Raw genomic sequence first — 72,089 nt, 5'->3', positions numbered from 1 at the left:
TTTTATGATCTAGCCTTGCTTCAGCCAAGCCTGATTCCTTGAATGAGTAGGGGCAGAATGACTCTTCTGCAGTCCCCGGTTGCTTGTTGAGCTTGCTCAGTAGAGGTCGATGAGCTGCCCTTTCAGAGATTTGGAAGGATGAGAAAGAAGCATAAAGGTGAAAAGCAATGGTGGTGGGGGATATATTGTGTTAGGAACAGGCTGCCTACATGATCGAGAATGTGAACAGATGTCTCCACATTTGTATGAGATCTGGAGGCAAAGGAGTAAGTCTGGTCATTTATCCCTCTTTAATCCCCTGCAAGGAACCTGTTTCTACTAAACACAAACAACAATTCAGTTTTGGTTCGTTTATTTGTTTTGTTTGGTATTGGTCTACCGTCTTTCCTGTTGCACTGTACCCAAAACAAGAGAAATCCACAGTGCATATGAGTTCTTCTCACTTTGGAAGCCCCTCATTGGCAAGCCACATCTGGATTCTGCAGAAGCCGCAAAGGAGGAGAAAGAATCATGACCAAAGCCGCCTTCTATTTACGGCCGCAGGGAGAAGTAATTACACTTAATGGAAACTGCAGCTTCTAAATAGAGGCACCAAGAGATTCCACTTGCACACAGTCAGAAGTCAGGCTGCACAGAGAGGGTTCAATTAATTCCTGGCATAATGTCATTGACATCTCTGGGCTTACCCCAGGGAAGCTTTTGGACTGCCTGCATTCTGATCATAATGAAGTGGAAGAGACAAGCGCTTGTATTCTGTGGCAGACAAAATGAAAATTGGGCCAAAATGTTGCTGAACCGCCCAATGATGGAGCTGTAAAAGTTAGGCTTCTTGTCGATAGATTCATCAGGGTGGAGAAATGAGAGACCGATTCACATAGCTACATTTCCTGACTAAACTTAATCAGGATAGAGAGAGAGAGAAAGCTACTGTCAAATAAATTAAATCTTCTCACTTCCCAATGAATACAGGAGACATTTTCCATATTCTACAATTAGAGCAGCGGTTCTCAACCTGTGGGTCGCGACCCCGTTGGGGGTCGAATGACGATTTGCTAGGGGTCGCCTAAGACCATCGGAAATATGGGAAATATACTTGCGAGTCGAAGAATCGCGCTCCAATGGTTGACTCCACAAGCAATCACTCCCAATTGCTAGCCTAATCTGGCTTCAGGCGCGATAAACTTAATAGGGGAGGAGTCTCCGCTTTAATGCCTCCGTCCTGAAGGCAATCGCAAGCAGTTCAGATCGCTAGCCAATACGGCTTCAGGTGCGATAAATTCAAAAAAACAGTTTGCCGCTTTTTTTCCCCTTCTGTGGCTGCTGAGATCGCTGCCTAAAAAAAAATAATTTTACAGTTGGGGTCGCCACATCGTGGGGAATTGTATTAAAGGGGTCGCAGCACTATAAAGGTTGAGAACCACTGAATTAGAGTATGTTCCTCCAGGAAATTCAACCAACTATTTCATTGCAACTCTTGTAGCAGATGTGGTAATTCTGACCAAACCAAACTGAAGGCACAATCGTATATGTCTGGATGCCAGAACCCATTTTGAAGGAGGGAAAGGCTCTCAGCTTTCTACAAGTGATCACAGGTAGTCCTCAACTTATGACCATTCATTCAGCAACCATCCAGAGTTAATCTTAGAGTATTTCTGTACTTACCATTTTTAGGGTTCTAGTGTACATTGTACCTATATCTGTAAGATAAACACCATATAACTATGGTAAATATATAAATAAATAAAATAAATTTTACTTTTGTTTCTGATTTTCCAGATCCAATTTAGATCTGTTCCTAACCAGCTACGTTCCTTTGATTTTTGTCCCTGGTGTTGCAACTTACCTCAGGTTTTTTGTCATACTCTGTGGAGCTGGGCCCTGATTACGGTTTTTTTTTTTCAACTCATAATTTGGCAGCGGTTTTTTTTAAATCTATAGCATAGGGCTTCTACATGTGGTGGGCCTACATTTCTGAGGCTGCCATTGCATCTTGCCTCCCTGGCTTTATTTTTTATTTTATTTTATTTTATTTATTTTGTCACAATATTATATATAAACACATATAATGAAAGAAAACAATAGGACAGGAATGGTAGGCACTTTTGTGCACTTATGCACGCCCCTTAGCTTTAATTAATTTAATTGATTAATTAATAAATTTAATTAATTTAATTAATTTAATTTAATTTAATTAATTTAATTTAATTGGCTTTAATCCAATCCCATGACAAAGTTTGGTGAATATCAGCACCTGTTTAAAATGTGTGAATCAATTCCAGGATCCCAGAAGGGATATTGTATAAAATATTCAGAATGAGAGTTGAACTGTTATTTCTCCCGAGTTAGACAACTAAATCTTGCCGCCGAAAATGTTTGCAGTATGAAGCATTTATATACCTGCACACATACACTCAGCAAGAGCGAGAGAGATACTGTATATATGTATACACACACACATATATATAGTGTCAGAATGTCAAGATCAAATACAACTATTTTCCTGGACCTGTGTTTCCTATGTATCTACATTGACTTTAATGAAATCTACTTCTGAGTTCACTTTTTCTTTGCTGCTTTTTAAGCTTTTCTCTTCCTATCTCATTACCATATATTTTCACAACTGCCGTAATTAGGTCTAATTACACAATTAGTGGAACCCATGCATGATCATGTCACCAGAATGTGTAATGATGTGCAATTACATAATTACCACACATAATGGCATTAGGGTGCAGAGCTCTGAAATACTATAGCGGAACATTTTACGGGTTCAAAGACAGAGTATTATTTTTCTTCTCCAGAATAAAATAAATCAGATGGCCGTGTCAACAAACTTTAATAAAAATATGAAAGGCCAATGCACAGAAGCAGGAACTGGTTTTTAGTGCCTAATTAATTCTAGCAACTACACAAAATTAGTGCTTTGGTGGAATAAAATGAATAATGACCATTTGTTCCTTATTTGTTGTGTGCTCTGTATTTGTCTTACTTCAAATTTACATTTAGTGATGCACACAGTGAAGGACCCTACTATGCAAAGTGCAATGTTCATTATGTGTTTGTTTCAATTATCTCCATCTCTCTCCTGATAAGTGCATTCATTGCTATTACCACTTATGGATGAAATATGGCGGTGTCTGCATGGCAGACAATTAATGCCTATTGTTTTTATTATAATTTATCATGCCAACTATGAAATTAGAGATCCAAATCTGGAAAGAACCAGAGTGGGGAGTGTGATCTTGCCCCCTGCATCAAAACTGACAGGCTCTCATAAAATTAAAGGGGGGCAAGGGGCAGAAAATGAGAACAAGCAAAGGAGGCCCCTCCCCATTTCCTAGAATGACTAAATAGGTGGTCCACAATTACAGAATGAAGGAACCAGCTTTGATGGGTTGCCTTCCAAAAACTGGCATTTATTTAGAACAATTTTTTTTAACTTGATTACCTCCAGGGAGGAAAACAGGAAGCTGATGCTGTGTTAGCCTATTAACCCAACATTGTCACCAGAATTTCAGTAAAGGACTAAGAAGGCCTATTCCCAAATGTGGTGGACAGTACTACATCCTCTCTCTATATATTTTTTCTTTCGTCTGATCAAGTCCACTTGGATAAGCCCAATGATATCCCACTTGCGTTGGGAGCTTGTCCACTTTTAACTAAAATTCTTGAATACAGAGTTCATTCATCCATCCATCCATCCATCACATGTACTTGGTCTTCCATTTCATAGAATATTTGGAAATCTTACAGAATTTGTGGCTTTCTTTATCTTGTCGATGATAATATCTATTGCCTCCAGTCAATAGGTTGACTGGTCAGGAATGATGGGGCCTGGAGCCCAATGGGAACTGTTAGATGTTACGATCCCAATGATGCATGCCAGCGACATTAGTAACGGAATTGGTCCTGCTTTCCCATATTATTTTTAAAACAAATTAAGAGTACAACTATTGCTTTTGATATCTCAGCATCTGTATTCAAACATTGTCATGTGATTTATAGGTATATATTATATGAGGAAGAGGTTCTTGTGTTTTAGAAACAATTGTTCTTTGAATACTAATAATTATCATGCTATTTCATATTCACAGATTAGAAGAATATTGGAAAAACTATCATATGAACTATAACTACTTTTCAGGGTTGAGATTAAATTTCAAAGGAAATCAAAGTTACTCAAACGCACCTAATGAAAAATGCTTCATTTGCCTCCCAACTTGCTTAAATGCAGGCACATTCAGAGAAAATACTTAGCTGTTTGCAGTAACTTCAAAGAAGGCCTTTTAAAAATCTGAGTAGCAAACATGGAGAGTAGCCATGTCTAATAATTTGGGAGATTTTCAGTATAATCTTAGCTCATCCTGACATGCTAATCTTTCAAGGGGGATTGGGAGGTGGACTGCCACTTATGGCAGCATTTGTTATGAATTGAGCGTGAACTTTACAAATGATGCTTGCCTGAAAAATTTATTGGCAAATATAATTATGAGCTCGTGTGATACAGTCACATAAATCACAAGCCTCCAAACCCAGGGCTCTAATCTTTTTTTTTTTTTTTAAAGTTGTGGATCTTCACTGTGCCCTTCTCATAAAAATGTATATTTCGTCTCAGATTATGTTTGCGGGATTTTAAAGTATATATGCATAGAGAAGTGTGGATGTGGGTGTGGTATGCTAGTATAGCACTACATACACGCATTTTTTTCAAGTGTTTTATATCAAAGAATCTCCAAGAAGCTCGAGTATTAGAATATTAGTGACTTAAAAGAAAGCCTAGAACAGTGTTGGTGAACCTTTTCGATACTGATGCCAAAATGGGAGCGTGCACCGGGGGGGGGGAGCCAGAAACCAGAAGAGCAGCTCCCCAGTGCACACACGTGGAAGCGCTGGAAACCAGGAGAGCAGTTCTTCTGGGGTCCTGCGCCCACATGTGCGCTGGCCAGTTGGTCTTTGTGTGTGCGGGAGCACTGGAAACCAGAAGAGCAGCTCCCTGGCACACATGCGTGCGCCGAGAAGCTGAGCTTCTGGTTTACCACATGTGCATGCACACCTGGTCTTCCACTTTCTGGCATGCATGTGCATGCTAAAGACCAGCTGCCTTACAATCGGACAATCTAGCCTCTGCTATATCTATTTTAACTTGCAATTGCTCTGTAGGTCTTTTTTTTTTTTTGGGTAGTATTGCATTTGAATTAGACACATTGAGGACAATGAAACCATTTCCACAGACTTGGGGTCTGAAAATTTCATCCATCATCTCCTTCAGAGGTGGGTGTCACATAATATAACGACCAGTTCGCCCAGAACTGAAAATGTGAGTGCATGCACGGCATGCTCGTGGCATCAAAAACATGGCGATTATATAGGACAGGATAGCGCCAGGGCAGGTGGGCAGCCTCAGCCATTGGTCAGAACTGCCAGTTCACCTGAACCAGTCCAAACCAGCAGTAGCCCATCTCTGATCTCCTTGTACCCCTCTGCTCTCTTAAAGCCATTCTGAGGGTCTGCTGTAGCTGTTAGTGCAGCATGGATTTCTTTTAACATTTCAGAGAAAACTAAATTAGAGGGCGGTTTTCCTTTAAAATGTAAAGCATTCTTCCAAATGAACTTGACTCCTGGGGATTTCAGGATATATTGTTTGTTTTGCAGCTGTATAGAACCGGTTTGCTATTACTCGTTTCTTGTATTGCTTTTGTTCTTATTGTTTCTAATTTCCCAGTCTGACATGCAATTCTGGAATTTGTTTAGGCATCTCCAAATGCAGATAGGTTGCAATTAATGTGAGTTCAGATAATGTAATATTCAATTTACCGCAAACTGTAACGGAAAGCAGATTGTGTTTGATGCAGCCAAAACTTCTGTTGTCGCGAGGCTACGATATACACAGCTATGGTTGGGGTTTTAGATGCTGTTGATCTTCATGTGTGCAAAATGAAAAGGAGGAAAAGTCTGTCAAAAGAAAAACAGTACAAGTTCAAACAAGGAAGAAGCTTCCAAGTTCTGATACTCTCCTACAGTCATATGACCACATTTTGGATGCTTGACAGCAGCCTGTGGTCATATGATTGCCATTTATGACATTTTTGATGAAAACCAATGTTTACTTCCAGTTTTCAGCAAAAAACACTCCATAGCAAACCATAGGTTTGCTTAATGGCTACAGCATTTTCTTAATAATCTAGATTCACTCAACAATTGATTTACTTAAAGACCACCACAAAAAAGGGTCATAAAATCAGGTTGATTATGTGGATGGTTTGCTTTACAACTGTCATAACTTACAGTCATAATGGGAAGCTTCCATTACAGTCCTAAATTATTCCAGTTCTGCAATCAAAACCTGTTTGTACAATATAATACATTATTTCTCACCTGGTGCCTCAATGGATGGAGAGTTGCCACAAACTGCTTTTTGAACAGGTTTATCATTTGGATGCAAAAGTTCATCCTATCCCATTTGGCTATGGGGAGAATTATTTATTTCCAGTGCAAAAAAATTATTTTACAAATTTTAAATATTTTATAATTTTTATAAGTAGTTATACAGGTATTCCTCGTTTAGCGGCTGCCTCATTTATCAACCATCCGCTATTATGCAGTAATGAAAAAGAAACTTTGCAGCCAATCTGCCCACTTATCATCTTCACTGGTATGTAAAGCAAAGAAAGTCTGATGCAAGATCATCAGCACAGTTGCAGGTTCCCTTAGCAAGCACTTTGCTTAATGAATGAGCTGCTGGTCCCATTTGTAGTCATTAAACAAGAACTTCTTGTATCATTTTAGAGACAGGCAGACAGATGAACAGACAGAGATGATAGATAGATGAGAGATGAGAGATAGACAGATAGACAGACAGATAGATGTAGATGTAGACCTAGACGTAGACGTTTTATTTTTTTGCCAAGTACTAACGCCAGTAAATTCATTTACTTTATTCATGGGAGGAAAATAAAACTCAATTTAATATTTTATTGGGGGAGGGGTCTATAGGATTGCAAAATTTGACATCCTCTGAAGTAATGTACTGAGGTGTCTAAGTTATTTTTACAAGTCTATCGTTTCTATGCTGGTGACTCAAAGTTCATGTTGAATTCAGCCAACCCACATCCCACCCCTCCTTATAAATAGAATTCAATGTGGGCATTACAAAATACTTTATGAGGCACCTGGATAATGTAATCACCTGTAAGTCGCAATTGCCAGAGCAGCACCTCGGTAGCATATTAATTAATATTAATTACGTTTTTTGGTTCCTTGTCATCAATAAAAGTGGCATTTAGTCAGACTGGCTCCCTTCTGTGAATGGCGGCTGGCATTCTAAAGCCATTAAATGGCTGTCTGTTTCATGTTTTTATAGAAAGCTGGAGACCTGAACAATCAAGATTATAATGTTATGCTTCTGTTTGTTTTACCACTAAGGTGATAATATGATTAACACTGTAAATGTCAATTTACTCCTCTAATATATTACACCTATTGCCTACAAGCCAGTTCATCACAGAGATGCTTAATTTTAATAGTCTGTATTTTTAGTCTTCAGGAAAAAAAACCCCATTAAACAACTATTCCTAGAAATAGCTGAGGAAACATTAAGAAACAAGGCCATTACACGTACTTCACCATCAATTTCATGGGCAAGGAGAGGATTATAGGAAAGTGTCTTATGTCCAAGCACTATGGAAATTTCTATTTCTATTTCTCTTCAGAGGCCCATTATTCTGTACCAAGCTTGTATAATGAAGGGCTTCCTCAAACTAAGTCAGGGGTGGGCTTCAAAAATTTTAGCAAGGGGTGCTCTGCCCGGTTGCTGGATGGGCGTGATGATGGTGAACGTGGCCTACTCAGCCTCCTGCAGAACAGGAGGGGGGGTTTGCCCTCCCCGGGCTCCAGAGGCTTTCCTCGATCCTCCAGGAAGGTGAAAACAGCCTCCCCAGGCTCCAGAGGCCCTCTGAAGGCCCGTTTCTGGCCTTCCTGAACTTCCAGTAGGCCCATTTTTCACCCTCCCTGAGCCTTCGCATGCACCCTGCACTTACCTGCATCCAAAACGGGCCGCGTGGGGACTCCTGGGAGGGATGGGGTGGGATGGGCAGAGCCAGCCAGGAGTGGGATTTGGGGATTCTCTGAACTGCACAGAATCTTAGCTAGAGGTTCTCCTGAACCCCTACAAACCCCCAGCTGCCAACCCCTGAACTAAGTCACTCAACCATTCATGGAAGTCATTCAAAGGCTCAAAATTCTGCCCCTGCTGACTGTTGAAGGGTTTAGATTTAGGACAAAAGGAAGAGTTAATTCCTTGAAGGCCATCAAATCTAGTTATTGGGCCATTCAGGATTTGCTGCAAGTCCTCCATTTACACAGCTGAGCGGCAAAGGAAAGAGGGCATGGCTGCATATACAATAACTATACTGAGAGCCAGTTTTAGTCCAGTGCTTAAAGTACCAGGCTAGAAGCCACTAGATTTGAGTTCTAGTCCTACCTTAGCCAGGAAAGCCAGCTGTGTGACATTGGGCTGGTCATGCTCTCTCTCTCTCTTTCAGTCCAACCCACTTCAAAGGCTTGTTGTTTTAGAGAAAACAGGAGAAGGCAGGAGTATTAGCAGGGGTGGGTTCTACTTACCTTTACTACTGGTTTGCAATGGGATCGCGCATGCGCAGATCACCCATGACAACATCTGGGTCGGTGGGTGGAACCTCCTGCTGATTTTACTACCAGTTCTATAGACTGGGGCAACCCACCACTGAGTATTAGACACGTTCACTGCCTTGAGTTATTTATAAAAATAATAAAGGTGGGATATTAATAAATATAAAAGTGAGCATTGTTAGAATACACTCCTCTCCCATGGGGATAATTATTAATTTTTTGTTTCAAATTAATAATACTGTAGGTTGAAGTCATTTCATCAGAGGCAAACAGGAAATAGTTAAAATTCTCTTCCCCCTGCAAGCTTCTTAACTGATGGCTGGAGATAGATGAGCTGCCTGGCTTCCTTTCATGCTGCTAGTTGATTGGTAGAAGAAGATACTATAAATCACATACAGTGACACGGTAGGCCAAATGAACCCTACAAACAATAAGTTGCCTACCTCTGAACTAAAACGAGGAGCCCAGGGTTGTTTCTAGGAGAATTAACATAATATTGGCCAGAGAATGTATCTACTGCACAGACAATCTCTGTCATCAATACAATTGAACGTGTCCAGAAATATTTTACAAGAAGAGTTCTCCATTCCTCTGTAAACAGCAAAATACCTTATCCCACTAGACTTGAAATCCTAGGCTTAGAAAACTTGAACTCCGTCGCCTTCGACAAGACCTAAGTTTAACTCATAGAATCATCTATTGTAATGTCCTTCCTGTTAAAGACTACTTCAGCTTTAATTGCAATAATACAAGAGCAACCAATAGATTTAAACTTAATGTCAACTGCTTTAATCTAGATTGCAGAAAATATGACTTCTGTAACAGAATCATCAGTGTTTGGAATACTTTACCTGACTCTGTGGTCTCTTCCCATAATCCTAAAAACTTTATCCTAAAACTTTCTACTATTGACCTCACCCCATTCCTAAGAGGACCATAAGGGGCGTGCATAAGCGCACAAACGTGCCTACCGTTCCTGTCCTATTGTTTTTCTTTTCTCCTTCCTATATATATATATGCTTATACCTCCTAATATTTACTCATATATATGTTTATATACTATATAACCTTTCTGTATGATACTTACATATATTGTTGTGACAAAATAAAATAAATAAAAATAAATAAACAATGTACAAAATGCAGTCAAAATTGTTGGCCTTTCCAAGGCTTTTTGGTGATACTGCACATTGCCTCAGAAATATACAGCCTTTGAGATATATTTCTTTTCCAAGGTCAACAGTGGATAGCAATAGAAGATCATACAATCCATTGAAACCAATAGTAGAGAATATTAGCAGCTTCAGGGTGAACCATGGGGTCCTTGGTGCTCTCTGAACTTTGTTGTTTTCTTGCAGTTGCTTCATCACCCATCTAGGTATGATGATGTTACCTAGTTGGATAATGAAACAAGCAAACAACAAAGCTCAGAGTATGTGCTGTACATTGGCCAGTAAATATCCATAATTCATTTTACAAGGGCACTTTGCAAGCACATTTATCATGTGGGGAATGTGCTCCAAGCATTAGCCATTACACTTGCATTATTCATAACATACACATTCACACCTACCCACCCACCCACATCATATAACACACTTAAAGGATTGTACAATTTAATATCAAATTACATTTAGAATTACTGGTGATTAAAGGAGGATAAGGAACAAGCATCTTGAGTTGGAAGATGCTTTGGAAATCTTGAAAGAGGAGCAGAAAATCATAAAAGGAATTTTATCCTTGAGATTGATTCCAAAACATCTTTATGCTCAGGGTAATATTGTGGAAAATCCCTCTCCAATGGGAGTGATACAGGCAGCCCTTACATTTAGCATGCTCACATTGACCAGGTTCTACTTTGGTTCTAGGCCATAAAATACCCAGGCTGACATAGACCTGGCCAGTTGTAATAATTTCCCTCAAAAGTAGAATGAAATAAAAAGCTCACATTCAATGTTGCTAAGGCAAGATTGTTTTACTTCTCTTACTCATGTAAGGTGCAGCGGTCCACAGATCTGCATGTGGAATCCAGTTGGTAAAACTCTCGCGCCAAAAGTTTTCTCTTCCATTAAAGATTCTCAACTCTGGAATGAAAAGAGAGACATAGCAACAGTGAATGATTCACTACCCTCCCTTATCCGTGTAAAGTAAAACCTCCATTTGTCTTACTGCGAAAGTCAACAGCCACTGAAGCAACCTAGACTCTGTATTTATCAACATTTGGCATGGTTTGTTTTTAGTGCTGCTGGCATGCTATGGAGAGAAGCCGGCTGGATTGTTTTCACTTTAGGAATATAACAAACTTTTGCCAGCAAAGGAATCTTACAGAGCCGTGATAGGGAACCAATGGCACACATGCCAGAAGTGGCACGCAGAGCCCTTTCTGCTGGCATGCGCGCTGTCACCCCAGGTCGGATTTCCGTGGCGTTCCTTTCGTGAGATTCTATTTCCCTGCAAACAACAAAACAGAAGCTCACAAAAGAAAAAGATCCTGCTGAGCTGCCAGCATTGGGATGCCCCACCTCCCGCAGGCCAGTTGGTCTTCGGGTCTCTGCTGTGCATGCGTGCATGTCCGTGCATGCATGTCTGTGCATGTCCACACATCTGTCCACATCCATGCCTGTCCACGCATCCACATACATCCACACGTTTGTGCATGCATGCGCAACATGTGCATGCATAGTTTGGGCACTCGGTGTCTAAAAGGTTCACCCTCACTGTTATAAAATGATCTCAATTCTGTGGGGTTTTTTTAAGTTTTTTGAATGTTAAAGAAATGACTAGTATATACTAAGTATGTAAAAGTAACAATCTGAGGCTGCATTTTATTATTTATATTCTACTGCATTGAAAACAAGGTTGGAAGTTAATGCTTTTTTCCTTTTTTTCACTTACTGCCCATCTCTTTCCCTTTCCCTTTGTATTTTATATTATGATGATTTCAATAATAATTATATTTTTAAAAAAGAGAGTTGGCTTATCACTGAGAAAGGAGAAACAGCAAAAGTCATATTTGGCCTTTATGAAAGCAAAGAGCTCTCATAAAGAGCTAAATGACACATTACACAAGAGAACAGAAGTTTTATTTTTTCTCCTAAAGGGTGTTGTAAGGGGACAGGCTACATAGCTAGTGATAACTGAATTTCCCTGTCCAAACCATTTTTCCCTATTTAAATCATATATATTCCAAAATATGTTTTTACCCTAATAGGAAAAATATATTCCCTGCTATAGCGTACTATCAAGAGCAACATGGATCTGAAAAGTAAGTGAAAGACGTAAGTCTCTGCTCTCACATGCTGATACGTCTACCACTCCTATACCTTAGAGTTGCTTTGAAACAAACATCTGCATTCTGAAGGAACCGGTCACAAGCTTCGAATTTAACATGTGATTTGAGACTATGTGCCACAAATCTTTAAAGAATTTAGCCAGGAGCTCATGCTGGAGGATTACTGTCACAAAAAATAACTAGTTGTTCTGAAAGCCCACAGCACCCAACATAGCAGATGTCTGCTGGTGACAATGCTTGATACCTAATATGTTCCTTGGGCGATATGAAGTTAGACTGTGACAAAATACTATAGCTCAGAAGAACAATCGTCTACCAATCGATTTGAAAGCCATGCCTGGAATGAACTCTTAAATATTTTTGGGATGCTCCTTTATATGAAACAAGTGGCTTCTTATTTAAAGAAAATACTAGATAGATGATGTTTAAGAGCTTATTAGGGGGGGAAAAAATCAGACAATTTTGGCAACAGTGACATGATTAAGTTACTTATTTTATTATTTATTTATTTATCAAATTCATAGGTTGCCCTGTTTAAAATGATTCAGGGCAATACGATTAAAAAATGCCAGCCAGCACATACTGGATCCTGTCTGCGGTTCTGACAAATACACCTGATGCATCTTTTCATTTGCATGAGTTCCTCAGTCTTTGATTTTTAACACTGAAATAGTATTTTAAAACAGATAATCCTGTGACTATTTGGGAAAAGAATAATCTCCTCTTGAGAGACTTCTCTAATTGCTGAAATCATTTTGTCTTTTCACAACGTTACGTAGCTCTTTTGATTAAAGATTATTCAGACTGATGTTGAAGGTTGTATTCAGTGAAGTTTCAGCTGCAGCTTTGAATTTGTTCCACTTTTTTTTTTAATTTGTAGCCTTACAAAATTGTTATTTGAGGACAATTGTCAAAAATTTTTACTTGCCTCGTGCCACAAGCAATGTAGACGGGCATCCAAAAACTTGTGGCACCCAAAAGATAGATGACAACAAATGATATTAAATCAACAATGGAGGAGTTTCTTATCCTTAAAAGATGTGTTGATTTTTGATCTGCCGGTTCATCGTCCCATTCTGCCCTTGGCAATGGGTTAAACATCAGTCCTTGCCTTTCTTAGAATTAGATTGTTAGGTTCAACTGCAAAATTAGATTGTTAGGTTCAACTTTCTACAAAAGTCTCACATGAAGCAGATCAAAGACCAAACCACGAGTATAAAAAGAATAATTTCAACTTCCTACTAGCAAAGAGAAAAGTAGACTGAATTTTGTGGCTGTTGATTTCACAAGTCATTAAACATTTCAGCAAATAAAAAGAGAGTGTTTCCTGCCTGTTTTTGAAATGTAATGTCACAGGGTAACATTGTAATGTTCTCTATGAGTGGCCATTAGATTGAGCATTACATGAGGGGGTAGTACGTAATTGCTCCTGTGGTGTCATCCTCAAATAGCAGATGCAGCTAGTTGTAGCTGCAGGGGTAAAAAAACCACAAGTACTTTCTTTGATTGTGGTCAAAGGTCTTATCTGTGAACAGATTACTCATTTCTTTTCTTTTCTTCTCCAAGAGTGAACTACAGTGAATCAGCTCTGAAAAAGATAAGCTACGTTTTCATTTTTAAAAAGCCAGGTGAATGTTTACTCCTAATGCAAATAATACCTCTTTCTTCAAAACTTCACAGCATTTTGCACCAATATGCATAGTGTGGTTTCTGGCTGCTTCTGGAATCACATTATCCTGTTTATAATTTGTTGACAAGAATCAGGAAGGGGCATGGTAAAAGAAAGAAGCCGACAGGGATTTTTATGGCATCAGTCATAGATGAATTACAATTACAAAAAAAGATATTAAGACGTCTAGAAAAAGTTCAGAGAAGAGCAACTAAGACGATTAAAGGCCTAGAGACTAAAGCATATGAAAAATGGTTGGAGGCAGTGGTGGGATTCAGCCAATTCAGGCAAACCGGTGGCTGAATGCTGGCTGGCCCCACTCCTTCCTGTCCCTCCCCTTCCAGGAGTCCTCATGCGTCCCATTTTGGCTCCCAAGTAAGTGCAGAGAGGCCTCCTAGGCCCAAATTGGGGCGCGGGAGGTGGTGAGTCCCCCTCCACGTTTTTGTTCCCAGGGGGGGTGCAGGAGGCAGAGGGCTGCCTGTCACACTCCTTGGCCACGCCCACCAAGCCATGCCCACAGAACCGGTAGTAAAAAAAAATTGAATCCCACCACTGGTTGGAGGAATTGGATATGCCTAGTCTGGAGAAAAGAAGGACTAAGAGTGACATGATAGCAGTGTTCCAGTATTTGAGGAGCTTCCACAAAGAAGACGGGGTCAACCTATTTTACCATAGCACCAGAGGGCAAGAAAAACACTTGTGGACTTCAATTTTACTCTGAGAAAGAGATCCTTTCCTCCTTTCTACTTTTCACTTTCATCTTACTAATACTGCATCAGTGATGGTGGGAGGAGGTCACTCCAGGAACCAATACCGTCAGGAAAAGTAGCTCACTTTCTGCTTCTGACATCTAACCTCCGAAATGTATTTTGCTCAGAGATAAAGATGTACTCCTGGATCCCCTTTGAAAGTGGGCAAACTCCATTATTTCAACAATCTACTGTATAAGCAGTCTATATTGCAGTCATTTTGAGGGCCTTGTTTAAAATGTTTAAAATAAAAATAAAGAGACTATTTTGCAAATTATGTGTCTTTTTTCATGCACTGATCAGATCTATTTTACAATTTAAGTATCTAATTCATATAATATAAGGCTTCAGGGGTTTTGCACTGTATAATTATGCAGCTCATTATACAAAACTAGTGCCACGTAGACTAATAATAAAGCAGTTGTTTTAATCACTTTACCATTCCCAGTTTCCTTCTTTGTAAGGCTTTTGTTTTTCCTCTGATGCTTATAAAACCCAGGAACTGAGTTCACATTATCATACTGTAGCTGATTCCCAGAAACCACAGAATTAAAGCTGGACAAGTAAAGATTATTACCTATTTTTCTCCCCGTTTTCCACCAATTCATGGCTAGTCCATCTCTTACCAACATGCAAATGCTGGATCCAATAATTACTTTGAAAACAAATAATAGAATAGAATAGAATAGAATAGAATAGAATAGAATAGAATAGAATAGAATAGAATAGAATAGAATAGAATTTTTTATTGACCAAGTGTGATTGGACACACAAGGAATTTGTCTTGGTGCATACACTCTCAGTATACATGAAAGAAAAGATACATTTGTCAAGAATCATAAGGTACAACATTTAATGATAGTCATAGGGAACAAAAAAGCAATCAAATCATATTAGGAAACAGTCAATATAAATCTTAAGGAAGCCAGCAACAAGGTTACAGTCCTACAGTCATAAGTGGGAGGAGATGGGTGATAGGAACGATGAGAAGATTAGAGGGCATTTCACCGAGGCAGCCTTCAGCAGCACCATCTTGGATCAATCAATAAAATAGGTTTCTCAACATTCCCCTTGAAAATAGGCAAGGACAGCCAAGTATTTGAAAGGAAGATTTCAAAACCTATTTGGCTCTTTTCCTACTACATCATTATCTTACCTTTTCTTCTCAATACATCTTAAATCAAGGAGGGGCAAACTGGATCTTGTAATTGACATGGACCTGCAAGGTAATTTGGGCTAACCTCAAAATTTCTAAGTGAAGATTGGTTCAGAACTCAGGCACTATTTTCATTTTCCTGAAGATTAGATTAAATCCCTAGGACAGACAGAAAATTGAGTATCAGAAACAGAAAAAAAATTGTCATGTCAAAAAGAGAAGTATCTGGTTCTACTTTTTGCTATCTGCTTTAATGTATTCCTCTGAGGAAATACAGCCCAGGAGAATAAAACAAAAAATTGTCCAATGCCTAACTCTTTTAAGCATTTTAAGCACGCTCAGAATCCAAATTCCCTGGAGCTGGTAATTTGCTCTTTCTGGAAAACAGGGATTCGTGCTCAAAAACACAGGGAACAGAACTGTCCCATGAGGACTAGAAGCATGGCCAAGGTCCATTTGAATCTGGCCTGGATTCAAAGGGATACGTAGCAAACTCCCATGGATTAATCATTTCCACATTTCTGTGCTCACCTTTGCTTAAATGTCACCGTCGTCATCAAGCTATCGTTTTCATTTTATAATAGCAGCTCATTTTTTGGCTCTGTTACATTTCTTGAATACACAATCTCAGCTGGATCACCTCCCTCTCCACGCAAGTTCACACTCTCAAATGCCAACTCTCCCCTTTCTGTCTCCTCCCCATCCCCAGCTAGGCATGGCAAGCTGCAAAGGGGAATGGAGAAGAAAAAGGTCTCTTCCATCACAGGTTCATTTTTTGGGACAGGCTTTATTTGACTTCCACTGGAAAAAGATGTTTTAGTATCAAAATCTGTGCTTTTGTTTTCGCATATGTAGCACTCACTCTTGAAGGATCTGCTGCTGATTGGGTCCTTCTGTTCTTCTCAGATCATCAGCCCGCCTGGCCCTAACAAATGACACACCTTGTGAGGTTTGTGAGGCTTTAATTAAGATACCGTATTTTTTGGTGTATAAGACGCTCTGGAGTATTAGCTTTAGAGGAGGAAAACAAGAAAAAAAAATCTGCCTCTGCCTCCCAGCAATTTGCCTTCTTGCAGCAAACAGCAAACAGCCTGGTCAGCTTCAGCACAGCCTGATTTAGCACGAACAGCTGGTTGCCAGTTGGATCGGCCTGTTCCAGGCTGCGGGGATCGCTGCTGCCCATCGGAGCCGTCGCCACCCATCGCTGCTGCCACCTATCGCTGCCTCCGCACACTGAGAGGCAAAAGTTGAAGGGTGGAGGCTGGCAGGTGGGCAGGGCTTCAGCAACATTCGCTGGATAAGACGCACAGACAATGCTTTTGGGGAGGGGGTAATACAGCTTATACACTGAAAAATATGGTAATTAAGATGAGCTGTAGTGGTGCAGTGATCAGAATGCAGTACTGCAAACTAACTGCTCACATTGCCAGGAGTTCAATTCCTTTGATCCTGAACAGCTCAAGGTTGACTCAGCCTTCCATCCTTCTGAGGTTGGGTGAAATAAGGACCCAGATTGTTGGGGGCAATAGGCTGATTCTGTAAACTGCTTAGAGGGGGCTGTAAAGCACTGTGAAGCGGTATATAAGTCTAAGTGCTATTGCTATAATAGCCCAACCCTGCTGATTTCCTTCTGGGCACACCTTTTGCAGAGCTAGAGTGAGGTCTCTGGGGACCACCTCTTTAGCCAGGGGTAATGAACCCAGAAATTGCAACTGGATCAGGAACGCAGTCATTTCTGAACTCTCCTGCTGGATTAGGATCTTCACCTCCCTTATGGGAGCAGGAACACCATCTCCAGCCCAGGACACCACAGGAGTTCTCCCTCGTTTTTCCTCTGAGTAGTTCTGCCCCCCTGCACTTTGATTCCATGGTCTCTGCTGGAGACTACATTTCCCAGAAGCCCACTGCCGTGTCCTCCTCCTGCTCAGAGTTCAAGGGCCCAAGTTCCACCATATATAAAGTTATGTTTTCTAATTCATTCATTCATACCTCGTTCTCTTATTCCCTACTTATTTCAAGGAGTTTATTCTTTCCTAACTTATTTTGTCTTGGTTCATCTTTCTAGAATTCAACTCTTTTGTTATCAAGCTAAACATTCATCCCATATGTCTATTCCATGCAGTTTCCCATGTCCTTGAACTTACCGTAGCTTCATGCGTGTGTTAGAAGCTTGAGTGCTTCTAACTTTTTAAATCTCTTTCGTCTATCCTCATTCATTTCTCTCTCTTTCAAACACTTCCCTTCTCGGGTTTCCCACTTTTCTTCCATTATCTGTCTCTCTCTCTCTCTCCTGCTTTACTCCACTCTTAAATGTGAGTATTTTATTACCCTCCTCCCAGCCCTCCTCAGAATCACTTGCTTGCTATTTTCAGTGCCTCTCTATTCAAGTGTCTGGGTTACAAGGTCGGTTGCCATTAGTTTCTCTCGGCTTCTCTTTGGGGATTTTGATGAGCTGCCTCTCCAGAATAGTCGTGCCCACCTTCTCCCACTGCAGCAATGCCATTTCTCCCTCTCAGCCTGCTTACAACTGCGAGGTTGCTTCTCCTGGGCTTCTGCAGGTTCTTCTCAGCTGACCCACTGAGTGAGAGCAGGATCCTCTTGACAGCTTCTTTCTTGTCCTGGCCTCCTGGGTTTCCTCTCTATTTCTCAATCCTTCATGAAGTCTCCCTCCAGCAGCTGTTACCACTTAACAAAGGGGTGAGGGGAAGGGAGGGGGGAAAAAACCCTTGCCTACTTCATTTCCAACTTTCTTGTCCACCTGGGGTCTCTCAGGCTTGGATCTGTTGGAGACCTGTTCAGCTTCTGGCATGCCTGAACATCCACACAGCCCTAGGACCCTATCTTGATTTGCCTGCTCTTCTTGGCCATGGTTTCTGTCTCATTGGTGCCTCAGGCATACTTGTTACTCATAATGAGAGAGCCATTTGTTGGGACTTCAAATTCAGCCAGCCAGTGTTCCTAATAATGTAGGACAGACACACTGCTGGATGCCTTCAGTTTTCATAGCATCCTTCAGCTATTGCTTTTTGATTCCCAGATTCTTCTCCTCTCCTCCCCCAGCCCCCCATTTCTACTTCAGGGCCAAACATACACTGTGATTGAAGCCGGGCTTTCTTTTGTAGAGAAGTATTCTGCGCTAAGGATTTTCTAATAAATGCCTTTTTAGGATGACCTTATACTTTTCATAAATGGCAATAAATGGGTTCTATAAATAAATATTCTATATTTATTCTATAAATATAAATATAAATATTCTATAAATATTCTATAAATAAATGGGTTCTATAAATATAAATGGGTTCTATCATATCGCAAGATCTCAAATGGACAGCTAACATCAAAAACATCATTAAAAAAGGACAACAAAGAATGTTCTTTCTGCGCCAACTCAGTAAGCTCAAATGCCCAAGGAGCTGCTGATCCAATTCTACAGAGGAATTATTGAGTCTGTCATTTGCACCTCTATAACTGTCTGGTTCGGTTCTGCAACCCAACAAGAAAAACACAGACTTCAGAGGATAATTAGAACTGCAGAAAAAATAATTGCTACCAACTTGCCTTCCATTGAGGACCTGTATACTGCACGAATCAAGAAGAGGGCCGTGAAAATATTTGCAGATCCCTCGCATCCTGGACATAAACTGTTTCAACTCCTACCCTCAAAACGACGCTATAGAGCACTGCACACCAGAACAACTAGACACAAGAACAGTTTTTTCCCGAAGGCCATCACTCTGCTAAACAAATAATTCCCTCAACACTGTCAGACTATTTACTGAATCTGCACTACTATTAATCGTTTCATAGTTCCCATCACCAATCTCTTTCCACTTATGACTGTATGACTATAACTTGTTGCTGGCAATCCTTATGATTTACATTGATATATTGATCATCAATTGTGTTGTAAATGTTGTACCTTGATGAACGTATCTTTTCTTTTATGTACACTGAGAGCATATGCACCAAGACAAATTCCTTGTGTGTCCAATCACACTTGGCCAATAAAAAATTCTATTCTATTCTAAAAAATGAAGCGAAAGTGAAATTTGGAAGAAGAGACATGGCCATAAAAGAGATTCAGAAGCTGATCCTAATCCGAAAATCAGAATCTGCCTTTCCTGTTTTAAGGGCTGCGCTGTCTAAAGAAACGTGCTTAGAGATTTATGGTGGAAGGAAGAGGAATCTTTTAATAATCCATCTGACTGAGATGTCTTCTCAAGGACTATACAATTGTATCTTCTGAGAGTCCATTCTGGAAGGATTGGGTTGAAGCCTGGTCAGTTTTTGCTCTTCTGTTAACATATTGATGCAGTTCGTGGCAGTTTAAATATAATAGAATAACAGACTTGGAACCTTGAAGGTCCAACCCCTTGCTCAAGCAGGAGACCCTGTATCATTCCAGACAAGTGGCTATCAACCTCCAGTGATGGGAACACCCACAATATCTGAAGGCAAACCATTCCTCTAGTTAATTGTTCTTAAGAGAAAATGCATATTTATGTACATTTATATTTTGACATATTTTTAAAAGGGGCAGGGAAGGTTGTATTATACAACAGTAAATGGATTAAAAATAGCAGGTTCATGAAAGCAAAGGAGTTCTTCATCAGATTAAAAACATGGAAAGAAGCTATCACTCTGAATTCCAAACTCAAAATTGGCATGTAAACATTATGAACAAAGAACCTGGCTTGTCACCTATGCAACAAGTATAGAAAGATGCTTTCTACTCAGACAGCTCTTTGAGCCATTCAGAGCAGTCCTGTCAACCTGGTCGGCCACCGTCATTCAATCAACTCCTTCTGATCTTTATTTATTTATTTATTTATTTATTTATTTTTAATTTTTTTATTATTTTGTCACAACAGTATACACAAACATCGTCATAAATAAAAACAACACATCATGAAAGAAAAATAAATATATATAAGTAAAAGTATGCAAGAGCTATGTTAATTTGATATAATGAAAGGAACAATAGGACAGGAACGATAGGCACTTTTGTGCTCTTATGCACGCCCCTTATAATCCTTTTAGGAATGGGGTGAGGTCAATAGTAGACAGTTTTCGGTTGAAGATTTTGGGATTTTGAGTAGAGACTATGGAGTCAGGTAATGAGTTCCAAGCGTTAACAACTCTGTTACAGAAGTCATATTTTCTGCAATCAAGTTTGAAGCGGTTGACATTAAGGTTGACATTAAGTTTGAATCTATTGTTTGCTCTTGTTGCTGGGATTGAACTGGAAGCTCTTGCACAGAGTTAGATGGTCTCTTGAATATTTAAAAATACGAATGTTTTCTTCCTCAACATCTTGGTGTAAATCTCTTCTTGTCCCAAATTATTCATTCTGGATCTGACTCTCCATGGCAGTAACTAAGTGACCTTGGCTAATTAAAAAAAGCTAATCAAAGCAAGACACAATTAGCATTGAGACAGAGGTTAGCAGGAAATCCCAGTGCTGTAGACTAAACTGAAAAGTTAAAAAGTGGCAAACTACTTTTATATTACTCTCCCAAACTCAACATCGATGTGTCCATGGAGTAGCCAGGAATCAAGCTTGACTCAATAGAACATACATATTTTTATCCATAGCCTGATGGATAGCATGATACTATGGTATTAATTCTAGGAAGTCTCAGTGCAGTTCCAATACATCCAGGAACACTTACAGTTGGGCTATAAATCTCTAAGTACATCCAAGGTTATGTTCATCCTAACCCATATCCTTCAGTGATTGGAACATCTACAGCTACTCGTAGATGCAATTAACGTTTCTATGGGCCTGCCCAGTCTAGGCTGTCTCATAGGACCTTCCAAAATAGAAGCATCATGAATTAGAAGGAAATCTTATTGGTGCATTGATTTCAAAAAGTCATCAAAGACACACTAATAACCTACTGGAAACAAGATTTCAGCAGACCTGAATATATTGGAAACCATGGGGTGCTTTGTATGAATTAGAATTGAAGGGATCGTGAAGTGGCTGAGAGATCCATTAGCAGCCAAGAGACACAGAAGAGCTATAAATAGCAATATATTTCATGGGAGAGAAGCACCAAGTGACAAGGAGCAAGAGAAAATGTTGGGATCTCTGATTTCCACCCTCCAAGATATCCCTGAAAAGTGAACAAAAGGGCAAGAAATCTGTAAAGTACTACAAAACCATGATTTCTATGCATGAGTGTCCAAGAAAAAAGAAAAAGGTATTATGTGTACAAGCTTAACTGTAAATGTTTTGGTTCATATTTATAATAATTTGTGAATTATAATCATAATCCTCAGCTTAAAACACTGCACAAACACACAACTTGTGACAGAGGAATGCCACTGAACCCCCTTAAGCGTATGTTCCTTGTAATGTCATTTATCATACTTTTAAATACGAATGTAGTTGATTTTCAGTTATTCTCATAACAAACCAATGAACCAAATCATTATTATTCCCACTGAGGACAAGGAAATATTTGATTATTAAAGAAAGGACTGATATCTACAAGAAAAACAGGTATTTTCCAAATTTGTTTGAATTTCTAGCCCATGTTTAAAAGCAAGTCAGATCAGGTGGTTTTTATATATATAGTAAAAAAGAATTAAACATGAATAAAAGTAATGACGAGATCATTCATGAAAGTCCTCTCCCCCATTGTCTATGCAGCTCTCCTGATAATTCCATAAGACTTTGAACATTGATTCTAACACAATACTCCAAGCCGCCTTCTCTTCTGAAACAGCCTAGACGTTATCTAAGCTATAGTTTAGATTTCTAATGGGGGGGGATTGTCACCTTCGGATGTTCTCCTTTTAGTAGGACCTCCTTCAACATTGCAACTGAAGAGAGTCTAGCATGACAAAGATGGCAACTGCCTACCAGAATATAGATCTTAATGCATGTTGAGATAGGTCTACTTTTTCCAAGAGAAATGATTCAACTGCATTTAACACTCTCTAAGAAATTGTCCAGAAGCAATCTTACTTCTAACTCACCGAAGACAGTTAGCTTGATATCTTTGGATGATCAATTTAGCAACAACCAAACTGTACTTAGGTGCAACATCCAAAGCAACAGGATTGTCTCTACTGAACAATTGTACATGCCAGGAAGATAATGCTCAACATTTTGCATTCCTAATTCCAGATTGCACTGTTATAGAGACAAAACTGATTTTGAATTTAATAACTGCTGCAAGACTATTGATTGCACAATATTGGAAGAAAGAAGACTTACCTACAATTGGAGAATGGATTAGTAAAGTATCAAATTTAGCAGAAATGGCAAAAATTTCTGCCTACTTGAAAGACTGTACACAAGAAAAATATATTTTGGAATGGAGAAAGTGGATTGATTATATTCAAAATAAGTATCAGATTAAAAAATATCAATTAGTTTTTGAGTGAAGTTAGGAATTGCTATGTATTAGAGTTTAAGAAAGAAAGGAATTGATAGTGTGATGGTGTGATGGTGTGAAATGGAATATGTTTTATGTTATATTTTAGATTATGTTTGTTAGTTACAATACCCTGTATTCTGTTCTGGGAAGTCTCGGAGGGGGGGGGAGGGGGGAAATGGGGGGGAAGGGGAAGATTATAAATTGATTGATTGCCATTGTACAGGAATAATGGTAGAATTAAACAAGTTGGAATGGTGTAAAGTCGGGACTGCTCGGTAACCACTCCCGAAGGGAAAGGGTAAGGAAAGAGGAGTAAAGAAGGAAGAAAGTAGGTAGGCAGGTAGGTAGGTAGGAAAGAAGGGAGGGAGAAGAAAGGATAGGAGGAGAAGAAGAAGGAGAAGATAGAGGGTTAGAAAGGATGGTAGTGAGAAGTGGGAAAGAGGTGGGGAAGTAGGAAAGCGAGGAGAAGGATGGTGGGGAAAGTCGAAGAAGGATGAGAAGGGTAGAAAGGATTAAGGGAGGGAGTGGCGGTCAAGCAGCCCTGATGGAGTATAATTTGAGTATAGGATCGATTGTTGGATAAGTGATTGTATTGTACACTGGTCAAACTCTGGGAATTATTATGGAAAATAAAAAATTTTGCTCTGGAACATTTCGCATTCCAGCTTTCACCAATATTGTACATGGAATAAAAATGATCAAACATACAACCTGGTTTCAGTATAAACACAGGTATTTGGGATCACACTGCAAGCACCTAACGAATAATGGGAAAGGCAAGAAAGTTTCACAAAGACATCCATTTTTGCCTTGATTGATTATACTAAGACCATGATGGCGAACCTATGGCACGCGTGCCAGAGGTGCCAGAGGTGTGCACGCAGAGCCCTCTCTGCTGACATGTGCGCCGTTGCCCTGGGTCACATCTCTGTGGCATTTCTTTTGTGAGCTTCTATTTCCCTGCAAACGACGAAACAGAAGCTCACAAAAGAAAAAAAATTGTACCTCTTCCCTTTCTGCCAGGATGCCCCACTTCCCACTAGCCAGCTGGTCTTCGGGTCTTTGCTGCGCATACACACTTGTCTGTGCATGTGCATGTTTGCACATGTCCACACTTGTCCACGCACATGCGTACACCCATGCATGTCTGCACATATGTGCATGTCCATGCGTGCATGTACGTTCACACATCCATGTGCACACACACATTTCAGTTTGGACATGTGCGCGCGCAGCTTGGGCACTTGGTGTCCAAAAGGTTCGCCACCACTGTACTAAGACGTTGGCTTTGTAGATACACATCTCACCTGCCTATTGAAAATCTATATGCTTATCAAGGAGCAACAATTAGTATAGCATATGGAGTAATTAACTGATTAAACATTAGAAGAGATGCAGTAAGTTACATGTTGCCACTGTACGCAAAATATCTCCAGAGAAATGTTGGATTTATAAAGTTATTTGATATTTTGGTTTTCATAGAAGTTTCTTGCTTCTGCAATGTCCTTTCAAGAAGCCAGTAGAGTCCGCAGTGGCTGCAAGAGCTGAAGTCAGGAAGGGCTCATAAATGAAGGACAGCTTCCATGGAAGGCCTTAAATTAAAAACTTATTTATTCATCCAAGCGGGACTGGACTGATTTTTTAGATTTTTTAAATCTCTAAATTTTAAAATTTTAAATTTTTTATATTTCCTGTAATTTTATATGGGGTATTTTAGGTTGGTCAATTCGACGGTTTTAATTCGGCCACTATTGAATAGGTATTTTAAATTGATTTTTAACTGTGTATATTTATTGTTTTTATCTTGGCTGTACACCGCCCTGAGTCCTTCGGGAGAAGGGCGGTATAAAAGTTTAATAAATAAATAAATAAAATAAATAAATAAACAAGGTCCTGGAGGACAGGCTGTTCACCCAGATCTGGGGTGGACAATTATGGCAACTTTAGGACTTCAATTCCCAGAATTCCTGAGCCAGACCCTGTTCTGCCTTAGTCATTGTGGGCCTGCATTTACTGACTTAATTGAAGGTTAACAAGCACAAATGTTAATCTTTTGGTAAATTATAGGAAGAGAATTCCTTTCACTAAACTATTCATTCTAAAGATTTTCCTGTTAACCATGGAAACTTCAGATTCTGATTTGGAAGAAACTTCCAGATATATATTTTACCGAGTTATTGCCACAATCATCCTGGAACTTGGTGGTTTTTTGGGTTTTTTTTGGCATACAATTTTAATACAGATATTTTTAAATAAAAGTGAAAACTGATACAAAAGAAATGTAAAGTAAGAAAAGAAAAATCAAAGAGAAACAAAGTGCAAGAAAGGGGGAAGAGTCTAAAAGGAAAATAGAAGAGAAAGTAAAAACATACAAAGGAGTAACTTCCAATCTTTACAGCAGTTATCAGTACGATTATAAATTTACTTCTTATGTTATGGTTACTCTCTTCTTTATATAAACTATCCCTGTGATGGCGAACCTATGGGACATGTGCCGGAAGTGGCATGCAGAGCCATTTCGCCTGGAACGTGCAGCGTCACCCATTCCTCTTCCGGGTTTCTGGTGCTCGCATGCACATTGGCCAGCTAATTTTCTGGTTACTAGTGCGTATGCGACAATCAGCTGACCTTCACATGTGTGGCAGTGCCAGAAACTGGAAGATCAGCTGGCCAGCTGATTGTTGGCCACGCACACGTGCCAGTAAGCAAAAGAGTTGGGACATCCATCTCCCTTGCCAGCCAGGAGCGCTCCCCCAGTCACTACCCTGCACCCGTCCACCTGCCTGCTAACCTTGCCACTGACACTGCAAGGAAAGACCCCGAAGCTGCACTGCCTGGGATTCACATGGGCTGCCGCCAGGCATCATTGGCTGGATGCTGCCCGGAGTGTGAGGCTGACAGGAGGAGGAGGAGAGGTGGCAGCAGACCGTTCATGCTGGCAAAGTTTGGTGCAACAGCCTTTCCAGGTCCAAAACGGGACACGGGGGGGGTGTATGTGCGGGTCGTGATGGCAGCGTCTTTATCAGGCCACCTCAGCCTCCAAGCACACAGCCTCCGCCACCCTGCCTGAGCTCCTCCCACTGGGAGCCGCCAGTCGAGTAGGTGCGGCTGGTGGGGCTTTGGTGGACCAGCAGCCGGTGAGGGTGGGGTGGGGGATGGGCTGCCTGCGCAGGTGACCACAGAATGCAGTTTGGTTAAAGGAGCTGGACAACAATAAAAAAGAAGCTGAAACTGAAGAACTTGTAATAACAGGAGAAATAGTGGTGAAAAGGTCAAGGAAGTTCAAGAATTGATCAGCACCAGGGAAAGATGAACTGCATGATTTTGGGTTGAAACATGTTACTGGTCTACACCCACTCATTTCCAAGCATTTTAACAACATACTGCAAGGAGCTGAAATTGAAGAATAGCTAACACCTATCCTGCGCAGACGGCACTGGCTGCCTGTTGTCTTTGGGTGCGCTTCAAGGTGTTAGTTACTACCTTTAAAGCGCTTCATGGCTTAGGACCGGGATACCTACGGGACCGTCTACTGCCAACGTCTATCTCCCAACGACCGGTGCACTCTCACAGAGAGGGGCTCCTCAGGGTACCGTCAGCCAAGCAATGTCGGCTGGCGGCCCCCAGGGGGAGGGCCTTCTCTGTGGGGGCTCCTACCCTATGGAACGAGCTTCCCCCTGGACTCCGACAAATACCTGACCTTAGGACCTTCCACCACGAACTTAAAACCTACTTATTTCGTCTTGCTGGACTCGCTTAAATTTTAAATTATCAAATTGATTTTATGGGTTTTAAATTTTTTGTAAATTTTAGAGGGTAATATTTTATCTATAAGTAGCCATATCAAATAGGTTTTTTAAGGGTTGTTTTTAGTTTTGTATTGTTGTTTTCTTTCTGTATTTTATTCTTGGCTGTACACCGCCCTGAGTCCTTCAGGAGAAGGGCGGTCTATAAATAAAAATATTCTATTCTATTCTATTCTAACATCTGGCAAAACTAACCTGATAATGAAAAATCCAGCAAAAGGGCAGCACCTAGCAACTACAGGCCATTTCCTGCTTACCACTTTCAAACTGCTAACTGATGCGGTATCTGATACAGTCCAACAGCTTCTGTTGTTGGAGCTGTGGTGGCACAGTGGTTAGAATGCAATATTGCAGGCTGACTCTGTCCACTGCCAGGAGTTTGATCCTGACCGGCTCAAGATTGACTCAGCCCTTCCATCCTTCCGAGGTGAGTAAAAAGAGGACCCAGATTGTTGGGGGCAATAGGCTGACTATAAAGCACTTAGAGAGGGCTATAAAGCACTGTGAACAGTGGTGGGTTGCTCCTGATTTGGTCCAGTTCTTGTGAACCAGTAGTAAAAGCGGTGGGAGGCTCTGCCCACCTGCCCGGATGTCATTATGGGTGATCTGTGCATGCACAGAAGCTTCTACGCTTGCGCAGAAGTGCACGCTCCTGTTGAGAACCGGTAAGTAGAACCCTGACTGTGAAGCATTATATATTGTAAATCTAAAGGCTCTTGCTTCTGCTATCTAGCTGAAAACAAACTCTTTCCACCCGAGCAGAAAGGAAATTGCCCAAACAGCAGAGGAACAAAAGATCAGCTCCTAATATATTTTTTTTAATTTACATTTATATCCCGCCCTTCTCTGAAGACTCAGGGCGGCTTACAGTGTGTAAGGCAATAGTCTCATTCTACTTGTATATTTACAAAGTCAACTTATTGCCCCCCCAACAATCTGGGTCCTCATTTTACCTACCTTATAAAGGATGGAAGGCTGAGTCAACCTTGGACCTGGTGGGACTAGAACCTGCAGTAATTGCAGGCAGCTGTGTTTTAATAACAGGCTTCTTACAGCCTGAGCCACACCGCGGCCCTAATTGACCACAGAGGAGCAAAAGAACAGCTTTTAATTGATTATGGAATGCTATAATGTTAAGACCAACTTGAATGTGGCTTGGATTGATTACAAGAAGGCATTCAATTCCCTGCCACATTATTGGATTATCAAGTATCTAGAAATAATAAGAGTCGATAGACACATTGGAAGTTTTGTTCAAAGATCAATAGCACAGTGGAAGACACAGTTGCTAGTCAAAGATGACCAAAAAAACCCCAAAAACCTGCCAATGGCTAAGATCAGGAACACTGAAGAAAGAGACAGAGAGGTTAATTCTGGCTGCTCAAGACCAAGCCTTAAGAACAAATGCATATGAAGCCAGAATTGAGAAGAAGCAACAGAGAACAAATGGTGTCTCTGCAAAGAAGCTGAAGAAACAGAGGACCACCTACTTAGCTGCTGCAAGAAGATCACACAGACTGACTACAAGTAACAGCATGACAAAGTAGCAACAATGGTACATTGGAATAGCTGCAAGAAACGCCATTTAGCTGCAAGCAAGAACTGGTGGGACCACAAAATAGCCAAAGTCATAGAAAATGAAGAAGCTAAAGCGTGCTGGGATTTTACAATTCAAAAAGACAAGCACCTTCAATCAATCAGAGTAGAACTGGAAGGGAACTTGGAGATCTTCTAGTCCATATACCATTTCATACAAGCGGCTGTCCAGTCTCTTTTTAAAAACTTCCAGTGATGAAGCTCTTCCATTGGTTAATTGTCCTCACTGTTAGGAAGTTTCTCCTTAATTCCAGGTTGCATCGCTCCTTGATTAGTTTTCATCTGTTGTTTCTTCTCTTGCCTTCTGGTGCTTTGGAAAATAAGTTGACCCCTTCTTCTTTGTGGCAGACCCTGAAATATTGGGATACTGTTATCAAGTCACCCCTAATTCTTCTTTTCTCTAGATTAGCCATACCCAATTCCTCCAACCATTCTTCATCTGTTGTGTACCTGCTTCATAACACCTTAGATCTAACAGTTGTTGATAAGATAGACAAAAAAGGCTGAATACTGGACATTATAGTACCTAGACAAATCAGAATAGCAGCAAAAGAGCTGAAGAAAATTCCCGATTACAAAGGCCGGCAAATCAAAACAGAACTGTCAAAAAACAAAGCAAAAATAATACCAATAGTGATAGGCACCTTGGATGCAATCCCAAAATAATGTGGAGCACCACATGAACATATCAGCATTGGCGAAATCCCCATCAGTCAATTGCAAAACCCAGCTTTATTTGGAAAAGCTTGCATCCAGCAATAATAAATTTTACACCATCAAGCTATGTCTGCCTATCCCAGGTCCTTGGGAAGGACTTGATAGGTAAAAATGCCAAATCCAGTCTAAACATCTGGCTGACTGTGTGACCAACCACAATAATATCAGCCTGAATCAATCCATTTGATGAATGAAGTTCTCTTCATTGAAGATTACTGGACTGTAATCTACAACTCTCAGCAGTATAGCTTGGGGGAAGGAGGGAGGCAGAAGGAAGAGAAATTGTTTGTGTGTGTGTTTGTATGTGTGTGTGTGTGTGTGTGTGTCTATGAGAGAGAGAGACAGACAGACAGAGAACAGTAAAATGGAATGTTTCTTTTTTCAAAGTTTTATAATAGTATTTATCTTTGACAGATTCCCAAACCTAGTGTTTTCTGTATATATTGGATTAAATTGCCCATCTCCCTCAGCTAACTGATGAATCTTGTAAGCAAATATATCAAGAGATGCGATATAAGACATCATTTTAATCATTTCTAAAGAAAGAAAGGGAACTAGTCTGCACAACACAGAATCTACTGCATTTCCTAATTTAAAAAAAACAGAAGACATGATTTGACATAATTTCATAGGTATACCTGCACTCTCTTTGGGAAGCATTTTTATGCCTAGGAAAAGCTTGGCGTCACTATGGACAAATACTGACATCCTGTGACCAGACTGGGTAACCGCAACTTCCATCTTGATCTCTTCAACAAATAGTTGAGCGAGAGAGATTCTTTAAAAAATGAAGTATTCCTGAATCATGGCAAGTAACAATTTCTTCTGCACCCATATTTAGTTTGGAAGATTGTGTGTCTAGCTTTGAGCATCATGCTTTAAGAAAAAAAAAAGAAATTAAAAAAAATAAGAAATTGGAAATGGGTCAGAGAGACCAATTAGGAAGGTCTGGGAAAAATATCCTTTGAAGGTTTTGAGTTCATTTAGCCTGGACCAAAGAGAGACTAAGGACAGCATTCTTGAAATAGCTAAAAGCCACGTCTTATACTTTGTTATTTCAGAGGGCATGATGAAATCCAATAGGCCAAATTCTTGGACCTCCAGAATTCAACAATACAGTCATATCACCCACTAAAACATTGGTAGATCAGGATGGCCGGTAGCAGTTGCTTGCAGAAATCTGTTTTAAGCCCTCTTATTGTAAAACCAATCTAACAACAAAATCTACTTACAACAAATCATCTCTGCATTCTTAATTTTTCCTTAAAAGTGCCAACTTTTAATGCAAGATTAAAAATGTGTGTATTTTTCCTTATGTCATTTGAAGAAGAAACCACAACCAGTTATCCCTACTATGGTACCTCCCTTTGAAACCGCCTGGGGAGGAAGGAAGCCATGTTCCTTATGAAGGCAGCAGGAGGAACTGTGGGTGCTCTTTTTTCCATTGTACCCTGATTTGAATTGATCCGCCTGCAGTTGCTAATTAAAAATGAATGGAGAGACTGAGAAATTATTGAAGGATGAACGTTAGACCCTTTTGATTGTGTGTTTTAAGCAGGAGTGAGGAACAGAGATTTTCCAGAAGAGAATTGGCTGATCTTCAGCAACCAACGACTGCAAGCAGCAAGGCCAATGGGGAGAAATGCTAGGAGGTCACATTTTATAACATTGGGAAGGTCACAGGTTCTTTATGCTTAATTTAACCATTGTCTCACTCACTGTAAATAAAATCTATATCCTTCAGATGAGGGATTTTATCCAGCATCTGCTTCTGACGTAACATCTGAGAGGGGGAAAAACGGACATAAAAGATCAAGTTGTAAGAATATGCTGGAATTTATCCAGCACAAATAGAATAGAATAGAATAGAATAGAATAGAATAGAATAGAATAGAATAGAATAGAATTTTTATTGGTCAAGTGTGATTGGACACACAAGGAATTTGTCTTGGTGCATATGCTCTCAGTGTACATAAAAGAAAAGATACGTTCATCAAGGTACAACATTTACATTACATTACAACACAAAAATTCTTTTGGTGGTTGTTTCTCTTGCTTGCCTGCTTGCTCTACTTGACTTTGTGCAGTGCTAGTTCTGATAAAATTCATAATATTGTACTGAATCTTTTTTTTTAAAAAAGTCCCACGATGCAATCCAAGAATTCTGATGAGGATTGAAATGCCATTTAATTTAGAAGGCTAAAAGAAAACACTTCTGGTTCTGCTGTTATTTCTACACTTTCCGTATGCACAAAGACTGTGAGCACTCTTCAAATGAGGCAGATCGTTACAGAAATGTCTGCAAGAAAAGGAGGGTCAAAAAAAGTCAAGATGGTGGCCTCGGCCCTCTAGTTGAAGCCCTGCCCTTTTTGTGCATGCATGAAATATCAACACAAACACAAAAAGGGAAGAGGACTTCATGCAATGACAACTGCCTCCATGATTTTTCTTTTTACCCTTCTCCTCCCTCAGCCTGCAGATGTTGCTTGGAAATCATTCATTCGAGAATGGAGATTAGTCTTTCAAGAACCTTCTCGATTGTTCCTTCAGGACTCGTTCTGAAATGGCAAAGTGTTCCTGGTGTTATTTCTCAATCTGAGGTTTTACACAGATTTTTATTTTTTTTTAATTTGGAGAGGGGGTGTGGAGAACAAAAGGAGAGCTATGCTAGATCAGATTAAAAGCTTATACATTCCAGCAAACTTGGGCCTGACGCCAACCAAAACCCAACTGGAATCCAACAAGCAAAATATGACCTGCCACTCAGGCAGTCTTTGCTTCTAAAATCAGCACTTGCTGTCAGGATTAGTGGCCATGCTGAATCCCTGCCAACTCCTAATTTAAAAGAGCGGAGAGTTAAGTGACGGTAAAGAGCTCGAGTCAAAATATTTTACTCAATGGAACAATCTGATACATGGCAGTTATAGTTCATCTGTTAAAGATGCTGCTGCAAATTTTCTTTCTATTGGGTTAAATATTTATGGGTTGTTTTCCAGGTATTTGCATTGGTTTTGGTGCAGGGGCGAGAATGCTCCTAGACCGATGACAGTGAGCCTATGACATGCAGTTGACAGGTAACATGCGATGTCATTTTTGGTGACACAATAGGCTTCCAGACTTTCTGGAAGTTGCTCAAAAGGACCCTGCTCTTGCATGGCCTCTGGAGTTTTCAAAAAATCACATACGAACAACTTTTCCCGCTCTTTTTGAAAGCTACAAGGCCACATAAATGTATCCTCCAAAGTTTCCATAGTGAAAACTTTGTGCAACCCAGAGCTGCCTCAGATTAACATATATATTTTTTCTGAGACGTACTCTGGACTGGCGCAGATTGTTTATTTCACAAAGTATTATACCATTTCAAAGAATAATGAATACTTTGGACGTGTTTTTTATGTAATACAAAATACCACATAAGATTGGGTTACATCTTTTTCAGTAAATCAATATGTAAAAAATTGTTTCTCTTTTGTCCGGCAGCAGGGTGTGTGTGACATACTAGCACCGTGATGGTGAACCTATGGCAGGCATGCCCGAGGTGGCACACAGAGCCATCTTTCAGGACGCGCAAGCTGTCACCCAACTCACTGCAGCTGCACACGCGTGTGCTCCAGCTGGTGTTTGGGCCTCTGGTGCGCATGCGTGCAATTCAGGAGACCCAGCTGGTCTTCGGAGCTCTCCTGCACATGCACATGCATTTGCAGATGGTACAAACTGCACGCATACACAGATGGAGCGATTGCACGGCAGCGCAAGGGGAACCATGCAAAAGCCGTGTGCATGCACAGATGGTGTGGTTCCATGTACAGCTCACGGGGGTGCTTGCGGGTGCAAAACCTGTACACGTGTGCAGATGGTGCAATTGCACGGCAGTGCACGGGGGAACAGCACAAAAGCCGCACGCATGCGCAGGTGTGATTGCGCATGCAGCACATGGGGAGGAGCCTTGCGGATAGAATGCACGTGCGCTAAGCACGTGAAGTGTATACCTGTTTGGCACAGTGAGTAAAAGGTTCACCACCACTGCACTAGTAGAATCAAATTAGGCATTTTCTGAATTTTTGACACGAGATCAAAATAAAACCGAAAAAAAGATAAACATAAATCACAAAAAATGAGATGAGGCTATAGTACAATTTCTACCAGTTTATATTGGTTCAACGTTTATTCCTTTATGGGCTAGTTTTTAGAGATACACACCAACACGGAGCCATTCTTTGATTGTGTTGTTTTTTTCGTGTTCATTTTGGATTGTTATTCATATTGCTAAACTTATTGGCAGGAGATATTGTCTTGCAGAATAAATAAATGAAGGATAATAAATGATCTCACCCTGGCTGCATTCAGATGTTAGTTGCAGGAATGGAAGAAGAGGTTGTACTTAAAAACAGTACAAAATGTACAGATAGAATATTTGTAGCTTAGGGTTGAACTGTAAGGTCCTTGATGCTCTCTGAGTTTGGTGGTTTCTTGCAGGTGTTTCATTACCAAACTAAGTAACTTCATCAGTGCTAGCAAAAAAACCACCAAGCTTAGAGTACCAAGGACCACACAATACAAAATGCATATTTTTAAATACAAGTATACACACACACAAGGCATACATACTCAACACATACATAGGAAATACTCTTGAAGTCCTTAATCTGCCGTGTTAAAAGAACATTCAGGTGGGTTGGCAACAAAATATTAGGGGCTTAACTAAACCCAAATGTATTTGTATGTCAGGTGGGAATGCTAGCCTGTTTAGCTCAAGGAGTCTCTTCTTGTCGGCAGTTCTTCTGATTCTCCAGCCAGATTTTCTCCATTTTCTGCTGCCTGCAGATACCAGAGTGAAATTGGTCCATAGCCTCTGTGCTCCACCACTGCACTGGATCATTTCCCATAATTAAGAAGTATCTGGATGAAAGGGCAGCAAGGTAGACCAGAAATGGATACAGAAATTCTCACACACAGTGTTCCCAGTAATCAGCTCGGCACTTCTTGCTATAATTGAAGCTGGAGGGAAGCCTTCTTTTTCTCTAACATGTTCCAAGAAATTCAGCCATGTGTTTGAGAAGAGCTGATAGAGAGATGGGTTAGGGATAACAATGGGGTTACACATGGCCAATATGTAGTGGCACAAAGGTTGGAGAAAAAATAGTTCACAAGCCTTGGAATAATCAATACTCTGGACTTGCCATCTTCCATCTTTTCCTCCAGATATGAAACAGCTACAATCCCCAGTCTGAAGATGCCCAGATCTATCTAGGTCCAGGAAATGTGGGAATTACAATTCTAACTCTTCCAAGGTTATTGCTTGAAGAATTTGTAGGGGAAACTGCCTTGTGCTTAATCAGACCATTTAGCCCTGTACTGGCTATTGGCAATTCTTTAGAAATTCAGCCAACCTGTAGATGCCAGGGTTGAACCTGCAACTGTTTATGTGCCAAGCATTCAACTTTCCACTGGGCAATGGCCCTTTCCTTTGTGGACTTTGATCTTTTTTTCAGGAAGCCAAACAAGTTCAAGTGAATAAATTCTCCGAGAAAAAGATGGCTCCAGCCAGGCTGAGTCAATATTAATTAGGACTGATATACAGACCTGGAAGCAATATGGATTGTGTCAGTACCTGCAGTCACCATGCACAACACTATAGAAATGAAGAGCCTGGTTGCACAAGAATAAAATGAAAATTACTCTCCTGTTCTCCATTTTCTCTTAAATTGCAAAGCTCTTTGCTAAAATGTTAACAGTATATTTATCAGGGACACTGTAAATAAAAATACATCATGTTTTTAATATTTACATTTACAGAGTGCTTCTTGCTATCTTTGTGTTTTTTAAAACCTACAATATGATTAATAGTCCACAGATCAAAATAAAAGACTGTTGAAAAACAATGGTTTGTAGAGAAATTTGAAAAGTAGGTAGAAATTCCTTGAAATGATCAGCAGCAAGTTCCAGCTCAGACCAATGATACATGCATACATGCATGAGAAATGGAAACAGGCAATCTGTGTGTGTAGGGGGGGGAGATGGAACAGATATGTTGATGGTCAATTGCAAGTCCCATCCATTTTATATGTGTGTCCATCATAAGCATGCCCAAATAGATAGGTTTGAATCATAGTGATGCTTCTACCAACTTGCATTTTTTGACCCTCGCATGTCCGCTAGAAGCAATAGTTTTAAAGAAAATGATCAGAAACAACTTTACTCTCTAAGTACTATTTATATTATTTATCTAGTTGCATTATTGTCCATGTTCAAACACGATTTGTGGATTGGGAGAGGGGCTGCAAAAGTTGTTTGTTTCTGAAAAGCATCTTGTCCTTCATTTCTGGGCTCCCTTTCAAAATTGCGGATATTACAAGGCAAAGATTTGCCAGGACTAAAGTTCCACTACATTACATTCCAATTTACATTTCATGATGAATTTTATCATCTGATAGTAGCCAAAGACTGAAATCTGAACATCACCACTGCGAATCCTGTTTTATGATATACACTGAACTTTACAGGATATATAATCATTTTACTGCATAATCATTTGGATTTTATGATTTCAAACTGTGAGCAAATGCTGTAGCTATAATTCATTATTTCAGCACTCAGTCCAAAGTTCTCCCTCTGCTTTGCTCTGCCAATGCCACACTGCAGTTTTTACTAAAATCTCTCTTGTAAATTTCAATCTTGAAGTCACTGTCATGTAACAGATGGGAGTTTAATTGCCTATCTTAAGTGGTACTTCAATATGTTCTCTGAGGTTTTTTTAAAAAAAAGACAAAACGTATTTAGGAAAAGGGGAGGGGAACCCCTCAAAGTATAATAATTGGGAAATGTAGACTATTCCCATATCCCGTCCACTTCCCTTTAAAGTTAGTCCACAATCACAATCGTTTAACTTCTGCTGATTTTGGAACATTGGAAATATGCAGAGAACACTCTGAGCCAATGAATGCTCCTTCCAGCTTACCAATAAGAGAGTGCAAAGACAGAATTCAATCAGTACTAACCAAAGTTTGTGCACAAAAGGGAAGGAAATAAATTGCTAAGAGTGCTCCCTCCTTCTTTCCCATCCATATATTCAGTCCACGTGATGTCGATTCATTCAAATGACCATTTGGTGAGGACTTCAGTGGCTACGATGAAGCCAAATTTATCTTGTTGGTTGACTTGGCTTCAAGCTATATAATAAATACCAAATATCTGCAGAATAAGATTGTATCCAATCACAATATAGTTGAAGGATGAACAGCCAGAGCTGGTATGGATCACTGAAACCTGAAAATGTGAAGATGTTTGTAGCTTTGACCGAAAATTGCCTAGTAAGGTTTCAGGTTGCCCAGGAGACGATACGAAAGTCAAGAACAAAAGTTAAAACAATTGTTCTCTGCTGGTGATGCGCATTAAATAGAGGATCCTAGGTGAAGCACTTTATATAGATCCTTTGTTGTGAAGATTCAAATCTAGGCATGGGAGGAGATTACCTCTGATAGAGGACCTAGCAGGGGGATCCTCCTGATATTTTGATACTATCAACCATAGCTTAGACCTTTTTGTCAGCTGCTAAATTCTATCTACTATCAGTGGACATTCAAGCAGTCATAATGGGCAAAGAGCAGTCAAACTCATGGTTGCTCCAATGTAAGGTGCCATAGAGTTGGACCAGGTAAGGGACAGATTGTCATGGAGAAAATCTATCAGTGTGGTTGCTAAGGGCAACAACAACTTGATGCCACATCATCATCATTAATCAGAATGTTAGTGGGCAAGGATGATTATTGTAATATAATACCATTCTCTGGCTTCTATGATGATGAACAGGTTTCAAAGTCCAACTCAGTGTGCTGCCTTGGTCTCAAAACCTTTTATGAATTTGGCTCCAGAAAACCTTAGGGACAATCTCCCTCAGGTAGAATCTGCAGGAAAGGAATGTAAGGGGACATTGACCCAAAGGGTAGCTCCTCAGTGCTGGTTGTGAATACATTCCCTCTGGAGTGTTTTGGCACACACTCTTTCTTGATTTTCCACAAAGCTGTGAAGATTGTTATGCTTAAATGAGCACTTGGAGCTTGACTTTTCAGTACTGCTTGATTTGTGTACTGTTCATATGAAATTTTTATGGTCACTGGGCTGCTTTTTTTATAGAAGTTGTTTTTATAACATGAGATTGTTTGGTTTATTGAATTTTTAATCTGATTATTGTAAACCAGCCAGAGTATAGGAAAACAAATACACACTGCTTATTCATCACTGAGGAAAAGACAAAGGCAGCATCAAGAAACAGGACATGGCATGCATAAAAAATGATATTTGTGTTTTCATGTCTAGACATACATTTAGAAGTATTGACTCTCCGTTAAACAGCAGAGTCTCTTATGACCCATAAGGGATTTAACAATCCTATTCTTCTTGCTTTAGCTTTAGTGAAACACAAGTGACAGAATAGAATAGAATAGAATAGAACAGAATAGAATAGAATAGAATAGAATAGAATAGAATAGAATAGAATAGAATAGAATAGAATTTTATTGGCCAAGTGTGATTGGACACACAAGGAATTTGTCTTGGTGCATATGCTCTCAGTGTACATAAAAGAAAAGATACTTTCAGCAAGGTACAACATTTACAACACAAATGATTGTTGCTGTTGGTCTGCAACACTTATTTGTTGTCCTAGGTTCCCTGTTAATGTTGTCCTGGGTTCCCGCAGGAACGGGTCTCAGCCCTCGCTGAGACAATTTAGTGGGTCCTCGCAAGGACGAAAGAAGCCAAATAAAAGACACCACACCAGGAGTTCTTCTAGATGAGAGAGCACGAAGAAAGGGGTTGTAAAAGAGAATGTTGTAAAAAGATCCCCCTTAGATCGCAACAGTCTCTTTTATTATGCAGTTTTAGCAGGGAGGGGTAACTACAGCAAGGAGGGAATTAGCATATAGAAACTTAACATCACCAATCAGTAAGCATTTAGAGTATACGTATTAGCAAAATACCACGTGTTTTTCAGGAAATCATGCATTTTACCTGAATAGAAACCCAACTCAGGAATGTAAAACTAACTCAGGGAAAGGTAGGGGCCCAAATCAGGGAGAGCAAAACTATGCATCTAACTCAGGGAAGGTTCAGCGGAATAGAAACCTAATTCAGGGAAATCAGAACTATGGGTACTATTAATCATGTCTGTCATGTAGCACTGAAAAAAGTCAAGTCAAGTTCTCCCGGCTGTGAGGCCTAAGAAAACCTGAACCAATGATATATCCATATGTCCTCTGTTTTTATTTTTTAAGATGGGTAAATGATATATCCATATGTCCTCTGTTTTTATTTTTTAAGATGGGTAATATTCTTCTAAAGCTATGACATCCCAGTGGATCCCCTCCGGGAGACCCGAGGAGTCAGTACACTTTTCCAAAGGAATGGTTCCCGATTCAGAGTCTTCATCAGCCTCAGAGGCTAATTCTAAAAGAGGTTGTTTATATTCATTTTCAACAGTGTTCTTAGCAAGAGGACATCATCTCCAATACTGTTTAGTCGTTGTTTCAAGAATGCTAGAACTCTCCCATGACACATGGGCCAATTGTACATGCAAGGAGCAACAAAATCAGAGGACCAACTAGGGCAGAGAGGAGGGTGGTCAACCAGGGAGAGAGATTAAACATTCCCTGATACCACGTGTGGGATTGAGAACGCTCTTTTTCTCTATCTTTCAATCGGGTATTTAATTCTGCCATAGAGTCAAGCACAACACCAGAACTTTCAGTGTAAAAACAACATTCTTCTTTCAAAGCTACACACAGACCGCCCTGTTTTAAGAATAGCAAGTCCAAACCCCTTCTATTTTGTAATACAACCTCGGAGAGAGGTCAGGGAATTTTGGAGGGCAACCATAGATTGCTCAATGCGTTTGAGATCAGCATCTATTTCAATACTGAGCCTGCGGATGTTTTTGTCAGCCACAACCATTCCTGCGATTCCAGTTGCAGCACCAGTGGCTCCTAGGCCCAGGAGAAGGGCCAAAGTCATAGTAGTAACCACCTCCCGTTTGGTTCGTGGAAGGTATTGGGGTGTTTCTATGCGAGAAAAGAACTCATTATTGGAAAAAACAGACATTTTAGGGAGAAGATAAACCTGAATGCAAAAAGCGTGTTTGGTGTGTAAAATGTCTCCACTGACACATGCAGTAGCACCCGTAGAGCAGGCCCAAATAGAGCCATTGGAAGGAATAAAAAACTGACCGTTTAAACGTTTGGAAAGATCTGCAGTTGATAGAGTAGTGTGTATTATAGTCCACCCTCCAGTGTCAAGTCCTAGCCTTTCTTTGGACAAGTATATTGTGCAGGAAGTATAGGCATCCGAGGAGGCATTGATACAATAGTGAGAAAAGTTAGAGGGTACATACCCAAGGCAACAACCTTGACCTTCAATTGAGGATACCGTTATAGAAGAGTTAGACCACCTACAACCGGTATCTGAGGTGCTATTGGTAAAAGGTAGGGCGGAACCTATGGCCTCATAAAAAGGGGGTTGAGAAGACAGACACAGCCAACATCTACTATCATTGTTAGGAAAAGTACAGGCTGCTACAAGGGCATCATGTGCAGAGGAGACCAAGGACACCAATGGATTGTTGCTTTTAATCAAGGGCTGTAAAAAGGGCAAATTGACTTGTTTGTTTGGGCCCACAGGTGGGGATGTTTCTAAGGACATGGTAAGACGAATTATGAATATATTTCCTGGATGTCTGTAATCGGAATTATCTCTCGACCTTCCCCCCCATCTTTTCCCTTTAAGCCATTCAGTAATCGGAAGACTCCTTCCATGAGATGTAAAAGTAACAGTCATAGGATTGAGGCGAACGCCGCAGCAGGCCCAATTGGAGCAGGAATTCCAAGGCAAATTGTTATCAGGGCCTAGTACAGCTTTGATATAGTCAGTAGTATAGGGAGCAGTCCACCAAATCTTTCCGGTTGACACACATTGCCAGGACTTGCAATACCAATCAGAGATGGTCCCACATTCATCTAGGTGGGAGAGATCAGTAAGATGTCCTGGGCAGATATACAGGCCTGGACCAATTGACCAGACGTCCCGAGGGGAAGGATTACATTTTGTTTTATGTTTAAATCCATGGGCGCCGACCAGCATTTCAGCAAAGTCAAAGTAGAGTGCAGGAAACCAAGGCCACAGAGTTCGATTAGAGATGGAATGAAGGACGCTTCCTTGGAAGTCCAAAATAGTCCAAGTATAATTTGCGGGACGATGCAGATTCTGCTGTGCTCCGGATAAGGAGCGCTGCAAACGGAGGGCTGCAGGGGTAGAAACGTGGGAAGAGGGCAAGGAGCGAAATATGCCAGGGGAAAAATGAGTAGCAGAGAGAAGAGAAATTTTCATGTCAAAAGATCTTTCTTGCTTTGGGAAAAACAGGGAGCATGCATAAGTGCTGTAGTCTTCAGCTGAGATGTTAAAAATTAACAGAGAAGTGGAACAGGGAGAAGATATAATGTAAGTATTGTTAGAGGGATGGACTGGATATCCATTCTTTACCCATGTCCACTGAGCTGGATGCAGCAAGGGATGGCGTTGTCTGCAAACAAGTTCCACGACCCCAAGAGGGGTTAGTATTCTACAATGAGGAACTCTTATATAAGCACTTAAACGTTCAAGGAAAGTACATTTAGGAAGAGAGGAAGAGGCATTAGAGACAGAAGAGGCAAGAGAGATCAGTGATAGGATCAGAAGGATCTTCATCTTTCTTTTTTGGTTGATTGAGATGACAGGGGCGAACACAGCGAGCTGGAACCCACAGGACTCGATCAGGCAATTGAACTGTCGCATAGCCTTTTCCCCAGGTAATCAATTGAGCTGGACCTTTCCAAGCTGGATCCGGAAGATGCCTATAATATACCAGAGGACGAGAAGAGGGGAGGGGAGGAGTGGAAAACTGTCTCGAGGCAGCAGTAGAGGCAGGAGATCCAGTTAGATTAAGAAAATTCAATGAATACAAGCAAACATTTAATACATTTTGCAACGCCGGGAGTGTCGGGGGGCTGATGCCTTTTGACCCCAAGTGTTTGTCCAAGGCCTGTTTAAGAGTCAAATTCGCTCTCTCTATAATGGCCTGGCCCTGGCTATTGAAAGGAATGCCGAATTTATGGATTATTGACCAGCGATGGCAAAATTGTGCAAAGGCAGAGCTCGTATAGGCTGGTCCATTGTCAGTTTTTAGAGTTTTTGGACATCCCAACGTTACGAAAGTCCGAATACAATGATTAATTACTTGTTTTGTGGTTTCACCCCTTTGCAAGGTTGCCATGATGAAACCTGAATATGTATCAATGCAAACATGAATGTATTTCCAAGGGTTAAAGGATGGATATTGAGTTACATCCATTTGCCATGTCTCACAAGCACTAGTACCCCTGGGGTTGACCCCTTGTGGGACTGCAAATGACTGTAGACTACATGTTGGACATTGCTGAATTATGGCAGTGGCTTCTTGATGGGTAATACCAAACTGCTTGACAAGAGCTTTTTTATTCTGATGAAAATAGTCATGGCTTTCTCCTGCTGTTAAGGTATACAGACAGGAGGACGGGTTGGTTTTACATGCCTCATCTGCCATATGATTTCCTTCTGATAAAAATCCAGGAAGATGTTGATGACTTCTAATATGTGCTACAAACAGCGGATAAGCACGGAGATGTAACAATTCCTGGAGCTGTAAAAAAAATCTCATTAAAGGGACAGGGGTTGAGGGAGAAATGTAAGCATCGTATATATAGGAGATCAAATGTGAAACATACAAACTATCTGTGATAATATTAAGGGGCTGATTGGGAAACATTGAAAGAGCAAGATTGAAGGCAGACAATTCTGCTTGTTGGGCAGAAGACTGAGCTGAAGTAGTACGAGTCTGCCAATTGTCCTGTCCTCTTTCCTGCCATACACAGGCACCTATGGATTTTGAGCCATCTGTGAACACAGTGAGGGCATCTTTGATGGGAGAGGAACTTACAGGAGTTGAAAAAAGAATGGGAACAGTTTTTAATATTTGTAATCGAGGATCTGGAGGAAGATGGCATGAGAGAATACCATTCCAATCCTCCAAGGCATTTTGCAATGCATCTGATGTTTGAAACAAAGATTCCCATTGACTTAATTTAAAAGGTACATACAGAGTACTAAATTCTATACCCATGAGAGCCCGTGTACGTCTCCTCCCCTTGTCCAAGAGAAGAGCCATTTGTAAGGCTTTGGTGGTAATTGAGGCCTTAGGAGTGTGTGCCAAATGTATCCACTCCAAAATGTGCATTTTCTTTCCATCAGTCAATTGGAAAATGAGAGCAGTTAAGAGAGAAGGAGTAGGTAGGATAGCAAACAAAAGAGGCTCATTAGGCAAAGCTCTGTCGACCCATCTCTGGGTGAGAGCAATATTAACTAAAGACAAAGCAGTCTTTTGATCTTGTGTGAGAACAACAGCGTCTGATGGATGTTTAAGGCCAATCAGAGCAGAAAAAAGAGGAGATAGAACATGAGTTGAAATTGAAAGATAAGGTCTGGCCCAATTAAGAGTTCCCAGATACTGTTGGAGTTGAACAAGTGTGGTTTTTTCTGGGAGATGTAGTGTAGGGAGAACAGGCATGGCAGCAGATGCCATGAGCTTATGACCCAAATACTGCATAGGATACTGCGTTTGAATCTTGTCAGGAGCAACATGAAGACCAGATTGAGCCAAAATAGTATACAGAAAAGTAAGAGTTTGAGAAACAGTGCCTTTTGGACCATCTGCTGCAATTAATATATCATCCATGTAATGATAAACCAAAAAGGTAGGATGTGCATCACGATAAGGCTGTAGGGCCTTATCAACATAATTTTGGCAAATCGTGGGACTGTTGATCATTCCTTGTGGTAGGGTCTTCCATTGATATCTAGTAGTAGGCCTTGAATTGTTAAATTGAGGAATGGTGAATGCAAAAAGAATTCTGTCAGCAGGAGCCAAAGGAATAGAAAAGAAACAATCCTTTAAATCTATTACTACCAAGTCATAATTGTGAGGAATCAAGTTTGGGTTGGGAAGGCCACATTGTAGAGGTCCCATAGGCTGAATTATGGCGTTAATTTTTCTCAAATCCTGCAGGAGGCGGTGTTTCCCACTTTTCTTTTTGATTACAAAGACAGGAGTATTATAAGGGCTAGTTGAGAATTCGAGATGTCCTTCCTGTAGTTGCTGAGCCACTAAGTCCTGCAGGACTGTAACCTTTTCCTGTGACATAGGCCATTGATTCACCCACACAGGGATAGGAGATTTCAAAACAAGAGATAAAGGAAGAGAAGACATCATATGAAATTAAGGGATATTTAAAGTAGCATGCAGTTGAGACAAGAGATCCCGTCCCACAGATTAGTATGTAGGGGCAGAATGAAAGGTCGAAGGAAAGCAGTGATAGAGGAGTGAGGGTAGATGCAGTCAACCAAGATGTGCTAACCTTAGCAGCCTGAGCGCCTCCCACACCTTGAACAGTAGAAGCGTCAGAAAGAGGCCAGGAAGAGGGCCATTCAGCTGTGCGAATCACCGAAACATCCGCTCCAGTGTCAATAAGACCTGAGAAGGTGCGGCCGTTGAGGAGAATGGAAATTATTGGCTTGGCGTTTTGGACAGGCTGCTGGAGAGCAAGAGAGAAGGATGATCAGGTGGAGGCAAGAGAATGAGAGTAGCAACAACAGTTTCAGCCTTCAGAGAAAAGCAGCGATCACCGATCGCAGCCAGAGAAATGTTTTTTAAGGAGTCTGAATTATGCAGAAAAGGTGCAGCTATGACTCCTTCAAGAGTAAGAGAGGAATTAGGAAATAAGAGAAGAGGTACATCAGGGGGAATGGGATTCTGAAGAAGAACTTTCAAGGGCATGGTGAAGACAGAGCCAGGATCATCATATACAAAATCTACTGCTAGACGAACAGGAAAAGCAAGAGATGGATTAGAAGAAACAGCTTGCAAGTCAGCCTTTGAAGTGGGGCTGGCTGAACGCCCCAGAATTAGTTTCCCTGCGCAGCTTGAGAAGGATTCTGAGGACAATTGCGAGCCCAATGAAAGCCTTTACGGCAGCGCGGGCAAACAGTTTTTGGCTTGTCATTAGTAGGTTGGGGGGGAGGACCCCTAGCGCTCCCGCGCGGAGCTCCTCCACCTCCGGGGAAACGACATTGACTCTTAAAATGACCAGGCTTCCCACAATTAAAACAATTGCCATGCTGAACAACAGGAAAAGCTTGAGTATTAGAGGAAGGGATAGAAGGAGTTATAGCGGCTGCAAGAGCAGACATTTTATGAGAAGTGGTTCCCACCACACGGCAAGCCTGTAAAAACTCAGCAAGAGTAACACCTGGTTTTCCTGTCAAGGGCTGAAGTACTTTTTTGCAATCTTCATTAGCATTTTGGAAAGCCAATTTTATCAAAAGTTCGTCTCGGGCAGTGTGATTTTGAATTTGCCTCTCAAGAGCCGTTTGAAGGCGGTTTATAAACGTGGCATAAGGCTCAGAGGGTTCCTGAATAATTTTTAGGAAAGTTTGAGAAGCCTTGCCATCCGCATCATCTACCTGTTTCAAGGCACCCATAGCACAAAGGCGAATGATAGCAAAGGCACGGCGCGGGCAATTTTGCTGCTGGACCAAGGTTGTGAAAGGTCCAGTTCCTTTTATATGATCAGCCAAAACTGCTTGAGGCAAGCCTCGCATGATCTCAGCATCTACCAATTTATTATACTCAGAAGACCAGATAACAAATTGAGCAGGTGTTAATAACATGGAAAATAAGGACTTCCAATCATACAGTAACATTACAATATTGGTATCTATTAAGGAATCAAGCAATCCCATTACATACGGAGAGTGAATGCCGTAGGAAGTAACAGCTTCTTTTAAATTTTAAGCACCCGTACATTGATGTTCTCATGTATCGGCTGTCCCCCTCCTGCTGGATTGAGGTTTAAAGGGTAAGCCGATATCGGGGGTTCAGTTCTTAGAGAAAGAGAAGAAAGAGCAACCAAGGCAGAAAGAGTGCCTGCAGCTATGTCTGTATCCTCCGGCGGGGGGGGAGACGCTGCAGAAGGAGAAAGAGCTGTGTCTGCAGGGGGAGCAGAGGCAGCTACAGAGACAGAAGAAGATTCATACGGAGGTGGAGAGACCTTTTCATCTGTAGTAGAAGAGGGCGGAGCAGCGAACCAGTAGAAGGAGAATTAGGATAGAGGGTGCCAAGAGCAGCCGTAATAGCCCGCCAAGTCACTAGAATATCAGGCGGAGCTCGAGGGTGGTCATGGAGGAATTTTCCCAAGCGCGTCCAGGTAGCCTTCTTAAGAGTACCTTCCTCCGGGTAGGCAGGGCACTTTTCATGAACATAGGATAGAAAAGAGGTAAGAGATTTCTTAGAAAGAGGATAGACAGTGGTGCCATTAACTTTTTGCAAACAATTAGCCTTCTTCACCAGAGAGTAAAGCTCATTCCTATGCAATGATGAGACTTTCGAGTTCGAGGAGCCCATTACTTACGTGTGCACGTGTCGCATCCCGGACGGGTAAGCAATGAGGGTGAAGGTGACGCACCGCTAGACAACGATCGCGCCTCTGGACAACACAACAGGTCCGGACGAGCCCCCAGATGTTGCTGTTGGTCTGCAACACTTATTTGTTGTCCTAGGTTCCCTGTTGATGTTGTCCTGGGTTCCCACAGGAACGGGTCTCAGCCCTCGCTGAGACAATTTAGTGGGTCCTCGCAAGGACGAAAGAAGCCAAATAAAAGACACCACACCAGGAGTTCTTCAAAATGAGAGAGCACGAAGAAAGGGGTTGTAAAGGAATGTTGTAAAAAGATCCCCCTTAGATCGCAACAGTCTCTTTTATTATGCAGTTTTAGCAGGGAGGGGTAACTACAGCAAGGAGGGAATTAGCATATAGAAACTTAACATCACCAATCAGCAAGCGTTTAGAGTATACGTATTAGCAAAATACCACGTGTTTTTCAGGAAATCATGCATTTTACCTGAATAGAAACCCAACTCAGGAATGTAAAACTAACTCAGGGAAAGGTAGGGGCCCAAATCAGGGAGAGCAAAACTATGCATCTAACTCAGGGAAGGTTCAGCGGAATAGAAACCTAATTCAGGGAAATCAGAACTATGGGTACTATTAATCATGTCTGTCATGTAGCACTGAAAAAAGTCAAGTCAAGTTCTCCCGGCTGTGAGGCCTAAGAAAACCTGAACCAATGATATATCCATATGTCCTCTGTTTTTATTTTTTAAGATGGGTAAATGATATATCCATATGTCCTCTGTTTTTATTTTTTAAGATGGGTAAATGATATATCCATATGTCCTCTGTTTTTATTTTTTAAGATGGGTAAATGATATATCCATATGTCCTCTGTTTTTATTTTTTAAGATGGGTAAATGATATATCCATATGTCCTCTGTTTTTATTTTTTAAGATGGGTAAATGATATATCCATATGTCCTCTCTTTTTATTTTTTAAGCTGGGTAAATGATATATCCATATGTCCTCCGTTTTTATTTTTTAAGATGGGTAAATGATATATCCATATGTCCTCTGTTTTTATTTTTTAAGATGGGTAAATGATATATCCATATGTCCTCTGTTTTTATTTTTTAAGATGGGTAAATGATATATCCATAAATGATGGTCAATATATCAATATAAATCATAAGGATTACCAGCAACAAAGTTACAGTCATAAGTAGAAAGAGATTGGTGATGGGAACAATGAGAAGATTAATAGTAGTGCAGATTTAATAAATAGTTTGACAGTGTTGAGGGAATTATTTGTTTAGCAGAGTGATGGCCTTTGGGAAAAAATTGTTCTTGTGTTTAGTTGTTCTGGTGTGCAGTGCTCTATAGCGTCGTTTTGAGGGTAGGAATTGAAACAGTTTATGTCCTGGATGTGAGGGATCTGTAAATATTTTCACAGCCCTCTTCTTGGTTTGTGCAGTATACAGGTCCTCAATGGAAGGCAGGTTGGTAGCAATTATTTTTTCTGCAGTTCTAATTATCCTCTGAAGTCTGTTTTTTTCTTGTTGGGTTGCAGAACCAAACTAGACAGTTATAGAGGTGCAAATGAAAGACTCAATAATTCCTCTGTAGAACTGGATCAGTAGTGAGCAAAAGACCAAGATGGCAGGTATGGCCATAGGAAAGAAAGCCATTCCTTTTTACAAGCATAACTCATCGATGAACTATGAGTTGGGCTTCATTTGGATGGTCAACCCACCTTCTTGGCATTTGCCTCCCTCTCACAGGTGCCCCTGATGAGATGCATGGGAAAGGCAGAAGGCTATAGTGGTCCAAAAAGTCAAGATGCCACACGCAACTGGACAATTAAAGTCTTGCAATGCACTTTAAAAAGACAGTGATTTGATTGGGCAGGCACATCCATTGTCTTGACTTTTTTTGACTTTACAAACCTCTGGACAGAAAAACAGAAGAGCTGGCATTTAGATTGCCAGAGAACTGGATTCATGTCCCTATATTAGTGCAACATGGCCCGGATTTAATGGTTAGCAGCATTTGCAAGGTACAAGCACGGTAGAGGTCCACTTGCAAGACTTGTGAGATGGAATTTTGTTGTGCTGGATTAAGTTGAAGATTATGGATATAAGTCACATCTTCAAGAACATTCTGAATGCATAATATTCCTTTTCATTCATTTAAGCATTCCTGCGATTCCAGTTGCAGCACCAGTGGCTCCTAGGCCCAGGAGAAGGGCCAAAGTCATAGTAGTAACCACCTCCCGTTTGGTTCGTGGAAGGTATTGGGGTGTTTCTATGCGAGAAAAGAACTCATTATTGGAAAAACAGACATTTTAGGGAGAAGATAAACCTGAATGCAAAAGCGTGTTTGTGTGTAAAATGTCTCCACTGACACATGCAGTAGCACCGTAGAGCAGGCCCAAATAGAGCCATTGGAAGGAATAAAAACTGACCGTTTAAACGTTTGGAAAGATCTACAGTTGATAGAGTAGTGTGTATTATAGTCCACCCTCCAGTGTCAAGTCCTAGCCTTTCTTTGGACAAGTATATTGTGCAGGAAGTATAGGCATCCGAGGAGGCATTGATACAATAGTGAGAAAAGTTAGAGGGTACATACCCAAGGCAACAACCTTGACCTTCAATTGAGGATACCGTTATAGAAGAGTTAGACCACCTGCAACCGGTATCTGAGGTGCTATTGGTAAAAGGTAGGGCGGAACCTATGGCCTCATAAAAAGGGGGTTGAGAAGACAGACACAGCCAACACCTACTATCATTGTTAGGAAAAGTACGAGCTGCTACAAGGGCATCATGCGCAGAGGAGACCAAGGACACCAATGGATTGTTGCTTTTAATCAAAGGCTGTAAAAAGGGCGAATTGACTTGTTTGTTTGGGCCCACAGGTGGGGATGTTTCTAAGGACATGGTAAGACGAATTATGAATATATTTCCTGGATGTCTGTATTCGGAATTATCTCTCGACCTTCCCCCCCATCTTTTCCCTTTAAGCCATTCAGTAATCGGAAGACTCCTTCCATGAGATGTAAAAGTAACAGTCATAGGATTGAGGCGAACGCCGCAGCAGGCCCAATTGGAGCAGGATTTCCAAGGCAAATTGTTATCAGGGCCTAGTACAGCTTTGATATAGTCAGTAGTATAGGGAGCAGTCCACCAAATCTTTCCGGTTGACACACATTGCCAGGACTTGCAATACCAATCAGAGATGGTCCCACATTCATCTAGGTGGGAGAGATCAGAAAGATGTCCTGGGCAGATATACAGGCCTGGACCAATTGACCAGACGTCCCGAGGGAGAGGATTACATTTTGTTTTATGTTTAAATCCATGGCACCGACCAGCATTTCAGCAAAGTCAAAGTAGAGTGCAGGAAACCAAGGCCAGAGTTCGATTAGAGATGGAATGAAGGACGCCTTGAAGTCCAAAATAGTCCAAGTATAATTTATGGACGATGCAGATTCTGCTGTGCTCGGATAAGGAGCGCTGCAAACGGAGAGCTGCAGGGTAGAAACGTGGAAGAGGGCAAGGAGCGAAATATGCCAGGGAAAATGAGTAGCAGAGAGAGAGAAATTTTCATGTCAAAAGATCTTTCTTGCTTTGGGAAAAACAGGAGCATGCATAAGTGCTGTAGTCTTCAGCTGAGATGTTAAAATTAACAGAGAAGTGGAACAGGAGAAGATATAATGTAAGTATTGTTAGAGGATGGACTGGATATCCATTCTTTACCCATGTCCACTGAGCTGGATGCAGCAAGGATGGCGTTGTCTGCAAACAAGTTCACGACCCCAAGAGGGGTTAGTATTCTACAATGAGGAACTCTTATATAAGCACTTAAACGCTTCAAGGAAAGTACATTTAGGAAGAGAGGAAGAGGCATTAGAGACAGAAGAGGCAAGAGAGATCAGTGATAGGATCAGAAGGATCTTCATCTTTCTTTTTTGGTTGATTGAGATGACAGGGGCGAACACAGCGAGCTGGAACCCACAGGACTCGATCAGGCAATTGAACTGCAGCGTAGCCTTTTCCCCAGGTAATCAATTGAGCTGGACCTTTCCAAGCTGGATCCGGAAGATGCCTATAATATACCAGAGGACGAGAAGAGGGGAGGGGAGGAGTGGAAAACTGTCTCGAGGCAGCAGTGGAGGCAGGAGATCCGGTTAGATTAAGAAAATTCAATGAATACAAGCAAACATTTAATACATTTTGCAACGCCGGGAGTGTCGGGGGGCTGATGCCTTTTGACCCCAAGTGTCTGTCCAAGGCCTGTTTAAGAGTCAAATTCGCTCTCTCTATAATGGCCTGGCCCTGGCTATTGAAAGGAATGCCGAATTTATGGATTATTGACCAGCGATGGCAAAATTGTGCAAAGGCAGAGCTCGTATAGGCTGGTCCATTGTCAGTTTTTAGAGTTTTTGGACATCCCAACGTTACGAAAGTCCGAATACAATGATTAATTACTTGTTTTGTGGTTTCACCCCTTTGCAAGGTTGCCATGATGAAACCTGAATATGTATCAATGCAAACATGAATGTATTTCCAAGGGTTAAAGGATGGGTATTGAGTTACATCCATTTGCCATGTCTCACAAGCACTAGTACCCCTGGGGTTGACCCCTTGTGGGACTGCAAATGACTGTAGACTGCATGTTGGACATTGCTGAATTATGGCAGTGGCTTCTTGATGGGTAATACCAAACTGCTTGACAAGAGCTTTTTTATTCTGATGAAAATAGTCATGGCTTTCTCCTGCTGTTAAGGTATACAGACAGGAGGACGGGTTGGTTTTACATGCCTCATCTGCCATATGATTTCCTTCTGATAAAAATCCAGGAAGATGTTGATGACTTCTAATATGTGCTACAAACAGCGGATAAGCACGGAGATGTAACAATTCCTGGAGCTGTAAAAAAAATCTCATTAAAGGGACAGGGGTTGAGGGAGAAATGTAAGCATCGATATATAGGAGATCAAATGTGAAACATACAAACTATGTGTGATAATATTAAGGGGCTGATTGGGAAACATTGAAAGAGCAAGATTGAAGGCAGACAATTCTGCTTGTTGGGCAGAAGACTGAGCTGAAGTAGTACGAGTCTGCCAATTGTCCTGTCCTCTTCCTGCCATACACAGGCACCTATGGTTTTTGAGCCATCTGTGAACACAGTGAGGGCATCTTTGATGGGAGAGGAACTTACAGGAGTTGAAAAAAGAATGGGAACAGTTTTTAATATTTGTAATCGAGGATCTGGAGGAAGATGGCATGAGAGAATACCATTCCAATCCTCCAAGGCATTTTGCAATGCATCTGATGTTTGAAACAAAGATTCCCATTGACTTAATTTAAAAGGTACATACAGAGTACTAAATTCTATACCCATGAGAGCCCGTGTACGTCTCCTCCCCTTGTCCAAGAGAAGAGCCATTTGTAAGGCTTTGGTGGTAATTGAGGCCTTAGGAGTGTGTGCCAAATGTATCCACTCCAAAATGTGCATTTTCTTTCCATCAGTCAATTGGAAAATGAGAGCAGTTAAGAGAGAAGGAGTAGGTAGGATAGCAAACAAAAGAGGCTCATTAGGCAAAGCTCTGTCGACCCATCTCTGGGTGAGAGCAATATTAACTAAAGACAAAGCAGTCTTTTGATCTTGTGTGAGAACAACAGCGTCTGATGGATGTTTAAGGCCAATCAGAGCAGAAAAAAGAGGAGATAGAACATGAGTTGAAATTGAAAGATAAGGTCTGGCCCAATTAAGAGTTCCCAGATACTGTTGGAGTTGAACAAGTGTGGTTTTTTCTGGGAGATGTAGTGTAGGAAGACAGGGCAGGGCAGCAGATGCCATGAGCTTATGACCCAAATACTGCATAGGATACTGCGTTTGAATCTTGTCAGGAGCAACATGAAGACCAGATTGAGCCAAAATAGTATACAGAAAAGTAAGAGTTTGAGAAACAGTGCCTTTTGGACCATCTGCTGCAATTAATATATCATCCATGTAATGATAAACCAAAAAGGTAGGATGTGCATCACGATAAGGCTGTAGGGCCTTATCAACATAATTTTGGCAAATCGTGGGACTGTTGATCATTCCTTGTGGTAGGGTCTTCCATTGATATCTAGTAGTAGGCCTTGAATTGTTAAATTGAGGAATGGTGAATGCAAAAAGAATTCTGTCAGCAGGAGCCAAAGGAATAGAAAAGAAACAATCCTTTAAATCTATTACTACCAAGTCATAATTGTGAGGAATCAAGTTTGGGTTGGGAAGGCCACATTGTAGAGGTCCCATAGGCTGAATTATGGCGTTAATTTTTCTCAAATCCTGCAGGAGGCGGTGTTTCCCACTTTTCTTTTTGATTACAAAGACAGGAGTATTATAAGGGCTAGTTGAGAATTCGAGATGTCCTTCCTGTAGTTGCTGAGCCACTAAGTCCTGCAGGACTGTAACCTTTTCCTGTGACATAGGCCATTGATTCACCCACAGGGATAGGAGATTTCAAAACAAGAGATAAAGGAAGAGAAGACATCATATGAAATTAAGGGATATTTAAAGTAGCATGCAGTTGAGACAAGAGATCCCGTCCCCACAGATTAGTATGTAGGGGCAGAATGAAAGGTCGAAGGAAAGCAGTGATAGAGGAGTGAGGGTAGATGCAGTCAACCAAGATGTGCTAACCTTAGCAGCCTGAGCCTCCACACCTTGAACAGTAGAAGCGTCAGAAAGAGGCCAGGAAGAGGGCCATTCAGCTGTGCGAATCACCGAAACATCCGCTCCAGTGTCAATAAGACCTGAGAAGGTGCGGCCGTTGAGGAGAATGGAAATTATTGGCTTGGCGTTTTGCACAGGCTGCTGGAGAGCAAAGAGAGAAGGATGATCAGGTGGAGGCAAGAGAATGAGAGTAGCAACAACAGTTTCAGCCTTCAGAGAAAAGCGATCACCGATCGCAGCCAGAGAAATGTTTTTTAAGGAGTCTGAATTATGCAGAAAAGGTGCAGCTATGACTCCTTCAAGAGTAAGAGAGGAATTAGGAAATAAGAGAAGAGGTACATCAGGGGGAATGGGATTCTGAAGAAGAACTTTCAAGGGCATGGTGAAGACAGAGCCAGGATCATCATATACAAAATCTACTGCTAGACGAACAGGAAAAGCAAGAGATGGATTAGAAGAAACAGCTTGCAAGTCAGCCTTTGAAGTGGGGCTGGCTGAACGCCCCAGAATTAGTTTCCCTGCGCAGCTTGAGAAGGATTCTGAGGACAATTGCGAGCCCAATGAAAGCCTTTACGGCAGCGCGGGCAAACAGTTTTGGCTTGTCATTAGTAGGTTGGGGAGGACTCTAGCGCTCCCGCTGAGCTCCTCCACCTCCGGGGAAACGACATTGACTCTTAAAATGACCAGGCTTCCCACAATTAAAACAATTGCCATGCTGAACAACAGGAAAAGCTTGAGTATTAGAGGAAGGGATAGAAGGAGTTATAGCGGCTGCAAGAGCAGACATTTTATGAGAAGTGGTTCCCACCACACGGCAAGCCTGTAAAAACTCAGCAAGAGTAACACCTGGTTTTCCAGTCAAGGGCTGAAGTACTTTTTTGCAATCTTCATTAGCATTTTCAAAAGCCAATTTTATCAAAAGTTCGTCTCGGGCAGTGTGATTTTGAATTTGCCTCTCAAGAGCCGTTTGAAGGCGGTTTATAAACGTGGCATAAGGCTCAGAGAGTTCTTGAATAATTTTTAGGAAAGTTTGAGAAGCCTTGCCATCCGCATCATCTACCTGTTTCAAGGCACCCATAGCGCAAAGGCGAATGATAGCAAAGGCACGGCGCGGGCAATTTTGCTGCTGGACCAAGGTTGTGAAAGGTCCAGTTCCTTTTATATGATCAGCCAAGACTGCTTGAGGCAAGCCTCGCATGATCTCAGCATCTACCAATTTATTATACTCAGAAGACCAGATAACAAATTGAGCAGGTGTTAATAACATGGAAAATAAGGACTTCCAATCATATAGTAACATTACAATATTGGTATCTATTAAGGAATCAAGCAATCCCATTACATACGGAGAAGAGGAAGTAACAGCTTCTTTTAAATTTTTAAGCACCCGTACATTGATGTTTTCATGTATCGGCTGTCCTCCTCCTGCTGGATTGAGGTTTAAAGGGTAAGCCGATATCGGGGGTTCAGTTCTTAGAGAAAGAGAAGAAAGGGCGACCAAGGCAGAAAGAGTGCCTGCAGCTATGTCTGTATCCTCCGGTGGGGGGGGAGACGCTGCAGAAGGAGAAAGAGCTGTGTCCGCAGGGGGAGCAGAGGCAGCTACAGAGACAGAAGAAGATTCATACGGAGGTGGAGAGACTTTTTCATCCGTAGTAGAAGAGAGCGGAGCAGGCGAATCAGTAGAAGGAGAATTAGGATAGAGGGTGCCAAGAGCAGCCGTAATGGCCCGCCAAGTCACTAGAATATCAGGCGGAGCTCGAGGGTGGTCATGGAGGAATTTTCCCAAGCGCGTCCAGGTAGCCTTCTTAAGAGTACCTTCCTCCGGGTAGGCAGGGCACTTTTCATGAACATAGGATAGAAAAGAGGTAAGAGATTTCTTAGAAAGAGGATAGACAGTGGTGCCATTAACTTTTTGCAAACAATTAGCCTTCTTCACCAGAGAGTAAAGCTCATTCCTATGCAATGATGAGACTTTCGAGTTCGAGGAGCCCATTACTTACGTGTGCACGTGTCGCATCCCGGACGGGTAAGCAATGAGGGTGAAGGTGACGCACCGCTAGACAACGATCGCGCCTCTGGACAACACAACAGGTCCGGACGAGCCCCCAGATGTTGCTGTTGGTCTGCAACACCTATTTGTTGTCCTAGGGTTCCTGTTAATGTTGTTCTGGGTTCCCAAGAGGAACGGGTCTCAGCCCTCGCTGAGACAATTTAGTGGGTCCTCGCAAGGACGAAAGAAGCCAAATAAAAGACTGTTGGAAAACAGTGGTTTGTAGAGAAATTTGAAAAGTAGGTAGAAATTCCTTGAAATGATCAGCAGCAAGTTCCAGCTCAGACCAATGATACATGCATACATGCATGAGAAATGGAAACATGCAATCTGTGTGTGTGTGTGGGGGGGGAGAGATGGAACAGATATGTTGATGGTCAATTGCAAGTCCCATCCATTTTATATGTGTGTCCATCATAAGCATCCCCAAATAGATAGGTTTGAATCATAGTGATGCTTCTAACCAACTTGCATTTTTTGACCCTCGCATGCCTGCTAGAAGCAATAGTTTTAAAGAAAATGATCAGAAACAACTTTACTCTCTAAGTACTATTTATATTATTTATCTAGTTGCATTATTGTCCATGTGTTGTTCAAACACGATTTGTGGAGGGGGAGGGGTTGCAAAAGTTGTTTGTCTCTGAAAAGCATCTTGTCCTTCATTTCTGGGCTCCCTTTCAAAATTGCGGATATTACAAGGCAAAGATTTGCCAGGACTAAAGTTCCACTACATTACATTCCAATTTACATTTCATGATGAATTTTATCATCTGATAGTAGCCAAAGACTGAAATCTGAACATCACCACTGCGAATCCTGTTTTATGATATACACTGAACTTTACAGGATATATAATCATTTTATTGCATAATCATTTGGATTTTATGATTTCAAACTGTGAGCAAATGCTGTAGCTATAATTCATTATTTCAGCACTCAGTCCAAAGTTCTCCCTCTGCGTTGCTCTGCCAATGCCACACTGCAGTTTTTACTAAAATCTCTCTTGTAAATTTCAATCTTGAAGTCACTGTCATGTAACAGATGGGAGTTTAATTGCCTATCTTAAGTGGTACTTCAATATGTTCTCTGAGGTTTTTTTATAAAAAAAAACGTATTTAGGAAAAGGGGGGGGGAAACCCTCAAAGTATAATAATTGGGAAATGTAGACTATTCCCATATCCCGTCCACTTCCCTTTAAAGTTAGTCCACAATCACAATCGTTTAACTTCTGCTGGTTTTGGAACATTGGAAATATGCAGAGAACACTCTGAGCCAATGAATGCTCCTTCCAGCTTACCAATAAGAGAGTGCAAAGACAGAATTCAATCAGTACTAACCAAAGTTTGTGCACAAAAGGGAAGGAAATAAATTGCTAAGAGTTCTCCCTCCTTCTTTCCCATCCATATATTCAGTCCACGTGATGTCGATTCATTCAAATGACCATTTGGTGAGGACTTCAGTGGCTACGATGAAGCCAAATTTATCTTGTTGGTTGACTTGGCTTCAAGCTATATAATAAATACCAAATATCTGCAGAATAAGATTGTATCCAGTCACAATATAGTTGAAGGATGAACAGCCAGAGCTGGTATGGATCACTGAAACCTGAAAATGTGAAGATGTTTGTAGCTTTGACCGAAAATTGCCTAGTAAGGTTTCAGGTTGCCCAGGAGACGATATGAAAGTCAAGAACAAAAGTTAAAACAATTGTTCTCTGCTGGTGATGCGCATCAAATAGAGGATCCTAGGTGAAGCACTTTATATAGATCCATTGTTGTGAAGATTCAAATCTAGGCATGGGAGGAGATTACCTCTGATAGAGGACCTAGCAGGGGGATCCTCCTGATATTTTTATACTATCAACCATAGCTTAGACCTTTTTGTCAGCTGCTAAATTCTATCTACTATCAGTGGACATTCAAGCAGTCATAATGGGCAAAGAGCAGTCAAACTCATGGTTGCTCCAATGTAAGGTGCCATAGAGTTGGACCAGGTAAGGGACAGATTGTCATGGAGAAAATCTATCAGTGTGGTTGCTAAGGGCAACAACAACTTGATGCCACATCATCATCATTAATCAGAATGTTAGTGGGCAAGGATGATTATTGTAATATAATACCATTCTCTGCTGGCTTCTATGATGATGAACAGGTTTCAAAGTCCAACTCAGTGTGCTGCCTTGATCTCAAAACCTTTTATGAATTTGGCTCCAGAAAACCTTAGGGACGATCTCCCTCAGGTAGAATCTGCAGGAAAGGAATGTAAGGGGACATTGGCCCAAAGGGTAGCTCCTCAGTGCTGGTTGTGAATACGTTCCCTCTGGAGTGTTTTGGCACACACTCTTTCTTGATTTTCCACAAAGCTGTGAAGATTGTTATGCTTAAATGAGCACTTGGAGCTTGACTTTTCAGTACTGCTTGATTTGTGTACTGTTCATATGAAAATTTTATGGTCACTGGGCTGCTTTTTTTATAGAAGTTGTTTTTATAACATGAGATTGTTTGGTTTATTGAATTTTTAATCTGATTATTGTAAACCAGCCAGAGTATAGGAAAACAAATACACACTGATTATTCATCACTGAGGAAAAGACAAAGGCAGCATCAAGAAACAGGACATGGCATGCATAAAAAATGATATTTGTGTTTTCATGTCTAGACATACATTTAGAAGTATTGACTCTCCGTTAAACAGCAGAGTCTCTTATGACCCATAAGGGATTTAACAATCCTATTCTTCTTGCTTTAGCTTTAGTGAAACACAAGTGACAGAATAGAATAGAATAGAACAGAATAGAATAGAATAGAATAGAATTTTATTGGCCAAGTGTGATTGGACACACAAGGAATTTGTTTTGGTGCATATGCTCTCAGTGTACATAAAAGAAAAGATACCTTCATCAAGGTACAACATTTACAACACAAATGATGGTCAATATATCAATATAAATCATAAGGATTGCCAGCAACAAAGTTACAGTCATAAGTAGAAAGAGATTGGTGATGGGAACAATGAGAAGATTAATAGTAGTGCAGATTTAATAAATAGTTTGACAGTGTTGAGGGAATTATTTGTTTAGCAGAGTGATGGCCTTTGGGAAAAAATTGTTCTTGTGTCTAGTTGTTCTGGTGTGCAGTGCTCTATAGCGTCGTTTTGAGGGTAGGAATTGAAACAGTTTATGTCCTGGATGTGAGGGATCTGTAAATATTTTCACAGCCCTCTTCTTGGTTCGTGCAGTATACAGGTCCTCAATGGAAGGCAGGTTGGTAGCAATTATTTTTTCTGCAGTTCTAATTATCCTCTGAAGTCTGTGTCTTTCTTGTTGGGTTGCAGAACCAAACCAGACAGTTATAGAGGTGCAAATGAAAGACTCAATAATTCCTTTGTAGAACTGGATCAGTAGTGAGCAAAAGACCAAGATGGCAGGTATGGCCATAGGAAAGAAAGCCATTCCTTTTTACAAGCATAACTCATCGATGAACTATGAGTTGGGCTTCATTTGGATGGTCAACCCACCTTCTTGGCATTTGCCTCCCTCTCACAGGTGCCCCTGATGAGATGCATGGGAAAGGCAGAAGGCTATAGTGGTCCAAAAAGTCAAGATGCCACACGCAACTGGACAATTAAAGTCTTGCAATGCACTTTAAAAAGACAGTGATTTGATTGGGCAGGCACATCCATTGTCTTGACTTTTTTTGACTTTACAAACCTCTGGACAGAAAAACAGAAGAGCTGGCATTTAGATTGCCAGAGAACTGGATTCATGTCCCTATATTAATGCAACATGGCCCGGATTTAATGGTTAGCAGCATTTGCAAGGTACAAGCAAGTACGGTAGAGGTCCACTTGCAAGACTTGTGAGATGGAATTTTTGTTGTGCTGGATTAAGTTGAAGATTATGGATATAAGTCACATCTTCAAGAACATTCTGAATGCATAATATTCCTTTTCATTCATTTAAGCATTCCTCTCTCTCTCTCTCTCTCTCACTGCATCTTTACAGCAGACTATTCACATCCTTTGCAGCAATGTTGAAACTTGAATTTTTTTTTTCTAAAACAGCTGTACAATTTATTTCTAAGGTCCTACCCTTGCCTTGGTCTAATCTAACCAAAACACATCCCCAAATCAAACCTGTAGAGCTGCTCTATGATCAAATTAGTAGAAACGGCAAAATAGGAAATATTACAACCCCCTTTTAACAGGATGGTCTAGGGTAGAAACTGTGTGTGTGTGTGTGTGTGTGTGTGTGTGTGTGTGTGTGTCTGTGTGTCTGTGTGTGTCTGTGTGTGTGTGTGTGCCTGAGGATGCATCTCAATTCTGAATAAACCGTAAGTGTCTCCAGGGCAGCAAAGTTCAATGATGTACAACACTTGACAAGTACAATTCAATTTAAGGAGATGAGAGAGAGAGAAACCAGATCTCTGCCTGGGAAGCCTGTAATCAAGGAGGATAGTGAAGGAATATATTCAAGTGCCCCAATTCCAAGAGGATAACCTGAGCCAAATTATTTGTCAATGTCCTCGTTCACCTAACACTAAGGCAGGGGGCTTTTCTGATGCCATGATGTATCGCACAAGGAAAAGAGTAATGATGTTTAAGAACAATTAAGGCCAAACTCCTCCAGTTTGGTAAGTTTAAAAGGTCTGGATTATGAATTTATTGAATAAAGTTACTGCTTTTACATATACTAAAAAGCTTCAGGAGGACATCTTTTTCCTCCTATTACCCTGTTTCCCTGAAAATAAGACATCCCCTGAAAATAAGCCGAATCAGGCTTTTGAGCGCATGTGCGAAAATAAGCCCTCCCCAAAAATATTTAACCGCATGCGCAGCTGGTCCCCGCCATTTCCTCTGGTTAGGGTTAGTGAGACAGAGCTGGAGATCAGATAAGACAACAAGAGGAGCCCTATCTTGCTCCACGTACCCCAAAATAATAAGACCTTCCTGAAAATAAGGCCAAGTGCTTAATCAGGGCTCAAAAAAATATAAGACAGAGTCTTATTTTCGGGAAAACATGGTAGTCAAAAAAGGAAGGAAACATATTCAACAGGAAAAATAATTTGTATTGTTTTTGATTTTTTTTAAAAGTGGGTATTGTTGGCCTTTAGGAGCTTTAGGGAGGGAATATGTTTGCCAGTATCTGGAAAATATTTTAATGTTACTGGAAGTGTTATAAAAGTGGACATCAGTAGCTTGGTAAAACTCCCAGATGATCTGTCCATGTATTAGTATTGTATTAGTATTGCAGAAAAGAATCAAAACATAGGACAATTCTAAAATACACCGATTTTCTGCTCTGTCAAAAAAAAAAGTGTGGGGAGTTGCTACAGTAGCCAATTTGGTAATATGTGGAGCTGCAGCACTTCAGATTCGAAGACAAAAAGCTGCTTTGGTGACTGTTGTGGTTTTGGGGACACAATAGTCCTTCTGCTCTGTCCCCCTCTGCAGTCCGGGAGACACGAGCGATGACTTAATTAGCCGGCAACTATCAGCTCTGGCAGCAAACTAGCGAGCATCTGCCAAGTGTCTCTGTTATCTCCCTTGATGCCGATGAGTCAACAAACAGTACTTCAGCTCTATTCAAGCAGTTGATTTGCCTGCTACAAAGAGGCATAGCAGCCCTTGCTGCTTTTATATCCTGTGGGGTGTGGCTCCATGACTCAGCACTTCCTAGGCCTGCCCCACCCCTGCTTCTGTTGTTCCCGCCTCTCCTGCCTAAGAAACCTAGGGTCCAGCCAGGCCTGATTGCCATCAGCCAGGTCTGGAGGCGTGACCAGGGTGGGGGGAAGAGTCAGAGGACAGAGGCCTCGTTATCTCCTCCACCTGGCTTGCCTCTGGCTCCTGGAGCTGAGCCAGGGAAGCTGGTGCTCCAGAGGTAAGTCCTGATGGCCCTTCCCCCTCACTTTCCAAGTCACTTTCTGGCAGGGGGCCTGGCTCGGGGGGCGCAGACACAACACCTTCTCTACAATGCTTGAGAGACACTGCACCTTTTCCTACGATTGTGCAGCTGTCGTTCCTGCCTCACAATTCCAGGAAATGGGGTGCTTGGATTAGAGACTGAAACTACAGTGGTCCTCTTTTAGCCACCACAATTGGGACCCTCAACATGGTCTGCAAGCGAAGCGGCTGCTAAATGAAACTTCAACGGTGCCTATGATCTTGTTTAAACTTTCTTTTGTTTTACAGGCCTGCAAGGATCGTTAAGTGTGAGCCCTGGTCACAAAGTTATTTTTTCATCACTGCACTAATTTGAACGGTCACTGTATGAGGCAGTCACTAAATGAGGACTACCTGTATATGCCAGGAGGTCCATGGCATAACTTCAAAATAGCAGGCATGAGTGGGCAAAGTCTGGCCTCTTTTTATCTGGCACACACATTAAAAGAATGGGACTTTGATTGTTCAGTTACAACTGCCATCCCTAACTTCATACAACCCCCTGCCCAACAGCACCATTTTGCCTTCAGATCAGAGGTATGTTTCAGCAGGTTCTGACCAGTTCTGGAGAACCGGTAGCAGAAATTTTGAGTAGTTCAGAGAACCAGTAGTAAAAATTCTGACTGGCTCCACCCCCATCTATTCTCTGCCTCCTGAGTCCCAGCTGATTGGGAGGAAATGGGGATTTTACAGTATTCCCTTGCCACGCCCACCAAGCCACGCTCACAAAGCCACACCCACAGAACCAATAGTAAAAAAATTTGAAACCCACCACTGCTTCAGATGTGAAGATGTGGATCACTGCATCTCATCACTGTCTTGTTTTGTTGGGTATGCTTTCTTGACTTATTTATAAACTAACAATAAAAGCAGGATAAATAAATATTGCTCAGACATGCATGTCCTCCTTTATTTTATTTTTATTCCTTTTTACTACTGTATAATTAAAAATATGTAATCAGACAGACTTCCAAATTGAATAAATAAGTAAGTAAAATAAAAACATTCCATGATAATATTCTCATTTTGAAAACTTTCTTTTCCTCCTTCTACCTTTGAATATCAACAATTGGGTGTTGTTTTGTTAATTTATCTGTGGCAATTCCAATTATTGTCTCGAGATGTCTGATCTTATATTGGCTCTTGGGCCTTTCCTAAACATTTCTTCTCTGCAGCCAATATTTGGATCAATTCATAGGTTAGTGATACATGTTATCAAAGATGTCTTGAAAATATGCTGATGCAGCTGTTCCTTTTCTGGCATCTCGGAATCATTAGGATTCTGCTTGAGAAAGCCCCAAACATTTAGAAATGGATTGTGTTGAGCTTTCACTTTTAGTGAGTGCCCAAAAGACCCATTTTTCTTTCAGGCAATTAAGTTTGCAGTTATGTTTGCCTTTAAGAAAACACGAAATGACATTTCTTCCTGATTGCTTTATATTAAACCATTCCCTCCACTAAACACATTTCTGCATCAAACCAGTACATGCCTGTTATGCATTTTATAGGCTCTTATAAAAATGTCAGAACAAATTATACAAATCCTGTCAGTTCCCCAAGGCAGTTTTGTTACTGGCAATGTTTAACTTTCTTATGCAGTGATGTCCCACCAGGAGATTGTGCAGAAGCCTCCCTTATGAGCCTCAGAAGTCACTGCTATGAATAAGGGGAATGCGCAGTACACTTCGGTTCCTCGATTTTCCACAGGCTGCAATACAGCGTAATGGAGGGAAAAGTGTTGAATTTTAACTGGAAACTGAGGTTCAGTCCCCATGAAAAGGAAGATCAATTTGACCCACTTGGTTTCTCTTTTTGAAAGCTGCCCTCAGTTTCTCCAACTGGAGAAAGATCTCCAAGAATTAAAGTCTCAACTTACTTTGTTAGAGTACTATGGTGGAAAGGAAGGGAGATATTCTTTCCAAAAGAAGATGGCTTACACTCCCAGAGGTGTGTGTGTGTGTATACACGCACACATGCACACACAGTCCTTGAGTTACAATCACCATTGAACCCAAAACTGATGTTGCTAAGTGAAACATTTGTTAAGTGAGTTTGTGACTTTTCTTGCCACAGTTGGTAAGTGAATGATTACATTTGTTAAATTAGTAACATAGTTGTTAAGTGAATCTGGATTCCCCATTGACATTGGTTATCAGAAGGTCACAAAAGCTGATCACATGACTCTGGGACATTGCAACTGTCATAAATATGAATCAATTGCCAAGGGTCTGAATTTTGATCACATGACCATGGGGATAAAGCAATGATAGTTGTGTGTGTGTATATGTGTGTATGTGTACATTAGTAAATGAGTCCTTCAGGAGAAGGGCGGTATACAAATTTAATAAATAAATATAAAATAACATAAGCATCTAAACACCTGAAAGGGAGATGAATTTAAAACTTTCAACATACCTGTCTTGTCATTCTTAGTAAGTCTAAGAAAGTTCTCCCCATATAAAATAAATTATTTGAGGGGAAAAAATTCTTTCACATTGACTGGAATAGATCATCCTAACCCTAACTCTAACTCTAGAAATTCATCAATCAATCAATTTTAATCAAAATTGGAAATGATTACTTCAGACATGGAACATTTTTAGTTTCTCAGTATTTTGTATAGCTGTACCTAGTTTTTTTTTTTATTTGTCACAACAATATATGTAGGAATCATACAAAAGATTATATAGTATATAAACATATATGGGTAAATATAAGGAGGTATAAGCATATATATAGAAAGAAGAAAAGAAAAACAATAGGACAGGAACGGTAGGCACGTTTGTGCGCTTATGCACACCCCTTATGGTCCTCTTAGGAATGGGGTGAGGTCAATAGTAGAAAGTTTTTGGATAAAGCTTTTAGGATTATGGGAAGAGACCACAGAGTCAGGTAAAGTGTTCCAAGCACTGATGATTCTGTTACAGAAATCATATTTTCTGCAATCTAGATTAAAGCGGTTGACATTAAGTTTAAATCTATTAGTTGCTCTAGTATTATTGCAATTAAAGATGAAGTAGTCTTTAACCGGAAGGACATTACAATACATGATTCTGTGAGTTAAGCTTAGGTCTTGTCAAAGGCGACGGAGTTCCAAGTTTTCTAAGCCTCGGATTTCAAGTCTGGTGGGATAGGGTATTCTATTGTTTTCAGAGGAATGGAGAACTCTTCTTGTAAAATATTTCTGGACATGTTCAATTGTATTGATGTCAGAGATGTGGTGAGGGTTCCAAACAGGCGAGCTGTATTCTAGAATTGGTCTAGCAAATGTTTTATATGTTCTGGTTAATAGTGTGGTGTTTTTGGAAAAGAAACTGCGCAAGATTAGGTTTACAACTCTTAGAGCTTTTTTTGCTATGTAATTGCAGTGGGCTTTGGCACTTAGATCATTTGACATGAAAACTCCAAGTTTTTATAATTTTATATAGTTTTATAGTTGTTCAATTTCATTTTTGCTTCAGAATTGTTCCTCACAAATGCAGTTCTAAATTTGGTGAATTTATAATATATTTATTCTTATTCATATTGACTGGGAATTTTAGCAAATGCAACTCCAGGGTATCTGAAATATTGTACATTAGCCATTTTGACATTGTTACCAAAAATAATAAAATATATCAACAAAACCCATAAAATGTTGCTATTATATTATTGTAATAACAATCATGAATAAAACAAAGATTGGATAGTAATTTTAAAAATAAATTTACATGTTTTAGTATATATCTAATTCTAATCCTAAAAAAATAAATATAATGTAAATATCCAGTCAATATTTCTGTCCTAAAAATACTTTTCTCTAGATAGAAGTATTCTGTTTGTCATTACTTTATGAATATAATTAAGAAACAAAGATCAAATATTGACAAAATAATCCCTAACTAAAGGATTCTTCAAGACTTCGAAATTTGATTTCCCAGATGTACTTTAGGTTTGTAGTATTTTACTAAATAGTAAATCTGGCAACTGTTAAATTCTTTATGTACTACAAATGCTTCTATGACACTATGTTGAATTATTTTTTTTATATTGGACCCTTTTATAAGTCTTTAGGAAAATGGACAATAAAACTAGCAATAAAATTAATTACCAAGATTACAATGTGTTGCCAATTTTTCAAATTCCTTCATAAAATAACAACATTTAGTAGCTAAATAAACCCTGCCACCAGATGTAGTAATATGTCAATATTTATTTATTTGTGAAATTTATCCTGGCCTCAACCCTAATGGGTTCTAGGCAGTTTACAAATATTAAAAATATGTAAGATAAAGATATACACTGACATTGAAATTATTATACCAAGTATAGGAACCACTGATTTCATTGTCTGTCCAAAAACCTTCCAGAGGCCCATGTTAATGGTTCCCTCTCCTGCCCTTCCTCTCTGGCTCTTAAGTAGGCCTACCTGGGTTATCTAGGCAGAATCAATCTAGAAAAGGTTGTCTCTTTGATATCCAGGCTCTAATAAATGTAGGGCTTTACAGGTAACAACCAGCACTTGGAACTGCAGTTGGACATACAATGGCAACCCGAGGAACTCTTGCAACAATGATATCCTTTAGTAATGGATTATTTTGTCAGTGCTGCTCAGACCTGTGATTCTGAGCTTTCCCTAAGGGTGTGAAGGTGTAACTGTGATTACCAAAAACTATAGTCCTTCTTTCAGATTCTCAGGGAATATTGCAAGATGCCACTCCGTAGATTCAGCAGCTCCGCACCTGGAGTGAATGAGATAAATTATATCCACAAAATGTAAACAATCGCAGTTTAGTACATGTGCTTCTTCCACCCAGTGCCTAATATGATTTGATGCACTCAAAATGCTTTTATTTATTTATTATTTTTACAAATAATCCAAGGCTACAAACATTTCCAACATATCCTACTCCTATGTTCCCCACAACAACAATCCTGTGAGGAGGGCTGGGCTGAGTCACCCGGCAGGTTTTCATGGCAAGGACTTGAACTCACAGTCTTCTGTTTTCTAGCCTAGTGCCGTAACACAAACAGGGTAACTGGCCAACATGCCACAGAAGTAATGAGAGCAACGAAATTTTAAATAAGGATTTTTGATATCAAAATTTGCCATAGCGGATTGCCAATTCAGTATAAATTTAGCATGTATACATTAAATGTTTGCTAACTTAAGTTTTGACGAAGGCCTACCCCAAGAGAGGTCTAGCTCCTTCAAACAGTAATATCACACCGTGGGCCACATCTTTTGCAAGTAAACTACTGAATTTTAATTTCCTTCTACAAAGAGTATGAAAATGATGTTTTTGTGATAACACTCTTAATACAACTTTTACTTCAGACACAGCCTTTTTTCTGCTTCCTTTTCTTGTTAGATGATTTTTCTTTTTTTAAAAAATGCACTTGTTTAGAAGTTGCTTCTTTAAGGGGTTTTGTGATTGTTGGCACATTACCAACTCAATAATGGCTACATTTGAGGCTTAATTAGTATCATGAAGGCATTCGGAAAATAAAATGTGCAGTGTGTATGTTCAAAAGCAATGATCGTTAGGAACAACTACTTAATGAGTTGGGAAAATTTCAGTAACACTCTCAAGAAAAATTAAGGCTTGCTGGCAGCAGGTAATGTTTATTTCATTCAAATGGATACTAGCTCTTCTAAATAAATTCTGTTCCAAATTCAGGCCTGAAATATTAGGAAAAATATTAGTTGCAACAAACACAAATCATTGTATTATGTTAACAGTAAAACCCAATATTAGTTTAGTGTCAGATGCTGAAAGACAGCTAAAAGAGGTGAGCTTTGTGCATATGTCTTTGGAACTTTCAAAATGGTTTCAAGTTTCTAAACTCTATGCACAATTTCATCATCATCATCAATATCATCTCAAGCCTCCTCTTCTAAATTACTGATGGTCACTTTGCAGCCAAACTCAAAAAGAAAAACAGGAATTTAGAGACCTTTTGGGGAATTACATTTTTGAAACAAAACAGACCCCCAGCTTGGCAGCCTACAATACCTTCTTGGCATCCACTAAGTCCAACCTAATTTTGTATTATTATTATTATTACTTTTATTCATTAAACATGAAATTCAGTCAACTGAACATTTAAAAATGTGTCACAAATACGACTGACTGGTGCTAATGGTTGATACGGGTTTCTGCCAGCGTCCCTCAACCAAGTATATGATGTTCTGAGTAGTACAGTATTTTGCAGTTCCACTGGTGTTATTGCAGAAAGCTGCAATTTCTTGATGTCTTTTGTAAAATTCTTGGACATGGTACCAAGTGCCCCAATGACAATGGGTATCACTGTTACATATTTCACCCATAACTGTGTAGTTTCGATGGTCAGGACACGATATTTCATGATTTTTTTCCAGTTCTTTTTCTTCGACTATGGCGTCTCCTGGTACAGCAATATCAATCAACTGTACACTTCAGCCTTCGATAACCATGATATCTGGCATGTTGTGTTCCAAATGACAATCTATCAGTATTCAAAAGTCCCACAAGATCTTCACCATCTCAGTTTCAACAACTTTTTCCACTTTATGTTCCCATGACTTATCAGATACAGGTAAGGCGTATTTTACATAATAACCAGTGGATTAATTTAGCAACTCAATCATATCTAGCTTTGTAATCAGTTTCCGCAATTTTGCTACACTCACATATTAAGTGTGAAAGTTTCAACTTTGTCATTGCAGAGTTGGCAGTTTGGATTGTCAGTGGTTTTTTGTATCTTCGCTTTCATGGCATAGTTTGTAGTGCTTGTTCTTGAGAGCAAATATTAAACCTTCTGTTTCTTTCTTGATGGTTCTTCTCTTAAGCCATGCCCATGTCAAGTTGTTTTCACATTTTCCTTCAATGTTTTTCAAGTGCTGTCCATGCAAAGCTTTGGTTTTCCATCCATTTCCATCCATTATTATTATTTAGATTCCTGTAGTTAAGAATGAAATAGATGAGTAACATCCTACTTCCAAGAATGCTTTTGAATTTCACATTTATACAGGATGAGGTTTTAGAAAACAAAAATTGTACTTGGGAAACTGCAGCTCATTATGATTGTTTGGAAGTGTGCATGCTTGTTCAAGAAAGCAGACTTCCTTACACAGCTGAAGGAGGAAAACAATCACAATGTGCCTGCCCTTTCGTTCATCTACCGAAAAAAGGTAAACCTGTGAGAAAATGTAGTTGTATCATACAACCTTAGCAACTTTTGGGAAGTCTCTGCCTTGTTACTTTTCAGTAAAGAGATCTTGGATTAGCTTGGATTGGGATCATATGACTGAGGGTGAAATCTGGTGGAAGAGAAATCGTAACTTCTGCTCTATCAGTTCTCTGAATGCCTTGCAAATGAATTTTATGCTGTTTTTGGTTTAGTTTGTAGAATTATCTCAAACTCAGAAAACCAATGCTTTAAAAATTTATTTATTTATTTATTTATTTATTTTGTCACAACAATATATATAAGTATCATACAAAAAGATTATATAGTATATAAACGTATATATGAGTAAATATTAGGAGGTATAAGCATATATATATTTAGGAAGAAGAAAAGAAAAACAATAGGACAGGAATGGTAGGCATGTTTGTGCTCTTATGCACGCCCCTTATGGTCCTCTTAGGAATGGGGTGAGGTCAATAGTAGAAAGTTTTTGGTTAAAGCTTTTAGGATTTTGAGAAGAGACCACAGAGTCAGGTAAAGTATTCCAAGCACTGATGATTCTGTTACAGAAGTCATATTTTCTGCAATCTAGATTAAAGCGGTTGACATTAAGTTTAAATCTGTTGGTTGCTCTTGTATTATTGCAATTGAAGCTGAAGTAGTCTTTAACAGGAAGGACATTACAATAGATGATTCTATGAGTTAAACTTAGGTCTTGTTGAAGGCGACGGAGTTCTAAGTTTTCTAAGCCTAGGATTTCAAGTCTGGTGGGATAAGGTATTTTGTTGTTTTCAGAGGAATGGAGAACTCTTCTTGTAAAATATTTCTGGACACGTTCAATTGTATTGATGTCAGAGATGTGAGGGTTCCAGACAGGCGAGCTGTATTCTAGAATTGGTCTAGCAAATGTTTTATATGCTCTGGTTAGTAGTGTAGTGTTTTTGGAAAAAAAGCTACGCAAGATTAGGTTGACAACACTTAGAGCCTTTTTTGCTATGTAGTTGCAGTGGGCTTTGACACTTAGATCATTTGATATAAAAACTCCAAGGTCTTTAACGGGATGGGGGTCATCTGTAAGGTAATGTCCATCAAGTATGTACTTAGTGTTTGGGTTTTATTGTTTTTAATTTTGTTTTTAAAATGTTTTAATTTTTTTTAAAAAATTTAAAATTTTTAAAATTTTGTTTTTAAAATGTCTTAATTGTTTTTAATTTTGCAAAAACCAACCAGGAGCATTGCAGACTCTTGCCTTGGGATTACTACAGACGGACATGGAGCCCAGTAGATAAAGGTCCCAAAAGATTTGGATTTACAAAGCGAGTCTGATGCTTCTTCTTTCCCTTTGTATCCTACAGCGAAGAAAAAGAGACGTCTGTCTTTCAGCAATGACCGTTCTCCTGAGCAAAGTGCTACCCCCAGAGGTTGGCATTGGATCCCAAAAATTATTTATGGGTCATCAAGCCTTTTGAGAAAATAGGAGCCTGATCTGGTTTATCCTGATACTGACAGTCAGAATTTTTTTTCTTGAACTGTATCCTAACAAAAGCTCAATAAGAACAATATAGCTAAATTAATCAGTGATGCAGTTACTTTGAATTGTTTCATAGGTGTCAAGGAGCAGAGAGATGACCTTGGAAAAGATATGCAGAGACTGTTAGTAAAACATGAGTCCAGTCTAGGAAGGCAAAAAAAAAAGTGTGAGAAAGAAACTCAAGACTGCTTCACCTTGCAAGAAAGATACTTAAAGGAATGGACAAAATGGATTGACTATATTCAAAGTAGATATCAGACTAAGAGTTATCAGACTGCTTTTGAATGATTATGATTTTTGATTGTTTTCGGGGGAAGTTAGGAACTGATGAGAATTGTAGGAGTATAATTAAGTTGGGACGAAAATTTTTTAGCATATGTTTGTTTTATTTTTAACTATACCTTGTGCTCGTTCCGGGAAGTTTGGGGGGGAGGGGGGTTGTGAAGGGAGGGGGGAGGGGAGGTGGGGGGAAAGGGGGGGAAAATTTTCTGTAAAACTTTTTGAATTAAAAAAAAAAGACTGCTTCACCTTGACTTTCTTGATTATAAGAGAGTGAGAGAAGGGGAAGCATTGTCAGGTTTTCAGTATCTGCTGTTACAGCCTTGATCAATGGACCAGAATTCTACAATATCTCCTATTATATGTAGCAAGCTTATTCTAGAAGAAGAGGGTCTCTATATAAATGGGTTACAATGATCTGGAGTGCCTCATTGATTTAGATGTTAAACATAGTGCCCCAAATTATGCACAAGCCATCTTTGTAGCTTTTCTATTGCATTTGTTTGCACACTTAAAAAAACCCAATTCCTCCCAGAATACTGATGTCTATTAGAAAAGCTCCAAGGGATCACATACACATAAAGGCTTTTCCATACCCGGGAGTCAGTTCCTGTGTTAGAAATGTAGAAGGAGCTTTTCGCAACCCTCTAACTTCCTGTACGGCTTTTTACAAGCCCTGGGCTTCATTTTCACCCTTCACTGATTTAATTCTCCATGCTGGGCAGCCAGGCAAGCTTCCATTCTTCCAGAAAGATGGTCTTATTTCATTTCCCTCTTCACCTTGCAAAGATCAGCTGTAAAACAAGGAACAAAACAGGGCTTATGCCCTTTCCTCCCACCAATCCTGGTTACTGATTACCCAAGATTTATAATGTATTTACAAGAAGCAGAAGGGGAGGGGAAGAGGCTTTTAATTTCTTTCTGTCAAAAGGATGATTGTAAAGGCATAGTTTCCTCACTCGCTGCCACAACCTTTTCCAAAGGACTTTCTTAGCTAACAATTGGATGTGCCAGCACATATTTATACCTTGCACAAAAAAAAGGAGGAGCGATCTGCAGAGGGACGGCTGGTATATAGTTGGTCCTGGTGGGATCTACCTACAGAAGAAACAAAGTGAGTCGGATTCTATGATGGTGATCGTACAGACAGCTCATCTACCAAGCCGTGGTGTTTTTTATCTACTACAGAAAGCCAGGGCAGGGCTTGGAGACATTCATGCAAAAAAAGGCCTCAGGCCCTTCCTGATTTATAGCATCTTACAACATCATCCAGCCATTGCTGTGTTAATAGAAATCCTGTCTTCGTTACTGATATATCGCCACAGCGATGGCCGGATGACGCTATAAGACTCTATAAATCATGGCTGTGGAAATGGCCTCAGTGTCTTATGGTTTATGAACTCACTGGGAATGGGGAAAATGAAGACAGAAATTGATTTCTAGGAGTCAAGGGGACTGAATGGCATGAGAAGGAACATTAGTCATCACGGCATTTCTCAGTCAATCCGAATAATGTGAAAGTATTCATGTGACTTTTTAATTTGCTCCTTCAAACAATGGAAACCAGATCTTTCTTTTTTTATAAAAAAAAAAGCTCCTCCTTTGCCAGGGAACTCTTTTGCCAGTGATTGATCAGTCAATCCCTCCCCGAAAAGGTCAACATTTGTATTAATTGACTGATCCATAAGGTATGGGAGAAAAAAAAATCTTGGACAGCAAAACAAAGAAGCATTTCCTGAACTAGGCATATAAAATAAAAGAATCACCCACTAAGTATCTCGCGCCGTCTCTCTCTTGCAATGTCATGTGCCTTTGTTACATCACTAACACTATGAAAATGAAGGTTCCCATAATGGACTGAGATATTCTAATATAGCGGAGGGTAATTTTGGTCCTTGCTCTCATTTCCTGGGGTCTTCAGACTAATGTCAAGAGCTCTCTCTAAATTAGCAGTTCAGGCTGGTAAGAGCTGTTTGGTCTTTCCTTGGTAACCTTCTACCGGTAAATGTTTTCTAAGGTCAAACACATTTTTCCCCCCAAGATGTATTATCAGGAGAACCCATAACCCGGAAAAATCACCAGACACTTGTCAATGAATGAGGGGTTCTTGAGATGCCCGTTTTTATCTCCTCTTTACTGTGGAGAAAACAGAGTACAGGTAGTCCTTGACTTACAGCCACTCGTTTAGTAACCATTCAAGTTACAATGGCACTGAAAAGAGTGGCTTATGGCCATTTTTTACACTTACGACCATTGCAACGTCCCCATGGTCATGTAATCGAAATGCGGGCACTTGGCAACTGACAGGTATTTATGAGAGTTGCACTGTCCTGGGATCATATGATCTTCATTTCCAGCTAGCTTCCCACAAGCAAAGTCACCGGAGAAAGCCAGATTTCCTGAATGACCGCTTGATTCACTTAACAATTGCAGTGACTTGCTTAACAACGGTGGCAAAAAAGGTAGGCAACATTCACGCAACCAATGCCAGAAAGTTTGGGCTCAATTGTGGTTGTAAACTGAGGACTACCTGTAGTTAGGGTTGGTTGTTTCTAAACAAGGGGAAATTTCAGAAGGTTTGTATTTACTTTGTATTCAGCATGGCAGTCGCAAGAGACTGACGGTTTTTTAGACCTCCATAAGATAAGGGGCCAAGAGGATAAGAATGGAGTCTTTGGTTTGTCAGCTGTAGGTGAGCCTTAATTGGGATGTGGTTCTTTCAGCATTTTGAAATAAGTAGAAGTGAAGATGAACCTAGGTTGGCTTTGGACAATTTGGACTTATTCATAATTTAAACTTGTTAAGATGATTTTTATTTTACATTTAGTTTCACTTAAATGTTCACACCATTTTTTTGGTCTGCCTTAATCACCGTAG

Source organism: Ahaetulla prasina, chromosome 1 (assembly GCF_028640845.1).
Source record: "Ahaetulla prasina isolate Xishuangbanna chromosome 1, ASM2864084v1, whole genome shotgun sequence".
Classification (NCBI taxonomy): domain Eukaryota; kingdom Metazoa; phylum Chordata; class Lepidosauria; order Squamata; family Colubridae; genus Ahaetulla; species Ahaetulla prasina.
The sequence above is the reverse complement of the archived record's forward strand: the minus strand, read 5'-3'. Positions refer to the sequence as shown.